This window comes from Myotis daubentonii, chromosome 5 (genome assembly GCF_963259705.1).
Source record: "Myotis daubentonii chromosome 5, mMyoDau2.1, whole genome shotgun sequence".
Lineage (NCBI taxonomy): Eukaryota > Metazoa > Chordata > Mammalia > Chiroptera > Vespertilionidae > Myotis > Myotis daubentonii.
This window is the reverse complement of record NC_081844.1, coordinates 22,144,143-22,216,231: the sequence shown is the minus strand read 5'-3', so window position 1 is coordinate 22,216,231 and position 72,089 is coordinate 22,144,143. Positions and strand designations below refer to the sequence as shown.

The 72,089-nt window shown below is 40.8% G+C and overlaps 6 protein-coding genes and 1 pseudogene across 6 annotated transcripts; 3 read left to right on the top strand and 4 right to left on the bottom strand.

Moving 5' to 3' along the window:
• Positions 1-5,802: 5,802 nt before the first annotated feature.
• LOC132234903 (olfactory receptor 7A10-like) lies at positions 5,803-6,771 on the top strand. The gene has a single exon (XM_059696487.1). It carries the CDS (start codon positions 5,803-5,805, stop codon positions 6,769-6,771), a length of 969 nt encoding a protein of 322 aa, XP_059552470.1.
• Positions 6,772-22,863: 16,092 nt separating this feature from the next.
• LOC132234127 (olfactory receptor 7A5-like) lies at positions 22,864-23,832 on the top strand. The gene has a single exon (XM_059695177.1). The coding sequence runs from the start codon at positions 22,864-22,866 to the stop codon at positions 23,830-23,832; it is 969 nt and encodes a 322-aa protein (XP_059551160.1).
• Positions 23,833-32,626: 8,794 nt separating this feature from the next.
• LOC132234126 (olfactory receptor 7A17-like) lies at positions 32,627-33,580 on the bottom strand. Its single transcript, XM_059695176.1, has one exon. It carries the CDS (start codon positions 33,578-33,580, stop codon positions 32,627-32,629), a length of 954 nt encoding a protein of 317 aa, XP_059551159.1.
• An 8,707-nt stretch (positions 33,581-42,287) lies between these two features.
• Positions 42,288-43,241, bottom strand: LOC132234125 (olfactory receptor 7A17-like). Its single transcript, XM_059695175.1, has one exon. The coding sequence runs from the start codon at positions 43,239-43,241 to the stop codon at positions 42,288-42,290; it is 954 nt and encodes a 317-aa protein (XP_059551158.1).
• Positions 43,242-48,223: 4,982 nt separating this feature from the next.
• On the top strand, positions 48,224-49,106 carry LOC132234511 (olfactory receptor 7A5-like; annotated as a pseudogene).
• Positions 49,107-57,891: 8,785 nt separating this feature from the next.
• On the bottom strand, positions 57,892-58,845 carry LOC132234123 (olfactory receptor-like protein OLF4). The gene has a single exon (XM_059695174.1). The coding sequence runs from the start codon at positions 58,843-58,845 to the stop codon at positions 57,892-57,894; it is 954 nt and encodes a 317-aa protein (XP_059551157.1).
• Positions 58,846-66,300: 7,455 nt separating this feature from the next.
• On the bottom strand, positions 66,301-67,254 carry LOC132234122 (olfactory receptor 7A10-like). The gene has a single exon (XM_059695173.1). It carries the CDS (start codon positions 67,252-67,254, stop codon positions 66,301-66,303), a length of 954 nt encoding a protein of 317 aa, XP_059551156.1.
• Positions 67,255-72,089: the final 4,835 nt, after the last annotated feature.

Below are 72,089 nucleotides of genomic sequence, written 5' to 3'. Positions count from 1 at the left end.
TCCATTTGCCTGAAAGATATTTTTCCATCCCTTCACTTTCAGTCTGTCTGTGTCCCTTCTTCTGAGGTCCGTCTCTTGTAGACAGCAAATGTATGGGTGATGTACTTTTATCCATTCAGCTACTCGATGTCTTTTGGTTGGAGCATATAGTCCGTTTACGTTTAAAGTTATTATTGAAAGGTACTTGTTTGTAGCCATTTCTTTTTTTGAGTGGCTGCTTTGTTCCAGAGCTTTTTATTTCTTCTTTTTACAGCAGTCCCTTTAGCATTTCTTGCATTGCTGGCTTGGTGGTGATAAACTCCCTTAGCCTTTTTTTTTTTTGTCTGTGAAGCTTCTTATTTCCCCTTCAATTGTGAATGATAGCCTTGCTGGATAGAGTATTCTTGGATTCAGTCCTTTGCTTTGCATCACGTCAATTTACATCCATTCTATTCTGGCCTGATGTTTTTCTGTTGAGAAATCATTTGATAATCTAATGGGAGATCCCTTGAATGTAACTTCCATCTCTCTTGCAGCCTTTAAGATTCTCTCTTTGTCCTGAACATTTGCCATGGTAATTATGTGTCTTGGTGTGGGTCTTTTCAGGTTCACCTTGTTTGGGACTCTGGGCTTGTGTGACATTTTTCCTCCCCACCTCCGGGAAGTTTTCTGATATTATTTCTTCAAATAGGTTTTCTAACCCTTGTTCCTCTTTCTGTTGTTCTGGCACCCTTATTATTTGTATGTTGTTTCGTTTCATGTTGTTCCATAGCTCCCTTAGGCTCCCCTTCTGTCTTTTAATTTTTTTCTCCAATTGCTGTTCAGTTTGGGTGTGTTTTGTTTCCCTGTCTTCTAATTCTCTAATTTGGTCCTCTGCTTCTCCTAGTCTACTGTTGAAACTTTCAATGATGTTTTTTATTGCACCTATATCACTCTTGATTTCTTCTTGGTTCTTACATAATTTATTGATTTTTTCATCTGTTTCTTCTTGCTTCTTGCATAAGTTGTTGATTTTTTCCTCCATCCGGTTTATGCAATCTAGGACCCTTAATCTGAATTCTTTTTCTGTCATGCTTCATGCCTCGGTTTCACTTAGCTGCTTTTCTGGAAAGTGCTCCTTTTCTTTCCTTTGGGGGTTCCTTTGTCTACCCATGTTAGATCTCACCGACATATCTAGATGTTGAGTCCTTCAGTGGCTGCTCCTTGGGTGGCAGTGGCTCCTCGGGCTGCAGTTGCTCCTCGGGCGGTTGTGGTATCAGCTGCTCCTCAGTTGGCAGCAGCTCCTGTGATGGGTGCTGTTCACCGCTGTGGTGGCTCCTCTGGCTCTTGTGGGGAAGCTTCACACACAGCTGCTCTTCCTCCGACAGAGGGTATGGTGATCAGGAGGCTGCTGTTCCTTGGTTGGCGGCTTGCTATGCAAGCAGCTGTTACTCCTTCAAATTGTTTCTTTTAATCTCTTAAGCGGTCTCAGGGCAAGGTGTTTTTCAATAGAGTGTTTGAACTGTCTTCCCCGAAGGCAAGGCAGATGTCTATCACCCAGCCAAGGCAGATGTCTATGTGGCTGTGTGAGGGAATAACTGAGCTGAGGAAACTTGGGGTTTCTGCCATCTGAGCTCTATCCCCCGAGCCCCCAGTGCTGGCCTCTGTTCTCTCAGCTCCAGTCCTCTTCACCCTCCCTCTGCCAGAACACAAGGTGGGTGGTTCCACATGGAATGTCTGTGCCTTGCCTTTTAAGAGGGTGCCTGAACTCCCAGCTGCCACTCCCTGGCAGACAGCACTCCACTGCTTTCCACAGCTTGATGCTATGTGGATACCTTCCTCAGCTTGGTCCTCTCTGCTGGGGAGCCCAGATCTTGGATTAGATTCCAGAATTCTCAGTGGCACCCCTCCCCCCCTACCAGCTGAGATATCTCTCTGGGACTTCAGTTGCCCTCTGTGGGTCACGTCTCTGTCCCTCCTACCAGTCTCTATGTCGCCTCCACCTTTGGTCCTTGGGTATCAGCATTCTCTCCTGTGAGTTTTTCGTTGATTATTCAGGAAGCCTTCTCGTATTTCAGTTGTAATTCCAGCTTGTTCTTGGGAGCATGGCCATGCAGCATCCTCCTACTCTGCTGCCATTTTTAATCTCCCCTTTCTCTTTTAAATTGGGTTGATTATCTTTTCCTGGTGTTGAGTTGTATGAATTATTTATATATTTTGGAAATTAACCCCTTATCTGATGTGTCATTGGCAAATATGTTCTCCCATTCAGTGGGTTTCCTTTGCATTTTGCTGATGGTTTCTTTTTATGTGCCAAAGCTTTTTAGTTTGATGTAGTCTCATTTGTTTATTTTTTTCTTTTGTTTTCCTTGTCTGAGGAAATATATTGGCAATAATATTGATGTGAGAAATGTCTGAGATTTTAGTTCCTGTTATCTTCTAGGATGTTTATGGTTTCATGACATGCATTTAAGTCTTTTATCCATTTTTTTTTTTAATGAATTGGGTTCATTTTTTTGTTGTATTTTGTCTATTCACATATTCAACCCTCCTCCGTGGAACAGCCATAGAGCTCATAGCCACACTTGCTGCCCAGTTGTCTGATAATAAATACTAGCAAAGTATCAGAGTTCTGATGTGCCCATTATTTTACTGGATCATCTTGAGAGTTAGTTTTACTTATAGGTTGATGTGGTTAGGCTTCTTTCCATTAAATTAATTAAAAAATTATAAATCTTTACAGTAGAGAGTATTGCAGATGTCTCCCCCCCTCCAAAGTCCCCCTCCAGCCAGTTCTTGTCCAACCTTAGGCCTTCACCAACCTAGTGTCTGTATTCATAGGTAAGATCTTTGGTTAATGTCTTCCCACCCACCTACCTTCCCCCCTTCCCTCAGAGATTCTTATGCCTGTTCCATGCCCCTGATTCCATTTTATTCACCAGTTTATTTTGTTCATTAGCTTTCTTATTCGTTTATTTTGATTTTTAGATTCAATTGTTGACAGATATGTATTTATTGCCATTTTATTGTTCATATTTCTTCTTCTTCTTCTTCTTCTTCTTCTTCTTCTTCTTCTTCTTCTTCTTCTTCTTCTTCTTCTTCTTCTTCTTCTATTTCCTCTTCCGCATCCTCCTCTTCTATTTTAAAAATATGTTTTATTGATTTTTCACTGAGAGAAAGAGAGAGGGATAGAGAGTTAGAAACATAGATGAGAGAGAAACATCGATGAGCTGCCTCTTGCACACTTCCTACTGGGGATGTGCCCGCAACCAAGGTACATGCCCTTGGCCGCAATCGAACCTGTGACCTTTCAGTCCATAGGCCAATGCTCTATCCACTGAGCCAAACCGATCAGGGCATCTTCCTCTTCTTAAAGAATACCATTAAACATTTCATGTAATACTGGTTTGGTGTGATGAAACTCCTTTAGCTCTTTCTTGTCTGTGAAGCTCTTTATCTGACCTTCAATTCTAAATGATAGCTTTGCTGGGTAGAGTAATCTTGGTTGTAAGTCCTTGCTATTCATCACTTTGAATATTTCTTACCACTCCCTTCTGGCCTGCAAAGTATCTGTTGAGAAATCAGCTGAAAGTCGTATGGATGCTCATTTTTTAGGAAACTAACTGCTTTTCTCTGGCTGCTTTTAAGATTCTCTTTTTGCCATTAGCCCTTGGGATTTTAATTATGATGTGTCTTGGTGTGGGCCTCTTTGGGTTCCTCTTGTTTGGGACTCTTTGTGATTCGTGGACTTGTAAGTCTATTTCTTTTACCAGGTAGTAGAAGTTTTCTGTTGTTACCCCTTCAAATAAGTTTTCAATATCTTCCTGTCTCTCTTTTCCTTCTGGCAACTCCGTAATGCGGGTGTCAGTATGCTTGAAGTTGTCCCAGAGGCACTTTAAATTATCTTCATATTTTTGGATTCTTTTTTCTCTTCTAATTGGGTGTTTTTTGCTTTCTCATATTCCAAATTGTTGCTTTGATTTTCTGAATCTGCTAGTATATTGCTGAATCCCTATAAATTTTTATTTAAGTTAGTGTATGCTTAATTTCTGATTGTTCTTTTTTCATGTCTTTGAAATTCTCACTAAGATCCTGGAAAGTCTCACTAAGTCCCTTAAAGCTTTCAGTAAGTCCCTTGAAGCTCTCATTAAGGTCCTTGAGTAACCTTATACCATTGTTTTGCACTCTGTATCCAGGAGTTTAGTTGCTTCCATTTCTTTCACTTGTGACCTGTTTCTTTGTTTCTGCATTTTTAGCTGCTTCCCTGTTTTCATTTCTATGTATTAGGTAGAGCTACTATGTCTCCTCAAAGTGGTAGTATGGCCTTGTGTATTAGGTGTCCTGTAGGGCCCAGTGGCTCAGCCTTACCAGTCACCTGAGCTGGGTACTCTAGTTATGCCCTGTGTGGGCCATTTGCACAGTCTTATAGTTGAGCCTTGATTGCTGTTGGCTTCACTATGAGGAATTGACCTCCAGGCCAATTGACTCTGAGGACCAGCTGCAATTACAATGGGAGAGCAGGTGTGCTGGAGACATACCTTTGGAGCATGATTTGCTTCAGTAGGGCTTTTGGGGCTCATAAGGTCTGGCCTTTGAGTATGTCACTTGTGGATGTGTAGAGTTGTAACCTGCTTTGGTTTAAAGCAGTCCACCAGGTGCATTGGCTCTGTGGCCTCCCAGGAGGTGCAAAGTCAGCCATTGCTTGGGGCCACCTGGCAGGAGCTACACAGAGGTCTGCTGATGGCTACTAATTCAATTGGGCTTGGAAGTGCCAAGGTGAGGCCCAGATCTGAAGCAAGGTAGCCTGGTACTAGTGATGGGTGTTGGGTCTTTTATTGATAGGTTTGGGGCATGCTGATGCCATCTGCAGCTTGTTTGAGAGATTTCAGGAATGTCTGAAACCTGAGCCAGGACAGGCCATTCATATTGGAAAGCTGCTGCAAACAGCTTAGATGAGGCTGCAAATTGGGTGGGGCAGGGTCTTAGGGAATCACCAGGGTGGAGCAAACAGTGTAGGCCATGCCTATGGAGACTCAGAAATGGCTGCCAATCATCCCTGTGACGCTAGGTGTCCAAGAACAGAAACAATGACCCTGTGCGCATCCCAATCTGGAAGAAAGCCACCCCTGAGTTCCTGCCCTAATGCCAGATAATCCATTTCCTCCCTGTATATGTTTGGGACTCCTAAAGACCCCCCAGCTCTGGAGCTCAGAGGGTTTGAGTCCCAGTAAATTCCTGAACCAGCCCTTTAAAAGGAACGCTTGGGTTTTCAACAGCCTCTCTGTTACTCAGCTACAATGCCCCCACCCCCACCCCTGGTTTTTATAGTCTGAAGTTATGGGAACTTCTCTTTCCAGCTGTGAAACCCTGGGATGGGGGGGTCTGCTGTGGGGCTAGGACCCTTTGCTCCTCACAGTGGAGCCTGTGCAGCCAAGATATATATCCCTCCTGACTAAAAAAAAAGACACATGTGGGTGTTGGACCAGACATTCTGCCCCTCCACTCCTCATACCAGTCTCATTGTGTTTTCTTCTTTACTTTTCTTGCTATAGGACTTCCATACAGCAAGCTCACAGGTGGTTCTGAATGATGGGTTTTCTGTATTTTAGGTATAATTTTGATGTAGTTGTGAGAGGCAGTGAGTACTGGCATTTACCTACTCTGCCATCTTGGTTATCTCTAAACCAAGTATGTCAAACACGCACCGGCGGGCCACATACTGGGGCCCGCCAGCCGAGAGTTTGACATGCTTGCTCTAAATGGGAGCATTACCACTTTACTCAGGATGTTTTCTATGGAAAGTAATCATATAATTTTTTCATTCTTAGTCATCACCTCTACAACATGGTACAAGGCAATGATACCTCAATTTCAGAATTTATTCTCCTGGGAGTTTCAGAAGAACCAGAATTGCAGCCCCTCATATTTGGACTGTTCCTCTCCATGTACCTGATCACTGTGTTGGGAAACCTGCTCATCATCCTGGCTGTCATCTCAGATTCCCACCTCCACACGCCCATGTACTTCTTCCTCTCCAACCTGTCCTTGGTAGACATCTGTTTCACCTCCACCACTGTACCAAAGATGCTGATGAACATCCAGACAGGAAGCAAAGTCATCACCTATGAAGGCTGCATCACCCAGATGTATTTTTTCATACTCTTTGCAGTGTTGGACAACTTCCTCTTGACAGTGATGGCCTATGATCGTTTTGTGGCCATCTGCCACCCCCTGCACTACACAGTAATTATGAACCCCCGGCTCTGTGGACTGCTGGTTCTGGTGTCCTGGATCATGAGTGCCCTGTATTCCTTGTTACAAAATTTAATGGTGTTGAGACTATCCTTCTGTACATGCTTGGAAGTTCCTCACTTTTTCTGTGAACTCAATCAGATTGTCCAACTTGCCTGTTCTGACACCTTTCTTAATACCATGGTGATGTATTTTGGAGTTGTGTTGCTGGGTGGTGGTCCCCTTGCTGGGATCCTTTACTCTTACTCTAAGATAGTGTCCTCCATACGAGGAATCTCATCAGCTCAGGGGAAGTATAAAGCATTTTCTACGTGTGCCTCTCACCTCTCAGTTGTCTCCTTATTTTATGGTACAATCCTAGGAGTGTATCTCAGCTCTGCTGCTACCCAAAACTCACACTCAAGTGCAACAGCCTCAGTGATGTATGCCCTGGTCACACCCATGCTCAATCCTTTCATTTACAGTCTGAAGAACAAAGACATAAAGGAGGCTCTGAAAAGATTTTTTGGGATGACAAGCATAAAAGTTCCAGTTGTCTTAGGGATGAGGAAGTGCCCATGATTGCAGGGATCAAAGTCTTGGAGCCAGACATTTCTATTCTTTAATCATCATGTCATTGTAGAACTTGCTTTTTTTATTCATGTCCTGGAATTTCCATGTGTTTGTTGCATCTTCTCTATACAATTTAAGTAACCACTTTATTAAGCTTTCTGCTCTGTTATAGAGTTTTCCTCTGTGTCTTTATTCTTACCTTTACAGTTTTTCCAACCATACTCAGAAATACTTCGAAATTCCAATTTATTTATTGGGCAACAGAGATTTCTTTAGACAGAAACAACAGTATGGTGATTTCCAGAGGGAAGGGCGTAGGCGAGTACTGATGGATCAAGTGCACCAAATACACGGTGACAGAAAATGATTTGACTGTGGGTGTTGGGCACCCAATACAATATACAGATTATGTGTCTAAGAAATACACACTCACAACCTATTTGATCTTATTAATCAATTTCACCCTAATAAATTTAATTTAAAAAAGAATAAGTTGTTCTCCAATGACATACATCATTGTACGTAATTTGTTCTTATTTTATCAATTGAATAATCCCCAAAAATATATCTAAAAAACTGATAATCTATTGTATGTCTCCCTCATGCTAAGGAATTTCTTTTACTCATGAAAAAGAGGATGTCTTACTAGAGAGCTTGAATTCCTGCTCAGCATTTGATTCAGGGTCACCAATTTTTCTGCACTGACATGAATGTCCTTTCAGCCTGTTCAATTTCCCTGGAACAAAACCTCACTATAGTCACCTATTTGTACAGTTACCTGCAATAAACTTGAGTAAGATTAAAATCATGAATGCTATCTCCAAATACCAGGCATATGCCCCAAATCAAAAGAACTATATTAATACATTTGCCCTCAGTGCTATTTGCTTGGATTATTGTATCAGTTAGCTATTGCTACATAACAAGCATCCTAAACCAAATGGTTTATTATTATGCCTTTCTGATTTAATGAGATTATATGATGGGAGTTGTTCTGATCATTGCTCAGATACTCCTGAGCCTGCATTAGCTGCGTGTTTCTATACTGTATTTCTATAGCTCATCCTTGACATTGCATGAGGCTGTGCCAGACCCCTATGTTGAACCAATTTATGTCAGTTTATTTATATATGTATGTTAATCTTGTAGTTTAGAATAAAATGAGTTTATATAAACTGCCTATATTTAATTGTACTATTTTTGTACCCATAGAAGACACTCTGTTCTCGGTTTTCTAACCAGTTTGAAGATGTATCTTCAACCGTAGATAAAATGTGACTCAGCTACTGGGCTCTAGATCTTACCTTGAGACTTAAGGTTTTTTAAAAATATATTTTATTGATTTTTTTACAGAGAGGAAGGGAGAGGGATAGTGAGTTAGAAATATCAATGAGTGAGAAATATCGATCAGCTGCCTCTTGCACACCCCTTACTGGGGATGTGCCCACAGCAAAGGTACATGCCCTTGACCGGAATTGAACCTGGTACCCTTCAGGCTGCAGACCCACGCTCTATTCACTGAGCCAAACCGGTTAGGGCAAGACATAAGGTTTTTAAAAATTGTGGTTTATTAAAATATAAAGGCATACAATAAAGTGAACATATTTAAATACAAATTTGCTAAATTAAAAGAGCCATACAAAATTTAAGAATGCATACTGCATGGGTCTGTGTATGTATAATTCCAACAAAGTACACAAAAGTTTTAATTTCTTTATTATGTAATTATAAGCAATGAAATCAGGAGCTTATTATTTGACGTTGTTCAATGGCCTTTATATAAAAGAACTAAACCCAGAAGATATCACAACCTCTGGAATAAGGGGATACACTACTTATTCAAATAACATACAAATAAAATTTTGGTTCAGTGACTCTGACACAAAGCCACGTGGTCAAAGAGTGGTCCTCAGATCAGGAGATGCAGTATCACCACCTCCTGGGAGATGGGTCATTATATCAGAAGAACTAGAATCCTAGGTGACTCAGATGCACACTGAAGCTGAGGAAGTGCTGGGCTAGACTAGGTTCAGCAACCTCCCTCCAGAAATGCCAAGTATCCCCTGGGGCAAAATCATTTCAGGTTGGGAATCATTGGCCCAGAATTTGAAAACTGAAAGCAACATGACAGATTCCAATCAGGACCCATCCCTTCTTCAGCTTGTAACTTTGAGCAGATGACTAAACCCCTTTAAGCCCCATTTCTGTAAAGGGGAATAGAGTTCACAATAGATCTTATAGAATGAACTTTTCAAAAAATTAAATCCGATGATGCTTATAAGATGTCACGCTCCGGTTACATGGCATCAGAATACTTAAGTGTAGCCCTAGCTGGTTTGGCTCAGTGGATAGAGCATCAGCCTGCAGACTGAAAGGTCCTGGATCCGATTCTGGTCACGGGCACATGCCCGAGGTGCTGGCTTGGTCCCCAGTAGGGGGCATGCAGGGGGCAATGGATCAATGATTCAATCACGTCATTGAGGTTTCTATCTCTCTCTCCCTCTTGCTACCTCTGAAATCAATACAAATATATTTTAAAAAGAATGTGGCTATTTTTAAAAAAGGAATATCTAAGTGTACATCGTAATTAACATATCCTATATAATAAATAGCTAATATGCTAATTAGACCAATGAGCTGAACGACCTTCCAGACAACCTTCTGGATGAAGCCAGGGCTGCAAGGGACTGGTGAGTCTGGGAGGCATCCAGGGCTGGGAGGACTGAGCCCCTTGCAGGAATTTCGCACATCAGGCCTCTAGTATTTTATAATGAGGGACTTAATGACAGCTCTTACCTTGTGAAATAAGTACAAAATCCCTAATCATTTTGACAGCTGTGTCAGGAATCCAGAGGAACACAGCTCTCCCCTATTAGAGAGGAGGATAGCAACTTCTTAGAGCCATTAGGGCTGTGTGCCAACCACAAGTTAGTGCTTGAGGATCACACGGACCTGCTAGTGATGGGCTTCTTGGCCTCAGACTTTGGGGAAAATGTTAACTCAGGGTTGTGATAAGGTGGTAGGAGGTCAGACCTCTGGAAAGCAGAAAGAATAGGGAGAAGGAGATATAAAAACTAAACTTACTTGGCTTCTAACCTGGTCTCTTGGGATCAGAGAATCATTAGGAAAAATTTCCTTTCTGTTTATTCCAGAGGCCCACAGGGAAATCACATGCTTAGATGCTGGAATAACCCAAGAGAAATGTGCCTGATGAGCAGGGATAGAGGGAGCTGTAAATATCTCTCCTGTGGAGTCCCTCAGCTTGTACAATGTTGTTGAACAGGACATGGTTGTTGTTTTTGATTCCTGAGCTGGATCAGGGACTGATGCTTCCCTCCTTCCTGCTGTCTTGTGTGGGGACAGAGCTTCAGTCTCCATCATCAACTATCCAGGGAGGAGTTCCACATGGAGACCATCCTCTCAGAGATCCATCCAGGTGAGTCTGAGAGCCCAGCAGGTACATCAGGAAAGGGTCAGAGAGAATGGATCCTGAGAACTTTTACCTGGGTCACTGTGAATCTAATCAGCCTAGCCCAGAGACAAGCAAGTATTGTGTCTATATTCTTGGTTCAGTCACTAATGTGTAATTAATTTACTTAGTACCTTAAGATGGGTTTGTTTGATCTACACTACAAAGACCATAGTTGACAATTAAGCGATGGGTGTGGGTATACACTGTAAAATGAATGAAATGCATAAAGAAGACATATCTGAGGAGTTTTGCTCTTTGGGGAGCAGGGAATCGAGTATTAGATGTGGAGTACAGTGCAGTGAAGTGAGAGTGTCTATATTAAATTTCTAAGAAGGGGCGTGTTTGAGCATATTTTGTATTTATTGAAAATACCCTGACCAGTGCAGGGAGATGGTACCTTGCAAAAGCAGTTCTTGAGTCATACATTGCAGTATCTTCTCCTATGCTGGGTATTCACATGAGAAAAGTTATTTAATAAGGCTCAGAGGAATACCAAATATTCATTAGAAAGACAAACTTGTTATATGGTAAGTGTTCATATACATTGGAACCTGATTCCAGAATCATTGAATGAATAACAACTGAGCATCCCCCATGTGACAGAACAATCTAGGAACATTATGTATTATATTCTTTTAGATATGTCTTTACAATTTAATTATTAACTGATGTTGATATCATTGAATTATTGCTATTTTATGGATTGTTTCAATTAATATTTGATTCTTCATTCAAATATGTTTATTTTGGTTGTTTTGACACTACTATTTTTAACCTGGTTTATTACACCTTCATTTTCCCATGTTGTGACTGTTCACATTCTTAGTTTTATTTCTATGTGAGTGTGTATCTATGCACATACCTCTGTGAAAATTCCAAATGTGAGCAAAGCAGGAGACATCCTGTTTTTTGAATCATGCAGCATAGCAGTGATGAGAGAGAATAATGAAATAAATGTGTGCTTAAAATAATGTCCTCAGGAAGAATCATATGAAGAAACTATTCATTGTAAAAATTGTCATGGTGTGGGCAGATGTATAAAGCATGGTCTGGGAGGTCTTGCATGTTGGATGTAGACCTGAACCAGGACCAGAGGGTGCCCACTGGGTTTGTCACAAAAGAGATGAAAACCCAAAGCCCAAGAAATAATAGAAATGATGCCACGTTAAAAAAAGAAGGAAGGGGCTAACCTCATCCTCTATCATAATATATAAAAACGAAGTGGTTATATATATTTACGAAACAGGTACAGAAAATGCAAGTGTTCTACTGCTTGATATTTAAAATGTTCCACATTATATTTCTTCTGTGAAGTGTTGGTTTATTCCTTTGCTTTGGGTGTACAATATGTAAAGTGACACCATAAAGATATCACCTCTTTTGTTTTTTAGACAAGTTTCTTTTTGTTCTCTTATTATTTTGCTGGGAATCTGGGGAATATGTTTAGGGTTCAAATGCTGCCAGAACCAAGGAAGATTTTTCTTCCTTACACCTGATCTTTTGAGTTCATTTTAAACTCCTCATTTCATTTCATTTCATTCCTTTCTCTCTCACCCTCTGTTTATTGAACATATTTTTATACAATTACAACTATTATTTTATTTATTTCTTTTTCTTTATTACACTACAGTTAGCATACACTATTTATTAACTTAAGGTGTACAACATAGTAACTGGACATTTATATACCTTACAATGTGGTCACCACAATATGTCTAGTAACCATCTGTCACCATGCAAATTTATTAAGATATTATTGACCATATTCCCCATTCTATACACTATATATCCATGGCTTATTTATTTTACAACTGCAAGTTTGTACTTCTTATTCCCATTTACCTTTTCCATCCTTTCCCTCCAGCCCTCCAATCTGACAACCACCTGTTTGTTCTGTGTATCTATGATTTTGATATCATTTTGCTTTGGCTGTTCATATGTTTTTTCTATGTTTTTTTCTATTCTACATGTCACTGAAATTCTATAGTATTTTTGTGACTCTGCCTGACTTATTTCACTTAGCATAATACCCTCTAGGCCCATCCATATTGTTGCAAATGGCAAGATGTCAATGATTTTATTGCTGAGTAATAATCTAATGTGTGTGTGCATGTGTGTGTGTTTATGTGTGTGTGTGTGTTTATGTGTGTGTATCTCACACTCACTATCCATTCATCTATTGATGGACACCCAGCAATTCCGCTCTTTGGTATTTATCTGAAGAAAACAAAAATGCTAATTTGAAAAGATATGTGCACTCCTATTATCATTGCAGTATTATTTACAATAGTCAAAATACAAACAGATTTTTAATTGAGTTTATTGGGGTACAGGTTTCAAGTGTAGAACTCAATAAGACATGATGTATTCACTGTATCTGTGCACCCATCATCCCAAAAAGTCTCTTTCTGTCCCCATTTTCTTCCCCTTTACGCACCTCCACCCCATCCACCTTTCCCTCTGGCTGTCACCACACTGTTGTCTGTTTCGACGTATTTTGCTTAGTCCATTCACCTTCTTCTCTTTTTTCCATTCTTTAAAAAAATTTTTTTCTTTATTAAGGTATTACATATGTGTCCTTAATGCCCCATTACCCCCCCACCCCCCTCCACTCATGCCCTCACCCTCCTGGTGTTTGTGTCCATTGGTTAGGCTTATATGGATGCATACAAGACCTTTGGTTGATCTCTCCCCTTATCCCCACCCTACCCAACCTTCCCTCTGAGATCTCACTCATTTATGGACTATAATGAACCACATAAACTGATGAACAAAAACAGATCCCTTCACCGTCTTTCATCCAGTACTCCCTTCCTCCACCCCTCTGACAGCTGCCAGTCATTCCAAGTATTCGTGCCTCTGTTTCTATTTTGTACATTCAGTTTTTTTGTTCATTAGATTTTACATATAAGTGAGAGCATATGGTAGTTGTCTTTCTTTGTTTTATTTCACTTAGCATACAAATTTCCAGGTCCATCATGCTGTCACCAATGATAAGACTCCTCCACCCCCATCCTACCCCCAACCCCACCCCCTTTTTTTTTTTTTACAACTAACTAGTAATCCATTGTATAAACATACCACAGCTCTTATTTTCTTTATTTTTTATTTTTTATACCACAGCTCTTTCATCCATTCACCTACTGCTGGGCACTTGGGCTCTTTCCAGATCTTGGCTACTGTAAATAACAATGCAATGAACATAAGGGTGCATACATTCATTTGAATTAGTGTTTCAGGTTTCTTAGGATATAATGCTTGAACTGAAACCACAGGTTCTAAAGGAAGTTCTATTTTTTATATTTTGAGGAAACTCCATACTGTTTTCTACAGTGACTGCACCCCCCACGCCCATCTGCATTCCCACCAACAGTGCATGAAGGTTCCCTTTGCTCCACATCCTCATCAGCACCTGTTGTTTGTTGAATTATTGATGATAACCATTTTGGCATGTGTGCGGTGATATCCCTTTGTAGTTTTCATTTGCATCTCTCTAATGGTTAGTGATACTGAGCATTATTTCATATGTTTATTGGCTAAATGTAATGGGGTATGTCCTCTTTGGAGAAGTGTCTAGTCAGTTCCCTTTCCCTTTTATTTTATTTTATTTTTTTATTGCTTAAAGTATTACAAAGAGTATTACATATGTATCCTTCCCCCCCCCCCCCGCCCTTGACAATCCCCTGGCCTCCCCTACTCCCAGGGTCTTATGTCCATTGGTTATGTTTATATGAATGCATACAAGTCCTTCAGTTGATCTCTTACCACCCCCTTCTGCCCCCCAATGCTCCCCAGTCTTCCCACTGCAATTTGACAGTCTGTTTGAGGCAACTCTGCCTCTGTATCTATTTTTGTTCAAAAGTTTATAATGGTCTTTATTATCCGTAAATGAGTGAGATCATGTGGTATTTTTCTTTCATTGACTGGCTTATTTCACTTAGCATAATGCTCTCCAGTTCCATCCATGCTGTTGCAAATGGTAAGAGTTCCTTCTTTTTTACAGCAGCATGGTATTCCATCATGTATATGTACCACAGTTTTCTAATCCATTCATCTACTGATGGGCACTTAGGCTGTTTCCAGATCTTAGCTATGGTGACTTGTGCTGCTATGAACATAGGGGTGCATATATCCTTTCTGACTGGTGTTTCTGCTTTCTTGGGATATATTCCTAGAAGTGGGATCACTGGGTCAAATGGAAGTTCCATTTTTAGTTTTTTGAGGAAACTGCGTAGTGTCTTCCACAGTGGCTGCACCAGTCTGCATTCCCACCAGCAGTGAACGAGTGTTTTTTTTTCTCCACATCTTCTACAGCACTTGTCGTATGTTGATTTGTTGATGATATCCATTCTGACAGGTGTGAGTTGGTACCTCATTGTTGTTTTGATTTGCATCTCTCGGATGATTAGCGACTTTGAGCATGTTTTCATATGTTTATTGGCTTTCTGAAAGTCCTCTTTTGAAAGGTGTCTATTTAGGTCCTTTGCCCATTTTTTGATTGGATTGTTTATCTTCCTTTTGTTGAGTTGTATGAGTTCCCTATAAATGTTGGAGATTAAACCCTTACTGGTGATAAAATTGGCAAATATGATCTCCCATGCAGTGGGCTTTCTTGTTTTGTTGATGGTTTATTTTGCTGTGCAGAAGCTTTTTATTTTGATGTGGTCCCATTTCTTCATTTTCTCTGTAGTTTCCAATGCCCAAGGAGATGTATCGGTGAATAAATTGCTTAGGCATATGTCTGAGAATTTATTGCCTTTGGATTCTTCTAGTATTTTTATGGTGTCCCGTCGTATATTTAAATCCTTTATCCATTTAGAGTTTATTTTTGTGTATGGTTGTTGAAGTTGGTGGTCTAGTTTAATTTTTTTTGCATGAATTTGCCCAATTTTCCAAACACCATTTGTTGAATTGCCGAATTCATTTATTAAGTCTAATAGTTTTTTGATGGAGTCTTTAGGGTTTTTTATGTATAATATCATGTCATCTGCAAATAAGGACAGTTTTACTTCTTCTTTTCCAATTTGGATGCCTTTTATTTCTTCTTCTTGTCTAATTGCAATGGCTAATACTTCCAGTACTAATGTTGAACAGGAGTGGGGAGAGTGGGCATCCCTGTCTTGTTCCTGTTCTTAGGGGAAATGGTGTTAGTTTTTCTCCATTGAGTATGATGTTGGCTGTTGGTTTGTCATATATAGCTTTTATTATGTTCAGGTACGATCCTTCTACTCCCACCTTGCTGAGAGTTTTTATCAGAAATGGGTGTTGGATTTTGTCAAATGCTCTTTCTGCATCAATTGATATGATTATGTGGTTTTTCTCTTTCAATTTGCTTATGTGATGTATCACGTTTATTGATTTTCGGATATTGTACCATCCTTGCATCCCTTGGTCATAGTGTATGAGCTTTCTGATGTATTGCTGGATCCGATTTGCTAAGATTTTGTTGAGGATTTTGGCATCTATGTTCATGAGGGATATTGGCCTGTAATTCTCTTTCATTGTGTTGTCTTTACCTGGTTTTGTTATTAGGGTGATGCTGGTTTCTAGAATGAGCTTGGAAGTGTTCCTTCCTCTTGAAATATTTGTAGTAGTCTGAGGAGGATAGGTGTTAGTTCTTCCTTGAGTGTTTGGTAAAACTCCCCTGTGAAGCCGTCTGGTCCTGGGCTTCTGTTTGCTGGAAGCCTTTTGATGACTGCTTCAATTTCTTCCATAGTTATTGGCCGGTTCAGATTTTTAGATTCTTCCTGATTGAGTTTTGGAATGTTGTATTTTTCTAGGAATATGTCCATTTCCTCCAGGTTGTCTAATTTGTTGGAGTAGAGTTGTCCATAGTATTGTTTAGCAATCATTTGTATTTCTGTGGGGTCTGTTGTTATTTTGCCTCTTTCATTTCTGATTTTGTTTATTTGGGTCCTCTCTCTTTGCTTCTTGGTGAGCCTGGATAGAGGTTCATCAATCTTGTTAATCCTTTCAAAGATCCAGCTCTTGGTTTCATTGGTTTTCTTGTATTGTTTTTTTGGTCTCTATGCCATTCATTTCTGCTCTAATCTTTATTATCTCCTTCCTTCTGCTCACTCGGGGCATTTCTTGATGCTCTCTTTCTTATTCTTTGAGTTGTACAGTGAGATGATTTACTATCATTTTTTCTTGTTTTTTGAGGTAGGCCTGTAGAGCTATAAACTTCCCTGTCATGACTGTTTTCATTGTATCCCATAGGTTTTGGATTGTTGTGTTTTCATTGACATTAGTTTCCAAGATGTTTTTAATTTCTTCTTTGATCTCATTGGTAACCCAATCAATATTTAATAACATGCTATTCAGCTTCCAAGTGTTTGAGTATTTTGGGTGGTTTTTATTGTAGTTTATTTCTAATATTAGGCCTTCGTGGTCTGAGAAAATGCTTGGTATGATTTCAGTTTTCTTGAATTTGGGGACAGTTTGTTTGTGACCCAATATGTAGTCTATTTTTGAAGATGTCCCATGAGCACTTGAGAATAATGTATATTTCGTGGCTTTGGGGTGAAGTGTTCTGAAGAAGTCAGTGAAGTTCAACTGAACTAGTGAGTCATTTCGGATTGCTGTTTCTTTGCTGATTGTTTGTCTAGAGGAATTATCCAGTGATGTCAGTGGTGCATTAAAGTCCCCTAGTATGATTGTATTGTTGTCGATCTCTCCTTTGATATCTTCCAGGAGTTTTTTTTATGTATTTGGGTGCTCCTGCATTGGGTGCATATATGTTTACCAGGGTTATATCCTCTTGTTGTATTGATCCCTTTAGTATTATGAAGTGGCCTTCCTTATCTCTTGTTATGGCCTTCACTTTGAGGTATATTTTGTCCGATATAAGTACTGCTACCCCAGCTTTTTTTTCATTTTCATTTGCCTGAAAGATATTTTTCCATCCCTTCACTTTCAGTCTGTCTGTGTCCCTTCTTCTGAGGTCCGTCTCTTGTAGACAGCAAATGTATGGGTCATGTGTTTTTATCCATTCAGCTACTCGATGTCTTTTGGTTGGAGCATTTAGTCCGTTTAGGTTTAAAGTTATTATTGAAAGGTACTTGTTTGTAGCCATTTCTTATTTTGAGTGGCTGTTTTCTTTCGGATCTTTTTATTTCTTCTTTTTACAGCAGTCCCTTTAGCATTTCTTGCATTGCTGGCTTGGTGGTGATAAACTCCCTTAGCCTTTTTTTGTCTGTGAAGCTTCTTATTTCCCCTTCTATTGTGAATGATAGCCTTGCTGGATAGAGTATTCTTGGATTCAGTCCTTTGCTTTGCATCATTTTGTCATTTTATATCCATCCTATTCTGGCCTGATGTTTTTCTGTTGAGAAATCATTTGATAATCTAATGGGAAATCCCTTGAATATAACTTTCCATCTCTCTCTTGCAACCTATAAGATTCTCTCTTTGTCCTGAACATTTGCCATGGTAATTATGTGCTTGGTGTAGGTCTTTTCGGGTTCACCTTGTTTGGGACTCTGTGCTTGTGTGATATTTTTCTTCCCCACCTCCGGGAAGTTTTCTGATATTATTTCTTCAAATAGGTTTTCTAACCCTTGTTCCTCTTTCTGTTGTTCTGGCACCCTTATTATTCGTATGTTGTTTCGTTTCATGTTTTTCCATAGCTCCCTTAGGCGCTTCTCCTGTCTTTTAATTTTTTTCTCCTATTGCTATTCAGTTTGGGTGTGTTTTGTTTCCCTGTCTTCTAATTCTTTAATTTGGTCCTCTGCTTCTTCTAGTCTACTGTTGAAACTTTCAATGATATTTTTTATTGCAGCTATATCACTCCTGATTTCTTCATGGTTCTTACATAATTTATTGATTTTTTCATCTGTTTCTTCTTGCTTCTTGCATAAGTTGTTGATTTTTTCCTCCATCCGGTTTATGCATTCTAGGACCCTTAATCTGAATTCCTTTTCTGTCATGCTGCATGCCTCGGTTTCACTTAGCTGCTTTTCTGGCGAGTCCTCCTTTTCTTTCCTTTGGGTTTATTTGTCTACCCATGTTAGATCTTACTGACATATCTAGATGTTGAGTCCTTCAGTGGCTGCTCCTTGGGTGGCAGTGGCTCCTCGGGCTGCAGTTGCTCCTCGGGCGGTTGTGGTATCAGCTGCTCCTCAGTTGGCAGCAGCTCCTGTGATGGGTGCTGTTCACCGCTGTGGTGGCTCCTCTGGCTCTTGCGGGGAGGCTTCACACACAGCTGCTCTTCCTCCGACAGAGGGTATGGTGATCAGGAGGCTGCTGTTCCTTGGATGGGGGCGGGCTACGCAAGCAGCTGTTACTCCTTCAAATTGTTTCTTTTAATCTCTTAAGCGGTCTCAGGGCAAGGTGTTTTTTCAATAGAGTGTTTGAACTGTCTTCCCCCAAGACAAGGAGATGTCTATTCCCCCAGGCAAGGCAGATGTCTATGTGGTTGTGTGAGGGAATAACTGAGCTGAGGAAACTTGGGGTGTCTGCCTTCTGAGTTCTATCCCCAGGTCCCCAGTGCTGGCCTCTGTTCTCTCAGCTCCAGTCCTCTTTGCCCTCCCTCTGCCAGAGCACAAGGTGGGTGGCTCCACAGGGAATGTTTGTGCCTTGGCCTTTTAAGAGAGTGCCTGAACTCCCAGCTGCCACTCCCTGGCAGACAGCACCCCACTGCTGTCCACAGCTTGATGCTATGTGGATACCTTCCTCAGCTTGGTCCTCTCTGCTGGGGAGCCCAGCTCCGGGATTATATCCCAGAATTCTCAGTGGCACCCCCCCCCCCCCACCAGCTTAGATATCTCTCTGGGACTTCAGTTGCCCTCTGTGGGTCACGTCTCTGTCCCTCCTACCAGTCTCTATGTCGCCTCCACCTTTGGTCCTTGGGTATCAGCATTCTCTCCTGTGAGTTTTTCGTTGATTATTCAGGAAGCCTTCTCGTATTTCAGTTGTAATTCCAGCTTGTTCTTGGGAGCATGGCCATGCAGCATCCTCCTACTCTGCTGCCATTTTTAATCTCCCCTTTCTCTTTTAAATTGGGTTGATTATCTTTTCCTGGTGTTGAGTTGTATGAATTATTTATATATTTTGGAAATTAACCCCTTATCTGATGTGTCATTGGCAAATAGGTTCTCCCATTCAGTGGGTTTCCTTTGCATTTTGCTGATGGTTTCTTTTTCTGTGCAAAAGCTTTTTAGTTTGATGTAGTCTCACTTGTTTATTTTTTTCTTTTGTTTTCCTTGTCTGAGGAAATATATTGGCAATAATATTGATGTGAGAACTGTCTTAGATTTTACTCCCTGTTATCTTGTAGGATTTTTATGGTTTCATGACATGCATTTAAGTCTTTTATCCATTTTTTTTCAATGAATTGGGTCCATTTATTTGTTGTATTTTGTCTATTCGCATATTCTACCCTCCTCCATGGAACAGCCATAGAGCTCATAGCCACACTTGCTGCCCAGTTTTCTGATAATAAATACTAACAAAATATCACAATTCTGATGTGCACATTATTTTACTGGATCATCTTGAGAGTTAGTTTTAGTCATAGGTTGATGTGGTGAGTCTTCTTTCCCTTAAATTAATTAAAAAATTATAAATCTTTACAGTAGAGAGTATTACAGATATCTTCCCCCTCTACAATGTCCTCCTCCACCCAGTTCTTGTCCCACCCTAGGCCTTCACCAACCTAGTGTCTGTATACATAGGTAAGATCTTTGGTTAACCTCTTCCCACCCACCTACCTTCCCCTCTTCCCTCTGAGATTCTTCATTCTGTTCCATGCCCCTGATTCCATTTTATTCACCAGTTTATTTTGTTCATTAGCTTTCTTATTCGTTTATTTTGATTTTTAGATTCAATTGTTGACAGATATGTATTTATTGCCATTTTATTGTTCATATTTCTTCTTCTTCTTCTTCTTCTTCATATTCCATTTCCTCTACCTCTTCCTACTCTTCTTTTTTTAAATATATTTTGTTGATTTTTCACAGAGAGAAAGAGAGAGGGATAGAGAGTTAGAAACATCGATGAGAGAGAAACATCGATGAGCTGCCTCTTGCACACCTCCTACTGGGGATGTGCCCGCAACCAAGGTACATGCCCTTGGCCGCAATCGAACCTGGGAGCTTTCAGTCCACAGGCCGACGCTCTATCCACTGAGCCAAACCGATCAGGGCATCTTCCTCTTCTTAAGGAATACCCTATAACATTTCATGTAATACTGGTTTGGTGTGATGAAACTCCTTTAGCTTTTTCTTGTCTGAGAAGCTCTTTTTCTGACCTTCAATTCTAAATGATAGCTTCGCTGGGTAGAGTAATCTTGGTTTTAATACCTTGCTATTCATCACTTTGAATATTTCTTACCACTCCCTTCTGGCCTGCAAAGTTTCTGTTGAGAAATCAGCTGAAAGTGGTATGGATGCTCATTTTTTAGGAAACAATCTGCTTTTCTCTGGCTGCTTTTAAGATTCTCTGTTTGCATTTGGCCCTTGGGAATTTAATTATGATGTGTCTTGGTGTGGGCCTCTTTGGGTCCCTCTTGTTTGGGACTCTTTGTGCTTCGTGGACTTGTAAGTCTATTTCTTTTACCAGGTAGTAGAAGTTTTTTATTGTTACTCCTTCAAATAGGTTTTCAATATCTTCGTATCTCTCTTTTTCTTCTGGCAACCCCATAATGCCGTTGTCAGTATGCTTGAAGTTGTCCCAGAGGCTCTTTATATTATCTTTATATTTTTGGGTTCTTTTTTCTCCTCTAATTGGGTGTTTTTTGCTTCCTCATATTACAAATTGTTGCTTTGATTCTCTGAATCTGCTAGTATATTGCTGAATCCCTGTAAATTCTTATTTCAGTTAGTGTATGCTTAATTTCTGATTGTTCTTTTTTCATGTCTTTGAAATTCTCACTAAGATCCTGGAAAGTCTCACTAAGTCCCTTAAAGCTCTCACTAAGTCCCTTGAAGCTCTCATTAAGGACCTTGAGTAACCTTATACCATTGTTTTGCACTCTGCATCCAGAAGTTTACTTGCTTCCATTTCTTTCACTGGTGACATGTTTCTTTGCTTCTGCATTTTTAGCTGCTTCCCTGTTTTCGTTTCTATGAATTAGGTAGAGCTACTATGTCTCCTCAAAGTGGTAGTATGGCCTTGTGTATTAGGTGTCCTGTAGGGCCCAGTGGCTCAGCCTCACCAGTCACCTGAGCTGGGTACTCTAGTTATGCCCTGTGTGGGCCATTTGCACAGTCTTATAGTTGAGCCTTGATTGCTATTGGCCTCACTAGGAGGAATTGACCTCCAGGCCAATTGGCTCTGAGGACCAGCTGCAATTACAATGGGAGAGCAGGTGTGCTGGACACATCCCTTTGGAGCAAGATTTGCTTCAGTAGGGCTTTTGGGGCTCATAAGGTCTGGCCTTTGAGTATGTCACTTGTGGATGTGTAGAGTTGTAACCTGCTATGGTCTAAAGCAGTCCACCATGTGCATTGGCTCTGTGGCCTCCCAGGAGGTGCAAAGTCAGCCATTGCTTGGGGCCACCTGGCAGGAGCTACACAGAGGTCTGCTGATGGCTATTAATTAAATTAGGCTTGGAAGTGCCAAGGTGAGGCCCAGATCTGAAGCAAGGTAGCCTGGTACTAGTGATGGGTGTTGGGTCTTTTATTGGTAGGTTTGGGGCATGCTGATGCCATCTGCAGCTTGTTGGAGAGCTTTCAGGAAAGTCTGAAGCCTGAGCCAGGACAGGCCATTTATATGGGAAAGCGGCTGCAAACAGCTTAGGTGGGGCTGCAAATTGGATTGGGCAGGGTCTCAGGGAATCACCAGGGTGGAGCAAACAGTGTAGGCCATGCCTATGGAGACTCAGAAATGGCTTCCAATCATCCCTGTGACAGTAGGGGTCCAAGAACAGAAACAATGACCCTGTGCGCATCCCAGTCTGGAAGAAAGCCACCCCTGAGTTCCTGCCCCAATGCCAGATAATCCATTTCCTCCCCGTATATGTTTGGATAACTGAAACCCCTGCAGGTCTGGAGCTCAGAGGGTTTGAGTCCCAATAAGTTCCTGAACCAGCCCTTTAAGAGGAACACTTGGGTTTTCAACTGCCTCTGTTTCACTCAGCCACAATCCTCCTACCCCCACCCCTGGTTTTTATAGCCAAAGTTATGGGGACTTCTCTTTCCAGCTGTGAAACCCTGGGATGGGGGGGTCTGGTGTGGGGCTAGGACCCTTTGGTCCTCACGGTGGAACCTGTGCAGCCAAGGTATATATCCCTCCTGATTAATAAAAAAGGCACATGTGGGTGTTGGACCAGCCATTCTGCCCCTCCACTCCTCATACCAGTCTCATTGTGTTTTCTTCTTTACTTTTCTAGTTGCAGGACTTCCATACAGCCAGCTTTCAGGTGGTTCTGAATGATGGGTGTTCTGTATTTTAGGTATAATTTTGATGTAGTTGTGAGAGGCAGTGAGTACCGGCATTTACCTACTCTGCCATCTTGGTTATCTGTAAACCAAGTATGTCAAACACGCACCGGCGGGCCACATACTGGGGCCCGCCAGCCGAGAGTTTGACATGCTTGCTCTAAATGGTAGCATTACCACTTTACTCAGGATGTTTTCTATGGAAATTAATCATATAATTTTTTCATTCTTAGTCATCACCTCTACAACATGGTACAAGGCAATGATACCTCAATTTCAGAATTTATTCTCCTGGGAGTTTCAGAAGAACCAGAATTGCAGCCCCTCATATTTGGACTGTTCCTCTCCATGTACCTGATCACTGTGTTGGGAAACCTGCTCATCATCCTGGCTGTCATCTCAGACTCCCACCTCCACACACCCATGTACTTCTTCCTCTCCAACCTGTCCTTGGTAGACATCTGCTTCACCTCCACCACTGTCCCAAAGATGCTGATGAACATCCAGACACGAAGCAAAGTCATCACCTATGAAGGCTGCATCACACAGATATATTTTTTCATACTCTTTGCAGTGACGGACAACTTCCTCTTGACAGTGATGGCCTATGATCGTTTTGTGGCCATCTGCCACCCCCTGCACTACACAGTAATTATGAACCCCCGGCTCTGTGGACTGCTGGTTTTGCTGTCCTGGATCTTGAGTGCCCTGTATGCCTTGTTACAAAATTTAATGGTGTTGAGACTATCCTTCTGTACATGCTTGGAAGTGCCTCACTTTTTCTGTGAAATCAATCAGATTGTCCAACTTGCCTGTTCTGACACCTTTCTTAATACCATGTTGATGTATTTTGGAATTGTGCTGCTGGGTGGTGGTCCCCTTGTTTGTATCATATACTCTTACTCTAAGATCGTGTCCTCCATACGAGGAATCTCATCATCTCAGGGGAAGTATAAAGCATTTTCTACGTGTGCCTCTCACCTCTCAGTTGTCTCCTTATTTTATGGTACAATCCTAGGAGTGTATCTCAGCTCTGCTGCTACCCAAAGCTCACGCTCAAGTGCAACAGCCTCAGTGATGTATGCCCTGGTCACACCCATGCTCAATCCTTTCATTTACAGTCTGAAGAACAAAGACATAAAGGAGGCTCTGAAAAGATTTGTTGGCATGACAGGCATAAAAGGTCCAGTTGTGCTAGGGATGAGGAAGTGCCCATGATTGCAGGGATCAAAGTCTTGGAGCCAGACATTTCTATTCTTTAATCATCATGTCATTGTAGAACTTGCTTTTTTATTTATGTCCTGGAATTTCCATTTGTTTGTTGCATCTTCTCTATACAATTTAAGTAACCACTTTATTAAGCTTTCTGCTCTGTTATATAGTTTCCCCCTGTGTCTTTATTCTTACCTTTACAGTTTTTCCAACCTTACTCAGAAATACTTAGAAATTCCAATTTATTTAATGGGCAACAGAGATTTCTTTAGACACAAACAACAGTATGGTGGTTTCCAGAGGGAAGGGCGTACTGATGGATCAAAGGCACCAAATACATGGTGACAGAAAATGATTTGACTGTGGGCGTTGGGCACCCAATGCAATATACAGACTATGTGTCTAAGAAATACACACTTACAACCTATTTGCTCTTATTAATAAATTTCACCCTAATAAATTTAATTTAAAAAAGAATAAGTTGGTCTCCAATGACATACATCATTGTATGGAATTTGTTCTTATTTTATAGATTTAGTAATCCTCAGTGGTACTACTAATGTGGAAAAAACTTCACTTGCGTACTGAGACCATTTATCTAATTTCACTTCAGGAAAATCTAAAATCACTGTTTTCATGTTTGTTTCCCTCGTTGTTTATAATTCAGTGTTTAAACAGATTTTCGTGATAAAATAGACGTTATCATTCTTTCCTTTAAGCCTATTGGGAATATTGCTATAGGCTAGAAATGCCTGGGCACTGGCCTGGCCCTGCTGCTTGTTATGCAGACCACAGGTATGGCTGGACTGGCCCTTGTCGTCCTTATAATAATTGCTACAACCATCAGGAAACCTTGAACATACAAGGTCATTACTCTCACCACTCTCAGAGGACCACACAAGAAGGTCTTGGGGAGAAAGGAAAGAGAATGGGCTGAAGCTCTGCCTTTATTGGGGTCCAAGGGCAGGATGATCGGGTTTTGCAGATTAGTCCTTTCTTTGTGAATTTAAAACATAAGAGCAGGAATTAGAGCAGGGAGGTAAAGTGGGAACACTCACAACATAGTTATTTAGGCCACTAAGTGTTTTTTAAAAGGGGAACTTCATTGGGTAGGGGCTACCTGTGTGCTTTTCAAGTAGCTGTGTCATACAATTGACAATATGTTTATTCAACATCGTCTTCTTTGAAGTAATGCCTCATAAATCAAAAGCGTAATGTCAGTCACTTACACTTTACACATGCTACTCTGTTTTTACCTTCTCTCTTGGTTTTATTGTGTAATTCAGCTCAGGGTCCAGAATGCCTACAGAAATTATGGCAAAAATTAATTATCAAATATATATCTCCCACTGGACTGTACATGGAAAAGCAAATTCAAATAAATAGGTTAACATAATACTACATTAGTACCAGAGATTATCTTAAAAATGAGGAAGCAAAATTTTTGGTCACTTGGGATGGGTGCCAGACACAGGGCTCCTGATCAGGATTGACTGGGCATGAGCCCATGGCAGGCGCAGTGGGGCTGGGATGAGTGAGAGCAGCAGGCAGGAAAGGCAGGCAGCGTTGGACTGCCAGTGTTGGCCCAATCCCTGCAGGCCATGCTGGGCGACCCCACCCATGCACAAATTCGGGCACTGGGCCTCTAGTATGTATATAAGTTCTTTGGTTAATCTCTTCCCATCGCCCTCCTGTCCCCTCCGAGACATGTCAGTCTGTTTCCATGCTTCCATGCCTATAGACCTATTTTGTTCATTAGTTTATTAGGTTCATTAGATTCCATTTGTAAGTGAGATCATGTAATATTTGTCTTTCTCAAATATTAAGTCTCAGACATTTCATGTAGCCAAATTTTCACTGATACATGTCCTTAGGGCAAGAGAAATAAAGGAAAACATAAACAAATTGGACTATGAAACACTAAAAAGCTTTTGCACAGCAAAAGAAACCATCATCAAAATGAAAAGGGAAACCACTCTGTTGGACAACGTATTTGCCAATGACGCATCTGATAAGGGGCTAATTTCCAAAATACATAAAGAACTCACACAGCTCAGCAAAAGGAAGACAAATAACCCACGTAACGATTCTGCTTTAAATCTTTGTATCTAAATTTCGACATCATTTTAAATTATTTAAAAAAATATATTTTATTGATTTTTTACAGAGAGGAAAGGAGAGAGAAAGAGAGTTAGAAACATCGATGAGAGAGAAACATTGATCAGCTGCCTCCTGCACATCTCCCACTGGGGATGTGCCCGCAACCCAGGTACATGCTCTTGACCGGAATTGAACCTGGGACCCTTCAGTCCGCAGGCCGACGCTCTATCCACTGAGCCAAACTGGTTTTGGAGAAATTTCTATATCATTTTAGTTTCATATTAATTTAACCATTTTCATTTTTTAAATTTATATTGTCTCCAAAATTTGTTTTAAATTTTCTTTCAACATTAAAGGTGAGGATATTAGTGTGTCTGCATTGTGCCTATGTGTGTTTGTGTTTATTTGAAAGAAAATCAGGTACAAATGTACGTACATGTGTATGTACATATACTCCTTACCTATGAAAGAGTTCTTAAACTCACCAATTATTTCAAAACATTTTATTTATTCCTACCAATATCCACCTGGATTAGGTTTATTATCCCATATCACCATCAGAAATAAGGAAACAGAGGACCAAGATAATTACATTTTTAAAAAATAAAAAAAAAATCTTTAGCCCTAACCGGTTTGGCTCAGTGGATAGAGCATCAGCCTGTGGACTCAAGGGTCCCAGGTTCGATTCCGGTCAAGGGCATGTACCTTGGTTGCGGGCACATCCCCAGTAGGGGGCGTGCAGGAGGCAGCTGATCAATGTTTCTCTCTCATAGATGTTTCTAACTCTCTATCCCTCTCCCTTCCTCTCTGTAAAAAGTCAATAAAATATATTTTTTAAAAAATCTTTATTGTTGAAAGTATTACGTAGGTCCTCCTTTTCCCCCTATTAACCTCTTCCAGCCCGCTCCTGTCCTCCCCCACCCCCAGGCCCTCATCACTCCATTGTCTGTGTCCATGGGTGATGCATATATGCATAAAAATTAATTGGTTGATCTCTTTCCACACGCCTTCCTTGGCCTTCCCTTTGAGGTTCAACAGTCTGTACATGCTTCTATGACTCTTGGTCTATTTTTGATCATCAGTTTATTTGGTTCATTAGATTCCACATATAAGAAAGATCATGTTATATTTATCTTTCTCTGACTGGCTTATTTTGCTCAGCATAATACTCTCCAGGTCAATCCATGCTGTTACAAATGGTAAAGGCTCTTTCTTTTTTATTGCTATGTAGTATTCCATTGTGTAAATGTACCATAGTTTTTTTATCCACTCATCTGCTAATGGGCACTTAGGCTGTATCCAAATCTTAGCTATTGTAAATTGTGCCGCTATGAACATAGGGGTGTATATATTCTTTCTGATGAGCATTTCAGTTTTCTTAGGATATATTCCTAGAAGAGGGATGACTGGGTCAAATGGGAGTTCCATTTTTTTTCTTTTTAAAAAAATATATATTTTTATTGATTTCAGAGAGGAAGGGAGAGAGAGAAACATCAATGACGAGAGAGAGTCATTGATTGGCTATCTCCTGCATGCCCCATGCTGGGGATGGAGCCCACAACCCAGGCATATGCCCTTGACCGGAATCGAACCTGGGACCCTTCAGTCCACAGGCCAATGCCCTGTCCACTGAGCCAAACCGGCTAGGGTAGGAGTTCCATTTTTAATTTTTTGAGGAAACTCCATACTCTTTTCCACAGTGGCTGCACCAGTCTGCATTCCCACCAGCAGTGTACTAGGGTTCCCTTTTCTCCACAACCTTGCCAACACTTGTCGTTGGTTGATTTGTTGGTGATAGCCATTCTGGTTGGTGTGAGGAGAAAATAAACAAATGGGACTATATGAAAATAAAAAGCTTCTGCATGGCAAAAGAAACCATCATCAAAATAACAAGAGAGCCCTCTACATGGGAGAACATGTTTGCCAACGATACATCTGATAAGGTATTAATCTCCAAAATATATAGGGAACTCATACAACTTAACAAAAGGAAGACAACCAATCCAACAAAAAAATGGGAAAAGGACCTAAATAGACACTGCTCCAAAGTGGATATGCAGAAAGCCAAGAGACACATGAAAAAAAGCTCAAAGTCATTAACCATCAGAGAGATGCAAATCAAAACAACAATGAGATATCACCTCACACATTCTTTTATAATTATATAACAAAGCAATTAAAGCTTATGTGCCCTTTGTTGAATTACAAATAAATGAATCTATGCAGTTTGTACTCTTACTTTTTGCATAACTCATTTAACTCAGCAAATTTTACATGTTGCCCTAACTGGTTTGGCTCAGTGGATAGAGCGTCGGACTGTGGACTGAAGGGTCCCAGGTTCGATTCCAGTCAAGGGCATGTGCCTTGGTTGCGGGCACATCCTCAGTAGGAGGTGTGCAGGAGGCAGCTGATTGATGGTTCTCTCTCATCGATGTTTCTAACTCTATCCCTCCCCCTTCCTCTCTGTAAAAAATTCAATAAAAAATGTTAAAAATTTTTTTGCATGTTAAAAAAGTTCAGTTTATGTTATTATATTCCAATAAATTATTTTTAGAAATCTGTTAGATTTAATTAAAAAGTTCAGAAAAAATGCAGGATACAAAATCAATATATAAATATCTGTTAAATTTCAATAATAAACTGTCCAAAGAGTAATTCAGAACATAATTCCAATTGCATATAAGTTCTTTGGTTAATCTCTTCCCATCTCCTTCCTGTCCCCTCTGAGACAAGTCAATCTATTTTATGCTTCCATACCTATAGAACTATTGTGTTCATTAATTTATTAGGTTCAAGAATGAAATACCTGGAAATAAACTATAAAACATTGCTAAAGTATATTGATAAAGGCACAAATAAATTGAAAGATATTCTGAGTTTATGGATTAGAAGAATTAATGTTGTTAATGTACATATTACCGTTAAAGAGAAAACCACAGGCCCAAAGTGTCATCATTTGAGCTAAAAGCCTATGATGCCAAATCTAAATTTCATGCTAGACTTAATGGAAGTTTCAACATCTCCCAGAAGATTAATTTCAGACAAACAGTCTTGAATTTTCTGGTCAAACAACAGTAAAACAATCTGTCGTATCGACCCTGCACATCCCCCACAGAATGAAGCGGGAATCTGTATGGTAGAAGTCCTTCTCTTCTCTTCCCCCTAAGAAAACATGTTATGGTCCCCAAATAATCCTTTTTTTTCCTGTTGTTAATAGCTCTTTGTCCCTCCATCCTTCTTATCAAAATGTTCTATGTTGTACATCCCCTCAGAGCTCCCTTTTAGTTGCCAGATAGGATGCTGCCTGATTCATGAATCACTTAATAAAGTCAATCAAATCTTTAAATTTACTTGGTTGAATATTGATTTTTAATGTACACAAAGTGTTAAATAGATTCAATTCAATCTCTATCAAAATTCCAATGTCATTTTTTTTTCACAAAAAGTAGAACAAACCTAAAATTTGTGTGGAACTGCATAAGACCCTGATGAACCAAAGCAATTCTGAGAAAGCAAAACAAACCTGGAGGCAATGCATTCTCTGGTTTCAAACTATATTATAAAGCTATAGTAATGAAAGCAGCATAGTAGTGGCATAAAAACAGACAGAAAGATCAATGGAAAAGAACAAAGAGCCAAGAAATAAACTCACACACATAAGGTCATTAATTTAGGAGAAAGGAACCAAGAATGTTAAATGAGGGAATGACAGTATTTCCAATAAAGTGTGCTGGGAAAACTGGACAACCACAGGCAAAAGAATGAAACTGGGTCACTATTGTAAGGGTTCAGAATGAGTCACACCAAGACATGTACTTGGATTGTTTTTTAGCTGAAGGCACCTGAGACCCTGGGTGTCCAAAAGAAACTTTTACCTCTCCCTTAAAGAATTTAAATTTTGGTCTTGCCAATAATAAGAGTTATCATCAGAGATATCATTTGTGACCTATATAGAGGGCAGGGCAAATTTCTAATTACTGAACATCTGCTCTTCCCATTGTCCTGCAATGTCCGTCCTCCCTTCTGAAGCCTCAGGAACTTTACCTCATCTTTAGCTCAGAATGTCATATATACACTACCTCACTGCTCCTCCTGTCCCTGAACCTCTCACGTATGTTTCCAAGTAGACTCCACTGGAAGAGAGATATTTAATAATCCATTTTTGCCAGTAACTATGGTAGCTTTTCTGGATGCTCAGCTGAATACAACATTGAAACCTGGAAACTAGGTATAAAGTACAGTAGCGTGTTTGACTAAGCTTTTGCTTCAAAAACATCCACCACAAATAATCATATTGCCAGATGCATGACACAGCTACATAAGCACTCATGTTGTCTTCACCCATGAAGTTCCCTTTTCATTTTAAATTTAATGATTTTGTTTTGGGATAATTAATATATGCAATTTTATTTTAAAATTGAAGTATTTTCAAAACAAGCAAAGGGAGGAACTTCACATTAGACAATAGATATATCTAGGGAACAAAGTTCATTTGGAACTACACACAGGAACAGACACAGACTTTGTGTAATATTTACACAAGAATAACATGTTATAAAATTCCCCTTTTGAAAACCCTGAGTAACCTAGACAACTGACTACATGAATGACCCTGCTTTTCCTTCCTCTGCCTCAATTCCTGCTCTTAGATTTCAAATAAAAAGGAAACCCAAAATATATGAAGTACTCATACAACTAGACCAAAGGAAGACAAACAGCCCAACAGACCTAAATACACACTTCTCCAAAGAAGGACACACAAACAGTCAAGAGTCATATGAAAAAATCCTCAATGTCACTAATCATCAGAGAGATGCAAATTAAAACACAATGAGGTGCCTCCTCACATCTGCCATAATGGCTGCTATCAATAAATCAACTAACAACAAGTGCTTGTAAGGATGTGGAGAAAAGCGAACCCTAGTACACTGCTGGTGGGAATGCAGACTGGTACAGTCGCTGTGGAAAACATTGTTGAGTTTCCTCAAAAAAATTAAAAATGGAACTGCCATTTGATCCAGTCATCCCACTTTTAGGACTATAACCTAAGAAGTCTGAAACACTAATCAGAAAGAATATATGTAACTCTATGTTCATAGCAGCGTTATTTACAATAGCTAAGATCTGGAGACAGCCCAGGTGCCCATCTGTTGAAGAATGGATAAAAAATGGTGGTACATATATACAATGGAATACTATGCAGTTGTAAAAAAAAAAAGTATCTATTACCCGTTGAAATAGCATGGAGGAGCCCGGAGAGTAGTATGCTAAGTGAAATAAGTCAGTCAGAGAAAGACAAGTATCACATGACCTCACTTATATGTGAAATCCACGAACAAAATAAATTGCAAAAAAAAAAAAAATAGATCCAGAGACATGGAAGCATGCAACAGACTGTGTGTCCTCAGAGGAAATTGGGGGGCGGTGAGGGGAGGGAAGAAATTAACCACAGAACTTATATGCATATATGAATAACCCATGGACAAGGATAATAGTGGGGTGAAGGCCCGGGAAGGAGGAAGGTTCAGGAGAGGGGTCAATGAGGGGATAAAAGAAGGACATCTGTAATACTTTCAATAATAAAGATACATTTTTAAAAAGCAAACCCACAAAACCCTAGCCATCCTGCCCTTGAACCCCCATACAGGCAGAGTCCTTCAGCCCAAGTCCATTTCTCTGTCTTTCACACACACATGCATACACACAGCTTCCTGTGTGCCTTTTGGGAGTACAGGACCTGTGAGTAATGAACCTTACGTTTTCATAGTCCATGGTGGTTTTTGTAATTATAAGAAGGACCACAAGAGTCCATCCACCCAGGACATTGACTCTGATCTCAATCCCCAGGAGGGGGTATGCAGAAGGAACAAGTAGTAGGAACCAGGCCAGTGGCCAAGCATTCCTCTCCTATTGCATCACTATCAATAGACGGAGACTTATAGGGAACAACGATAAACTATAATATCGGGAAGAGCAGTTAAGGTACCAATGTACAGAGAAAGAGGGACACATGGTGAAAACTGAGGTTTCAGATTTTATGGAATGAAATTATACAATGGATTAAGTAGCCAAGTGCAGTTTATCTACATAAGTGATACCACTTATTGCTGATAATTCTACCTATAAAACAAGAACAAATTACTTACAATGATATATCTCATTTGAGAAGGAATTATTCTTAAGACATCAATGTTTCTAGTGAATTAAATGAAAACTTCTCACTATTTCTGACCAAGGTTGGAAAAAACTTAGTGAAGGTTAAAAAAGGACAAAGGGAAAAACTGTCTATATAACAGACAAAGCACGAAGCTTAATAAAATGGTTAACTTAAATTGTATAGAGATGTTGAAACAAACAAAGCAAATTCAAGGACAGAAATAAAAGCAGAAAGTCTGGCCCAGCCTGTGTTTTCCAGTGGTTGAGCATTGACCCATGAGCCAGGAGAGCTCCGTTGAATTTCTGGTCAGGGCACATGCCCGGGTAGTATGCTCCATGCCCAGGAGGAGGTAAGCAGGGGCAGTCGATCAATAATTTTCTCTCATCATAGATGTTTCTATCTCTCTCTCACTTTCACTTCATTTCTGAAATCAATAAAAATATATTTAAAAAAATAAAAGGACCAAGTCTGAAAAACCCAATCTGATTAAAGAATCACAATTTCTGGTTTTTAGTTCTGTAGCCCCAAAATGAAGGGCACTTTTTACCTCGAGATGATTGTCCCCTTTGTACCTGCCATCACAAAGAATCTCTTCAGGGCCCTCTTTATGTCCCTGTTCCTGAGACTGTAGATGAAGGGGTTTAGCATGGGTGTGACCACGGTGAACATCACTGAGGCTGCTGCACTTGAGTGTGAGCTGTGGGTAGCAGCAGAGCTGAGATACACTCCTATGCTTGTTCCATAAAATAAGGAGACAACCGAGAGGTGAGACGCACATGTAGAAAATGCCTTATACGTCCCCTGAGCTGATGGGATTGCACGTATGGAGGACACTATCTTTGAGTAAGAGTAAATGATACCAGCCAGGGGACCACCAGCCAATACCACAGCTACAAAATAAATCACCATGTTATTAAGAAAGGTGTCAGAACAGGCAAGTTGAACCACTTCTCTGAGATCACAAAAATAGTGTGGGATTTCCAAGTCTGTACAGAAGGACAATGGCAACACTATCAAACTTTGTGCCAAGGAATTCAGGACACCCATAATCCAGGACATCAGAACCAGCAGTCCACAGAGCCGGGGGTTCATGATGACCATATAGTGCAGGGGGTGGCAGATGGCCACATACCTGTCATAGGCCATCACGGCTAGAAGGAAGTCTTCCAGTCCTCCAAAGAGTAAGAAAAAATACAACTGTGTGATGCAGCCTGCATAGGTGATGACTTTGCTTTGTGTCTGGATGTTCCACAGCATCTTTGGTATGGTGGTGGAGGTGAAACAGATGTCTACCAAGGACAGGTTGGACAGGAAGAAGTACATGGGTGTGTGGAGGTGGGAGTCTGAGCTGACGGCCAGGATGATGAGCAGGTTTCCAACCACAGTGATCAGATACATGGAGAAGAAAAGCCCAAATATGAGGGGCTGCAGTGCTGGTTCCTCTGAAAATCCCAGAAGAAGAAATTCTGAAATAAGAGTATCATTCTCAGGTCCCATGAGGTGGAGGTCACTAGTAGGAAAGAAAAAATAGCATGATTAGGTTTTACACAAATGGCCATTACAAGCACAGTTGAAATGCTACAATTATATTTTGTAAAAAAGCAACAATATTTATTTTTTGTACGTATCATCCCCCACGACATTCTGATTAGTAATTCCTGTCTTCCTCAAACTTTGTTTCCAAGGTGGTCGTGGATTACACTGTTTTCATGAGAAATGATTTCATGCACTTAAGGAATATTTATTGAGATTTCCCACTCTAGTGAAAGTGTACAGAATGCTCAGATACAAAGTTCCTAGAATAACGATAGTTAAAGAACACATACAATGTATATGTCATATACCAAGTTAGATGGTGTCATGTGAAGAAAAAGAAAGTTGGTATAAAAGAGAGTGGATGGGGTGTTATTTTATACTGGGAGGACTGGCAGCCCTGCAAACAAGGTGACAATTGAACAGAGACCTCAAGGAAGACAGAGGGGGTGACATGAGGTTAGTTGGGGAAGGAGGATTATGTAGGAAAAGAGGCAGTGCCAAAGCCCTGAGATGACACTTATTTTAGGTATTAAAGGCACAAAAAGGATCCAGAATGGTGAAATAGAATAGAGTCAAGAAGGCACAAAAGAAAATATTAGAGTGCACCATACATAGTGAGGGTACATACATAATGGTTTCATGGTTCCCTTTGTTCAGGTGTGTATGTGTGTGTGTGTGTGAGTGTGCGAGGTGTGTGTGTGTGTGTGTGTGTGTGTGTGTGTGTGTGTGTGTGTGTGTGTGTGAGCGCCAGCAAAAATTGCTGAATCACAATGTAAAAGGCATATCTTATTTTGGGACACAGTAACAACAACCTGGAATTCAATGCCATAAATGTGAGAACAGTTGAAAAGGCCAGTTCCTGCTGATGAGGGAAAAATAATAGGAGGAGCCCAGCAGGGAGCCAGTTGCACTGCTCCTGGGCACTTGGCCCATGGCACCTGTTCTTCCATGAGCATTCTCTGAGATCTCCTTCTACTCACTCTTGTGCTGATGAGAGAAAGACGCACAGAATGTACGAAGTATTCCCAGGTCACTCAGGCACCAGCTGTAGAAGAGTGAATTAGAACTCACACCTCCTGACGATCAGTGCTTTTCTGCTCTGCAAGCCTGCCTCACCCTGTCAATGCTTCACACAGAAAAGGAAATGCTAAGGTTGAAATAAAGCAGAATCCTGAGAGCTGAGCAGACAGAAGGGAGGGGCTGTGGAATTGTGCTCTGAGATGGAGAGAAGAAAGGGGCTGAGGAGGAATAAATTGCAAGAAAGCCCTTCAGACCTAAGGACACCAAATGTACGAGATCTTGAGTCCATCCCTTTCACTATTTCATCAGCCTGACTGTTCCCCCAGAAGACACGATTATTAAAAGTTTTACTTCTCCCCACGATGCTTTCCCACAGCGCTCACTCTTGCACCCCCAGTGGCATCACTCACTGGATTTGGCTCTACTGGTCCTTCCTTGGACAATTGATGTGGAAAGAGCAAGAAATGAAGGTCAGGTGCTCTTTATCCAGAGCAGATGAGCATCTTAGAGAGGCACAGAGAGGATGCTCTTAGCCTGTGGCTGAGGAGCTGCAGGTGAGTCTGCAGAGGGAGTTCCAGAGCCTGAATTCTCAGAGCTCCTCATTAAATGGACTGTTTTACTGTTGCTCAGTTCTCTAAGCAATTCAGCCCCTTTGAACCAAGGGACCATATTTCTGAATTAAAGGAGTTATGCAAACATTAAGAGTACATACTGCATAGGTTCATATACATAACTCAGAAAAACACAAAAGCTTTAATATATTTGTTATATAATTGTAAAAAATGTAATTAGCCTGATCCTCTGTTTCCTTATTTCTGCTGGTGATGTGGAATAATAATCCTAATTCCAATAGATTTTGGTAGAAATAAAAAAATGTTTTTTAATCATAGAGTATGTCTAATAACTCTTCTATAGATAGAAAGTGTATGTACATATACATGTATATACATTTGTACATGATTTTCTTTCCAATAAACACACCACACAAAGACATAACACACACACACTAAAATTCTCACCTTTAATGTTGAAAGAAAATGTTAAAGAAATTTGGTGACTATAGAAATTAAAGAATGAATGATTCAATTAATATGAGACTAAAATGATTTAGAAATTTAGATACAATGATGTAATGTAGAAGGTTGACCTTAATTTTAATAATAAATTACATTTCTTATATTAATGCACGAAGACCTCAAAATCAGAACCACATTTACTTCTGTAACTGAAGAGCTTGTCCACCAGCTACCCAGTGAGTCACACACCACACTGAACATGAGATTTGTAGTGGAGAGATTAGATTCACTTTTTTTAGTAGCACTGGGCAAGGACAATGGGAAAGCTAGTGCTCAAACCTTGAACTCCTGGTTCCTTTACTGGCAATTGGTTTTAAAGGGTGTAACTGGGGGTAAGGGTCAATGGGTGATCAGCTCATTTGTATATTCTGATTGGTTGGAGCAGATGCTAGTTACAATGAGCTCTTTTAGGAGTTGTGATCATCAGTCATCCAATGTCAGCCAGTCTGGGGTTTATGACTGTGGTCATGATAATCAGTGTTTTTTTACCTGGCAGAACATTTTAGTCCTTATAAAACCAACTCAAGGTATGTGTCACTATGTTATCACAGATTCCAGATGGGGCACTAGTGGCACAAGAACCTGATTTATGTCTAAAAAAGTTACTTTGGTGAATATAAGAAGAGGTACTCAGGTCTGTTTCCTTGCAAGTGAGACATTGGGGGTATGGGATTTGATTGAGAAGGGATTCTGGCTTGGTTTCAAATTTATGAAATTGGGAATTCACTGGATCTGTTAATGGAGCAGACTCACCAAATTGACGTTAGATTATTTTCTTCTACTTAATGTAAAGTTTCAACATGAAATCCTTTACCAAAGAAAGCTAATAGAATGGATTAACAATGATGGGGATTGATTGCATCAATGACTCTATCAATGGAATCCTTGTATCCTCTCACTTTCCATTATGACTTTCACCCCCCATAACAGATAGAGTCTGTTTGCCCACCACTTGAATCTTATGGGTTTCTTTGACCAGAATAATGTGGTAGAAGTGATGTTGTGCTAATTCTGAGCCATGCACACATCTGTCTCTTGGAATACAGCCATGGCTGTGTAAACAAGCCCTGACCATCTGGAATAAGCCTCCAGTCCCAGCGTTCCAGCTAAAGCCACTAGATAAGCCTACCACAAGTAAATCCAAAACTTGTGTGAGAAACTCATCCAAGGTCAGTCAAGGCACTGCCCTGACCAGAAGCATTATAGCAGTGGTTCTCAACCTACTGCCCTTTTAAAAACAGTTCCTCATATTGTGACCCAACGTAAACTTATTTACGTTGCTTCTTCATAACTGTAATGTTGCTACTGTTATGAATCATAATGCAAATATCTGGTAAGCAGGATGGTCTTAGGCGACCCCTGTGAAAGAGTCATTCGACCACCAAAGGGGTCGCGACCCACAGGTTGAGAACCGCTGCATTAGGGAGACCAGATCTACCCAGCGACCCCTACTTACACACTTTAAGTTATGAAGGACTGAGGCAATTTGATACAAGAAAATCACAGACACAATACTTTATTAAGTAAGATTGAGAAAATTGAGGAACCGGAAGGTTAAGAAAATTGCCCAAGGTCACACAGCTAGTAAGTTCTGAAACTAGGGCACAGACTCAGGGCTCCTTAACTCCAGAAACTGCTCCCAAATCAGTATTCTATCTCCTTCTGCTGATAAGCAGCGCATGAAAAAGTGTTCTTATTTCTAAGCTATTACTCAACCAAGTATGCATCCATATTCAGAGGCAGATTCCAACCTGGGGCAACTGATTGGCCCCTACTATGGCCACCTTGACCAGCTATGAGACCAGCAAGATCTCAACCTGGCTGGATGTGAGGCACTTCATATTTGCAAGTCAGTAGCATTTAGAAATAGAATTCCACTGTCTTACACCTGAAAGCAGAAGAGTCATTTTTTCACAAAAATAGAACAAACCTAAAATTTGTGTGGAACTGCATAAGAACCTGATGAACCAAAGCAATTCTGAGAAAGCAAAACAAAGCTGGAGGCAACCCATTCCCTGATTTCAAGCTATATTATAAAGCTATAGTAATGAAAGCAGTATAGTACTGGCACAAAAACAGACACATAGATCAATGGAAAAGAACAGACAGCCAAGAAATAAATACACACACGTAACGTCATTAATTTAGGAGAAAGGAACCAAAATTGTTAAATGAGGAAAGGACAGTGTCTCCAATAAACTGTGCTGGGAAAACTGGACAACCACAGGGAAAAGAATGAAACTGGGTCACTATTGTAAGGGTTCAGAATGAGTCACACCAAGACATGTGCTTGGATTGCTTTTGAGCTGAAGGCACCTGAGACCCTGGGAGTCCAAGAGAAACTTTTACCTCTCCCTGAAAGAATTTACCTCTCCCTTAAGGACCCTTATTATTAACTCTTGCCAATGATAAGAGTTATCATCAGAGATACTACTAACATCTTATGACCTATAAATAGGGCAGGGCAAATTTCTAATTACTGAACATCTGCTCTTCCCATTGTCCTGCAATGTCCGTCCTCCCTTCTGAAGCCTCAGGAGCTTTGCCTCATCTTTAGCTCAGAATGTCATATATACACTAGCTCACTGTCTCTTCCAGTCTCTGAACCTCACATTTATGTTTCCAAGTAGATTCCACTGGGACATAGATATTTGATAATCAAGTTTGGCCAGTAACTATGGTAGCTCTTCTGGATGCTCAGCTAAATACAACATTGAAACCTGGAAATTAGGTATAAAATGCAGTAGTGTGCTTGACTAAGCTTTTGTTTCAAATACATCCACCACAAATGATTATTTTGCCAGATGCATGACACAGCTACATAAGCACACATGTTCCCTTCACCCATGAAGTTCTCCTTTTATTTTAAACTACAGGCAGGATCACAAAATTTGTGCATGTAGGCAAGGGGGAAGGTCCCTCAGGCTGGCGTGCATCCTCTCGCAATCCAGAACCCTTCTAGGGATGTCCAGCTGCTGGTAAGGCCCTGCGGGATTGGGTCTAAACCAGCAGTTGGACATCCTTCTCTCAATCTGGCACCACTGGCTCCTAACCACTTGCCTGCCTGCTCATTACCCCTTACCGCCTCTGCCTCAGCCTCTGCCACTGTGACTTTGTCCAGAAGGACGTCCGGAATGACGTCCGGAAGGTTGTTTGGATATCCGGTCTTATTAGCATATTACGCTTTTATTATTATAGATTTAATTATTTTGTTTTGGAATAATTAATATATGCAATTTAATTTTTGTGGGGTTTTTATGGTTATAGGAGACACAATATTTTTTTTTAAGACTCAAAACTTCAATCCTTTTTATTTCAAAGTCCATTTTCTTTTCTTTTTTTAAACATAATTATTTTTTAAATTGTTTAAAGTATTACAGATATTAGTCTCCTCTTTTCCCCCATTGACCTTCCCCCAGCCTCCCCTACCCTGTGGCACATGCCCTCACCCCATCCCAACCCCAGTGTCATGCGTCCATTGGTTACGCTTATATGCACGCATACAAGTCCTTCAGTTGATCTCTTACACTCCCTCCAACACTCCCCAGACTTCCCTCTGTAATTTGACAGTGTGTTCGATGCTTCTCTGCTTCTGTATCAATCTTTCTGTTTATCAGGTTTTAATGTTCTTTATTATCCATAAATGAGTGAGATCATGTGGTATTTTTCTTTCATTGACTGGCTTATTACACTTAGCACAATGTTCTCCAGTTCCATCCATGCTGCTGCAAATGGTAAGAATAATTAATATATGCAATTTTATTTTTGTGGGTTTTTTTTATTATAGGAGACACACTATTTTTTTTCAAGAGTCAAAACTTCAATCCTTTTTATTTCAAAGTCCATTTTCTTTTCTTATTTTAACATAATTATTTTTTAAATTGTTTAAAGTATTACAGATATTAGTCTCCTCTTTTCCCCCATTGACCTTCCCCCAGCCTCCCCTACCCTGTGGCACATGCCCTCACCCCATCCCAACCCCAGTGTCATGCGTCCATTGGTTACGCTTATATGCACGCATACAAGTCCTTCAGTTGATCTCTTACACTCCCTCCAACACTCCCCAGACTTCCCTCTGTAATTTGACAGTGTGTTCGATGCTTCTCTGCTTCTGTATCAATCTTTCTGTTTATCAGGTTTTAATGTTCTTTATTATCCATAAATGAGTGAGATCATGTGGTATTTTTCTTTCATTGACTGGCTTATTACACTTAGCACAATGTTCTCCAGTTCCATCCATGCTGCTGCAAATGGTAAGAATAATTAATATATGCAATTTTATTTTAAATAAGAAGCATTTTCAAAACAAACAAAGAGAGAAACTTCACATTAGATAATGGATATATCTAGGGAGCAAAGTTCATTTGGAATTACACACAGGAACAAACATAGAATTTTTGTAATATTTACACAAGAATTAACATGTTATCAAATTTCCATTTGAAAACCCTGAGTAACCTAGACTACTGACCATGTGAATGTCTCTGGTTTTTCCCCCTTGCCTTAATTCCTCCTCTTAGGATTTAAATAAAAACCAAACCTAAAATATATAAAGTACTCATACAACTCAACAAAAGGAAGACAAACAGCCCCATCAGAAAATGGGCAGAAAACCTAAATAGACACTTCTCCAAAGAAAGACACACAAATAGCCAACAGTCATATGAATAAACCCTCAATGTCACTAATCATCAGAGAGATGCAAATTAAACCAAAATGAAGTGCCTCCTCAAACCTGCCATAATGGCTGCTATCAATAAATCAACTAACAACAAGTGCTTGTAAGGATGTGGAGGAAAGGGAAACCTCGTGCACTGCTGGGGGGAATGCAGACTGGTACAGCCCTGGTGGAAAACAGTGTGGAGTATCCTCAAAAACAATTAAAAATGGAACTGCCATTTGACCCAGTCATCCTGCTTCTAGGAATATAACCTAAGAATTCTGAAATACTAATCAGAAAGAATATATGTACCTCTATGTTCATTTCAGTGTTATTTACAATAGCTAAGAACTGGAGACAGCACAGGTGCCCATCCATTGAAGAATAGATTAAAACACAAACACACACACACACACACACACACACACACAAAATGGAGGTATATTTACACAATGGAATACTACGCAGTTGTGAAAAAGAAGGATCTCTTACCCTTTGAAATAGCATGGAGGGGCCTGAAAAGTTTTATGCTAAGTGAAATAAGTCAGCCAGAGAAAGTATCAAATGATCTCAGTTATATGTGAAATCCATGAACAAAATAAAGTGCCAAACAATATAGATCCAGAGACATGGAAGCATGCAACAGACTGTGCATTATCCGAGGGAAGGTGAGGAGGGAAGAAATTAACCAAAGAACTTATGTGCATATATGAATAACACATGGACACAGATAGTAGTGGGGTGAAGGCCTGGGGAGGGGACTGGAGAGGAGAAGAGTGGGGTCAATGGGGGAAGAAAAGAAGGACCTCTGTAATACTTTCAATAATAAAGATACATTTTTAAAAAGCAAACCCCCAAAACCATAGCCATCATACCCTTGGTCTCCATAGAGGCAGAGTCCTTCAGGCCAAGCCCATTTCTCTCTCTCTTTCACACACATGCATACACACAGCTTCCTGTGTGGCTTTTGGGGGTACAGCACTGTAAGTAATAAACCTTATGTTTTCATAGTTCCATGATTGTTGTTGTAATTATTGGAAGGACCACAAGAGTCCATCCGCCCAGGACATTGACGCTGGTCTGAGGAACAAGTAGTAGGAACCAGGCCAGTGCCCAGGCATTCCTCTCCTATTGCATCGCTATCAATAGACTGAGACTTGTAGGGAACAATGATAAAATCTATAATATCAAGAAGAGCAGTTAAGGTACAAATGTACAGAGAATGAGGGACACATGGTGAAAACTGAGGTTTCAGATTTTATGGAATGAAATTATATAATGGATTAGGTAGCCAAGTGCAGTTTTTCTACATGAGTAATACCACTTATTATTCTACCTACAAAACAAGAAGAAATTACTTACAATAATATATGTCATTTGAGAAGGAATTATTCTTAAGACATCATATTTCTAGTGAAGTAAATGAAAACTTCTCACTATTTCTGATCAAGGTTGAAAAACTTAATGAAGTTTTAAAAAGGACAAAGGGAATGATTGTCTATATAACAGACAAACCAGGAAGTTTAGTAAAATGGTTATTTAAATTGTATAGAGACGTTGAAACAAACAAAGGAAATTCAAGGACAGAATAAAAGGAGCAATTCTGGCTCAGCCTGTGTTTCTCAGTGAGTGAGTGTCAACCTATGAACCGGGAGGGATCCGTTTGATTTCTGGTCAGGGCACATGCCTGGGTCTTGGGTACAATCACCAGGAGTGGGTATTCAGGAGGCAGGCGATCAATACTATTCTCTCATCATCCATGTTTCGCTCTCTCCCTTACCCTTCCTCTCTGAAATCAATAAAAATATGTATTTTTTAAAACTAAAAGGAGTAAGTCTAAAAAACACACTGTGATTAAAAAAATCACAATTTCTGGTTTTAATATCTTTAACCCCAAAATCAAGGGCACTTTTTACCTCGAGATGCTTGTCCCCTTTGTACCTGCCATCCCAAAGAATGTTTTCAGGGCCCTCTTTATGTCCCTGTTCCTGAGACTGTAGATGAAGGGGTTCAGCATGGGTGTGACCACAGTGTACATCACTGAGGCTGCTGCACTTGAGTGTGAGCTGTGGGTATCAGCAGAGCTTAGGTACACTCCTATGCCTGTTCCATAAAATAATGAGACAACCCAGAGGTGAGACGCACATGTAGAAAATGCCTTATACTTCCCCTGAGCTGATGGGATTGCACGTACGGAGGACACTATCTTTGAGTAAGAGTAAATGACACCAGCGAGGGGGACAACACCCAGTAGCACAGCTATAAAATACATCACCATCTTATTATGAAAGGTTTCGGAACTGGCAAGTTGGACCACCTCTTTGAGTTCACAGAAAAAGTGGGGGATTTCCAAGTCTGTACAGAAGGACAATTGCAACACCATTAAACTTTCTAACAAAGATTGCAGGGCACTTGTGATCCAGGACACCAGAACCAGCAGTCCACAGAGCCGGGGGTTCATGATGACCATATAGTGCAGGGGGTGGCAGATGGCCACATACCTGTCATAGGCCATCACGGCTAGAAGGAAGTCATCCAGTCCTCCAAAATGTAGGAAGAAATACAACTGTGTGATGCAGCCTTTAAACGTGATGGCTTTGCTCTGTGTCTGGATGTTCCACAGCATCTTCGGGACGGTGGTGGAGGTGAAACAGATGTCTACCAAGGACAGGTTGGAGAGGAAGAAGTACATGGGCGTGTGGAGGTGGGAGTCTGAGCTGACAGCCAGGATGATGAGCAGGTTTCCCAACACAGTGATCAGGTACATGGAGAGGAAAAGCCCAAATATGAGGGGCTGCAGTTCTGGTTCCGCTGATAATCCCAGAAGAAGAAATTCTGAAATAAGAGTATCATTCTCAGGTTCCATGGGTGGAGGTGACTAGTAGAAAAGAAAAAATAGCATGATTAGGTTTTCCTCAAATGGCCATAACAAGCACAGTTGAAATGCTACAACTATATCTTGTAAAAAAGCAACAATAGTTATTTTTTGTATGCATCATCCCCCATGACATCTCTGAGTAGAAATTCCACTCTTCCTCAAACTTTGTTTCCAAGGTGGTCGTGGATTACACTATTTTTATGAGAAATGCTTTCATGCACTTAAGGAATATTTATTGATATTTCCAACCTCGAGTGAAAGTCTACAGGATGCTCAGAAACAAAATTCCTAGAATATAATGATAGTGAAAGAATATATACAACAAATATGTCATATTCAAAGTTAGATGGTGTCCTGTGTAGAAAAAGAAAGTTGGTATAAAAGAGAGTGGATGGGGTGTTATTTTATACTTGGAAGACAGGCATCCCTGAAAACAAGGTGGCAATTGAACAGAGACCTCAAGGAAGACAGGGGTAGGGGGGTCATGGGTTTCTTTGGAGCAGGGTTATTTAGGAAAGGAGGCAGTGCCAAATCCCTGAGCTGACACTTATTTTAGGTATTAAAGACTCAAAAAGGATCCAGAATGGTGAAATAGAGTCAAAAAGTCACAAAAAATATTACAGTGTATCATACATAGTGAAGGTATATGGTTCTCTTTGTTCAGAGAGGTGTGTGTGTGTGTGTGTGCAGGGGTGGGTTTCTGTGTGTATGTGCAAAAATTGCTGGATCACAATGTAAAGGCATGTCTGATTTTGGGACACAGTCAAAATAATCTGGAATTCAATACAATAAATGTGAGAAGAGTTTAAAATGCCAGTTCCTTTGGGTAGCAGCAGAGCAGAGATACAGGGAAAAATAGACACATGGCACCTGTTCTTCCGTGAGCATTCTCTGAGATCTCCTTATACTCACTCTTGTGCTGATGAGAGAAAGACACACAGAATGTAAGAAGAGTTCCAGGTCCATCATGCACCAGCAGTAGAAGAGTGAATTAGAACTCACACCTCTATGACACTAAGTCAGTGCTTTTCTGCTCTGCAAGGCTACCTCACCCTGTCAGTGCTTCACAGAGAAGAGGAAATGCTAAGGTTGAAATAAAGCAGAATCCTGAGAGCTGAGCAGAAAGAAGGGAGGGTCTGTTCCTGCAGTGGGAGGAGTGAGGCTGGGGAATTGTGCTCTGAGATGGAGAGAAGAATGTGGTTGAGAAGGAATAAGTTGCAAGAAAGCCCTTAAGACCTAAGGACAGCAAACGTGCAGGATTTTCAGTCCATACCTTTCACTATTTCATCAGCCTGACTGTTCCCCCAGAAGACACGGTTATTAAAAGCTTTGCTTCTCCCCAGGATGCTTTCCCACAGCGCTCACTCTGGCACCCTCAATGGCATCACTCACTGGATTTGGCTTTACTGGTCCTTCCTCCCTTGGACAATTGATGTGGAAAGAGCAAGAAATGGAGGTGAGGTGCCCGTTTTCCAGAGCAGTTGAACATCTTAGAGAGGCACAGAGGATGCTCTTAGCCTGTGGCTGAGGAGCTGCAGGTGAGTCTGCAGAGGGAGGTCCAGAGCCTGAATTCTCAGGGCTCCTCATTAAATGGACTGTTTTACTGTTGCTCAGTTCTCTAAGCAATTCAGCTCCCTTGAAAGCAAGGGACCATAAATAAAGGGCAACTTTCTGCCAGTTTGGTCTCCATGGGATCACCTTGGGGACCAGATGCATATCCCCTTCCTACTGATGGGTCCACCTCCCCTGGAATAAACATCTCCCCAGGGTATGTAAACTCTCATGCAGGACACATGGACAGGATAACATCATGAGCTTCTGAGCTGCTGTGAGTCACACTGAGTGTCTGACCCAGAGATTAGTGATGTCCCTGACCACACCCATCCCAAACAGGAACCTCCCAGAAACTTCCCCTTGACCTCAACTTTGAAAACCAGAGATCAATTCTGAAGATGTACTTGATGGAGAGTACATTATTTTGGCTGCAGAGATAGAGTTTCTTATGTACAGGTTCCCCAGATCCAATTATTCAATGTTTTTTCATCTGGGGTAAATGCATTCACATCTCTAAACTCACACAGGTACATATTTTTTTTCTGACCAGCGAGGCTATTCAGTGCATTCCTTTACGATGGGGAAGAGCACTTTGAATATAAAAACAGTACCTGATAGTGACTTAGAGCACTCACTGCCAAACATATGTGTAAAGAACTAGATACAGATAATTATTGGACCATCAGTACGCTGTTGCAGCTACTTAACTCTGCCATTGTAGTGTGGAAGCACTGGTAGGCAATACCCACACAGATGGGCTCGGCTGTAGGTATTCATTTTCTGTGGATTCTGTAACAACTAAGCCCAAACTCAGGTGGCTTTAAAAAACAGAAATATATTTCATCAGGTTCTTGATGTGAGAAGTCTTTTCTCAGGATGTCAGAGAGGCTGCACTCCCCAGGGGCTCTAAGGGAGGCTGTGCTCCTTGCCTCATCCTGCTATTAGTTTCTCCAAGCATCCCTAGGCTTTGTGGATGCATCACTCTAATCTTAGGAGACATATGGTCTTCTTTTCTCTGTGCCTCTCCACTGTATCTCTTATAAGGAGCTTGGTCATTGATTTTAGGGTCCAACTGGATAATTGAGGATGATTGCATCTTGAGATCCTTAATCCGATCTAATAAAAGAGTAATATGCTAATTAACTGTCACTCCCTAACACAATTTCTCTGTCACAAAGACGGCAATGGCCATGAAGCTCAAGCAAGCAGGAGGCTTTAGTTTCCCCAGGCAGTGGAGGTAGCCAAGCTTCCTGCCAGCCCTATCCGGCCCTGAGGTCCGCTCAAGTCTACAAAGTTTCAATTAGAGAAAATAAATAAATCCCAGATACCTGTTTCCAGCCTGAAGGGGCTGTGGGCATCCTGAAAATGGCCCTCAGGCCCTCACCCAGGCTGGCCAGGCACCTTAGAGGGACCCACACCCTGATCAGGACACCCATGAAGGCAAACTAGCGGCCCCCACCTGTGCACCAGGCCTCTATCCTATATAAAAGGGTAATATGCCAATTGACCCACAGGCTGGAAACAGGTACCTGGGATGCCTGATTGCCAGCTTAGGCCTGATCCCCTGGAGAGCGGGTCTAAGCCAGCAGGTGGACATCCCCTTAGGGGACCCAGGCTGCGAGAGGGCTCACACCAGGTTGAGGGACCCCCCGAGTGCACAGATTTTTGGGCACCAGGCCTCTAGTTATATCTATAAAGAGCCTTTTTTTTCAAATAAAGTCGCATTTACAGGTACTTAGTGTTAGAATGTAGACATATCTTTTACGGGGCTACCATCACCCTACTGATAAAGCCTCTTTACAAAAACAGGCTGGGGTGGGATTTGCTCTTTGGGGAGTACTTTGCTGGCCCCTGATTAAGTGTGTAAATTTGGACATGGGCAGTAAGTAAATCAGATACAAAATTGTAAAATTAAAAGAAGAGTTAAATCTGGCTTCTTTTCTGCTAGTGGGAAGGTCCAGGAAATCTATAGCACACAGGCTCTGCTCAGTCTCCCCAGACCCTGGCTGATGTAACTGTCAGACCCATCCCCTATCCTGACTCTCCTCCCAATATAACTCTCCCTTTGCCAGTTTCCATTAAAGTCAACCTGAAGTACCTCAAAGCTTAGCTCTAGGAGAACTTGGCTGAGTGGAGGGCCAGCCATGAGCTGTCCTTGGTTTCTGCTGATGGTTCCAGTAACCTGACAAGCAATTATGTTTCTAAGGCACCCTTCGAATCGATAGAATAGTGTAAGGAGTGCAGACTACCTGATTTAAATTATGAGCAGAAGAAGTCTACCATGAAATCCATGAGCCTCTAATATTGAGAATTTATTAATTGTATTATCTTAGAATAAATTAATAGAAAAAATCATCCAAATATAGTAGAGTCATCTTGATATATGCAAATGATAATGTATAAAAGCACTTCTAAGTAACTGTACATAAGGTATTTTTTAGCTACCATAAAATAGTTTCCTTGATCATCAGCTAATATCAGACCTGACAAGAAAATATTTGAGGAATGTGCTTGAAGGTCATACAGAGGACAAATATGCCTGCTACTGTCATGTATGTCATCACTGTTCTGAAATTTCAAATCTATGCAACCAAAGAGTAAAAGCAATAGTAGGTTCATGTCTTCCGTAAAAGTAAATTAATCACTTTTTCAGATGATAAAATTGGCTGTCTGAAATGCATTAGAAGGCTATTACAACTAGCAAGTCATTTTGATCAGTCTAGATTTAAAAAACAAGCATGTGTTGCCTGGCCGGTGCTGCTCAGGAGGTCATGGTTGGATCCCTGGTCAAGGCACCTGCCTGGGTTGCAGGCTTGAATATCTGAAACATATGCCACCCTCTGGGTCTTTGTACTGACTCTTCCCACAGCAGGGCACACACTTCCCCCAGATAGATTCATGACTCCCACTCTGTCTTCCTCTAGGACTCTGTTCAAATATCACTTTGTTTGCAGATCTTTCTGAACCCTCAATAAAATACACCTGCATTCATTCTATTACATACCTGCTTTTATTTCTCATAGCATCTGTCACTATCTAACAGAGCATATGTTTTTTTCTACTTGGTAATTTATATTCTTTCTCCATCAATGCATTGAGGAATGCTTTATTTCTCAGCATTCTATACTCTTACCCTAGAAGATAGTCAGTAATCAACATAAATTCCTCAAATGTGTAAAAGAATTTTCCATTAAGACCATATATTACATGACCTCTTGGGGGAAAGCTGAGTGTAAGACAAGAATTGCAAATCACAGCTTTCACAGCAGACCCATTAAAGATGATATAATCAATATAAGTATGCAATTTCTTGACTGAAAAACATAAAAACATAAATTCTAGCATTTCACTGTCTTATTACCCATATGTGCAAAATTATTCATATTATTTTTCTTCCTAGTTCTGAACACTGCCACATGGTACAAGGCAATGATACACGCATTTCAGAATTTCTTCATCTGGGATTATCAGAGGAACCAGAACTGCAGCCCCTCATATTTGGACTGTTCCTCTCTATGTACCTGATCACTGTGTTGGGAAACCTTCTCATCATCTTGGCAGTCAACTCAGACTCCCACCTCCACACGCCCATGTACTTCTTCCTCTCCAACCTGTCCTTGGTAGATATCTGTTTCACCTCCACCACCGTACCAAAGATGCTATGGAACATCCAGATACAGAGCAAAGCCACACCTATGAAGGCTGCATCACACATGTATTTTCTCACAATCTTTGGAGTTTGGGACAAATGCATTCTAACTGTGATGGCCTATGACAGGTATGTGGCCATCTGCCACCCACCGCAATACACAGTCATCATGAACCCCCAGCTCTGTGGACTGCTGGTTCTGGTGTCCTGGATTTTGTTTGTTCTGAATTCCTTGTTGTACAGCTTAATGATACTGAGACTGTCCTTGCCTGCAGAATTAGAAATCCCACTTTTCAAGTGGAATTAGGCAGATGATCAAACTTGCCTGTTCTGACACCTTTCTTAATAAGATGGCGATGTATTTTATAACTGTACTACTGACGATGTATTTTATAGCTGGTCCCCTCGCTGGTATCATTTATTCTTACTCTGAGATAGTGTCCTCCATATGTGGAATCCCATCAGCTCAGGGGAAGTATAAAGCATTTTCTACCTGTGCGTCTCACCTCTCACCTGTCTCCTTATTTTATGATATAGTCCTTGGAGTGTATCTCAGCTCTGCTGCTACCCACAGCTCACACTCAAGTGCAGCAGCCTCAGTGATGTATGCCGTGGTCACACCCATGCTGAACCCTTTATCTACAGTCTGAGAAGCAAAGACATAAAGAGGGCCCTGAACAGGATCTATGGGGTGGCAGGAACCGAACAAAACACATTTGGAGCTAGAAAAATTGCTCCCAGACCCAAAACCAGAAATTGAGATTCTTTAATCAAACTTGTTTTCAGACTTGTTCCTTGTATTCTGTCCTTGAATTTCATTTGTTTGTTTCAACACTTCTATACAATTTAAGTAACCATTTTATTAAGCTTTTTGCTTTGTCTGTTATGTAGACGTTTGTTCCCTTTGTCATTTTTTGTACCTTCACAAAGTTTTTTTCAACCTTCATCAGAAATATTTGGAAGTTGTCATTTAATTCATTGGCAACATTGATGTCTTAACAATATTTTCTTCTCAAATGACTTATATCATTGTAACTAATTTGTTCTGTGTTCACCATGGGTCCTTCATTCTTTGTACATTGGTACCTTAACTGATCTTCCTGATACTGTAGACTTTATGATTTTTCCGTATAAGTCTCAGTCTTTTAATAGTGATGGAATAGGACAGGGAAGCCTGGGGGCACTGGCCTGGGTCCTACTACTTGCTCCTCAGACCAGAGTCAATGTTGTGACCAGATGGATCCTTATGGTCCTTATGATTTCAACAACCATCATGGAGCTATGAACATGTAAGTTTTATTACTCACAGTCCAACATGCCCAAATGCCTCATTGGAGAGTTGGAATTAGGGCAGAAGAAGGAAAAGCAGGCTCACCCCTGTGGTCAGTTATCTAGGTTACTCAGGGTTTTCCAAAAGGAGAATTTTATAATATGTTAATCTTGTGTAAAAATCACAAAAATTCTGTGTTTAATTCCAAATAAACTTTGCTTCCTAGATATATCCATTGTTTAATGTGAACTTCCTTCCTTTGCTTGTATTGAAATTGCTTCTAATTAAAACTAAAATTGCATATATTTCAAGTTCCAAATCAAATTAAAAATAAAAGGGGCACTTCGTGGGCGGTGGCATCATGAGTGCTTATATAGTAGCAGTGTCATGCATCTGGCAACATGATTATCTGAGATGGGTGTCTTTGAAAAAAAGCTTAGTCAGGTACTTGTGCTACAAACATGCTACTGTATTTCACACATAATTTCCAGGATTTACTGTCTTATTTAGCTGAGGGTCCAATTGTGGCAATTTTAATAAGGACCACAAGGGTCCATCTGGTCACATAGGGATTGGTCTCAGGAGAAAGAAGTAAGACCCAAGCCAGTGCCCAGGCGTTCCTACCCTATTGCATCATTATCAATAGACTGAGATGTATAGGGAACAATCATAACTACCATAGTTACTGGCAAAACTTGATTATCAAATATCTATCTCCCAGTGAAATCTACTTGGAAGCATACATGAGAGGTTCAGAGATGAAAGAGGCAGTGAGGTACCATTTATATGACATTCTGAGCTAAAGATGAGGTGAAGCACCTGGAGCTACAGAAAGGAGGAAGGACATTGTAGGACAATAACAAGAAAACATGCTCAGTAATTAGAAATTTGCCCTGCCCTTTATATAGGTTACAAAATATTATCTCTGGTGAAAACTCTTATTATTGGCAAGACTCCAAATTTAAATTCTTTAAGGGAGAGGTAAAAGTTCCTACCTGGCAACTAAAAGGGAGCTCAGAGGGGTGTACAAAATAGAAGGTTTTTATAGGAAACAAGGAAGGACAAAGGAGCTATTAAAAACAGAGCAAAAAAAGGGTTATTTGGGGCCATGACATCTTTTCTTTGGGGGAGAGGAGAGGAAGGATTTCTATCAGACAGATTCCCTCTTCTTTCTGTGGGGGATGGGGAGGGCCCACAGACAGATTACCTTACTGGTTCTTGACCAGAATTCAAGGCTTGTTGATTAAAATTAAGTTTTTGGGAGAGGTGGAAACTTCCATTAAATCCAGTATGAAATCTTGACTTAGCATCATGGGTTTTTAACTGGAGTGATGCCATTTTTGAGCCTGTGGTTTTCTGTTTAACAATAGTATGGACAGTCACAATATTAAACACAGAATATCCATAAACACAGAATATCTTCCCTTTTATTTGTGCCTTTTTCAATATTTTTTGCAATGTTTTATGGTTTGTTTCTAGGTATTTAATTCTTTTTGATGCAATTACAAACGGAATTGTTCTCCTAATTTCTCTTCTGACTGTTCATATAGATGCGAACGATTATTATATATTTATTTTGTATCACTAATGAACCTGTTTATTAGTTCTAAGAAATTTTTTAAAACAATTTATTGGAGTATAATAACATAAAATAAATGGAACATAGTTAACAGCAATATTTCTGAATTGAAGGAGTTATGCAAAAATTAAGAGTACATACTGCATAGGTTCATATACATAACTCAGAAAAACACAAAAGCTTTAATATCTTTGTTATATAATTGTTAAAAATGTAATTAGCCTGATCCTCTGTTTCCTTATTTCTGCTGGTGATGTGTAATAATAAACCTAATTCCAATAGATTTTGGAAGAAATAAAAAAATGTTTTTTAAACATAGAGTATGTCTAATAACTCTTCTATAGATAGAAAGTGTATGTACATATACACGTATATACATTTGTACATGATTTTCTTTCCAATAAACACAACACACAAAGACATAACACACACACACTAATATTCTCACCTTTAATGTTGAAAGAAAATTTTAAAGAAATTTGGTGACTATAGAAATTAAAGAATGAATGATTCAATTAATATGAGACTAAAATGATTTAGAAATTTAGATACAATGATGTAACGTAGAAGGTTGACCTTAATTTTAATAATAAGTTACATTTCTTATATTAATGCACGAAGACCTCAAAATCAGAACCACATTTACTTCTGTAACTGAAGAGTTTGTCCACCAGCTACCCAGTGAGTCACACACACTGAACATGAGATTTGTAGTGGAGAGATTAGATTCACTTTTTTGGTAGCACTGGGCAAGGACAATGGGAAAGCTAGTGCTCAAACCTTGAACTCCTGGTTCCTTTACTGGCAATTGGTTTTAAAGGGTGTAATTGGGGGTAAGGGTCAATGGGTGATCAGCTCATTTGTATATTCTGATTGGTTGGAGCAGATGCTAGTTACAATGAGCTCTTTTAGGAGTTGTGATCATCAGTCATCCAATGTCAGCTAGTCTGGGGTTTATGACTGTGGTCATGATAGTCAGTGGTTTTTTACCTGGCAGAACATTTTAGTCCTTATAAAACCAACTCAAGGTATGTGTCACTATGTTATCACAGATTCCAGATGGGGCTTTAGTGCCAGAAGAACCTGATTTATGTCTAAAAAAGTTACTTTGGTGAATATAAGAAGAGGTACTCAGGTCTGTTTCCTTGCAAGTGAGACATTGAGGGTATGGGATTTGATTGAGAAGGGATTCTGGCTTGGTTTCAATTTTATGAAATTGGTAATTCACTAGATCTGTTAATGGAGCAGACTCACCAAATTGACGTTAGATTTTTTTCTTCTACTTAATGTAAAGTTTCAACCTGAAATCCTTTACCAAAGAAAGCTAATAGAATAGATTAACAATGATGGCGATTGATTGTATCAATGACTCGATCAATGGAATCCTTGTATCCTCTCACATTCCAATGTGAGTTTCACCCCCCCCCCCATAACAAATAGAGTCTGTTTGCCCACCACTTGAATCTTATGGGTTTCTTTGACCAGAATAATGTGGTAGAAGTGATGTTGTGCTACTTCTGAGCCATGCACACATCTGTCTCTTGGAACTCTGCCATGGCTGTGTAAACAAGCCCAGACCATCTGGAATAAGCCTCCAGCCCCAGTGTTCCAGCTGAAGCCACTAGACAAGCCTACCACCAGTCAATCCAAAACTTGTGTGAGAAACTCATCCAAGTTCAGTTGAGCCACTGCCCTGACCAGAAGCATTAGAGCAGTGGTTCTCAACCTTCTGGCCCTTTAAATACAGTTCCTCATATTGTGACCCAACATAAAATTATTTTCTTTGCTACTTCATAACTGTAATGTTGCTACTGTCATGAATCATAATGTAAATATCTGATATGCAGGATGGTCTTAGGCGACCCCTGTGAAAGGGTCATTTGACCGCCAAAGGGGTCGCGACCCACAGGTTGAGAACCGCTGCATTAGAGAAACCAGATCTACCCAGCGACCCCTACTTACACACGTTAAGTTATGAAGGACTGAGGCAATATGATACAAGAAAATCACGGACATGATAACTTTATTAAGTAAAATTGAGAATATTGAGGAACCAGAAGGTTAAGAAAATTGCCCAAGGTCACACAGCTAGTAAGTGCTGAAACTAAGGCACAAACTTGGGGCTACCTAACTCCAGAGTCTGCTCTCCTAATTAGTATTCTATCTCTTTCTGCTGCTAAAGCAGCGCATGAAAAAGTGTTCTTATTTCTAAGCTATTACTCAACCAAGAATGCAACCACATTCAGAGGCAGATTCCAACCTGGGGCAACTGATTGGCCCCTACTATGGCCACCTTGACCAGCTATAAGAACAGCAAGATCTCAACCTGGCTGGATGTGAGGCACTTCATATTTGCAAGTCAGTAGCATTTAGCAATAAAATTCCACTGTCTTACAGCTGAAAGCAGAAGAGTCATTTTTTTTTCACAAAAATAGAACAAACTTAAAATTTGTGTGGAACTGCATAAGAACCTGATGAACCAAAGCAATTCTGAGAAAGCAAAACAGAGCTGGAGGCAACCCTTTCCCTGATTTCAGGCTATATTATAAAGCTATAGTAATGACAGCAGTATAGTACTGGCACAAAAACAGACACATAGATCAATGGAAAAGAATAGACAGCCAAGAAATAAATACACACACGTAAGGTCCTTAATTTAGGAGAAAGGAACGAAAATTGTTAAATGAGGAAAGGACAGTGTCTCCAATAAACTGTGCTGGGAAAACTGGACAACCACAGGGAAAAGAATGAAACTGGGTCACTATTGTAAGGGTTCAGAATGAGTCACCCCAAGACATGTGCTTGGATTGCTTTTGAGCTGAAGGCACCTGAGACCCTGGGAGTCCAAGAGAAACTTTTACCTCTCCCTTAAAGAATTTACCTCTCCCTTAAGGACCCTTATAATTAAGTCTTGCCAATAATAATAGTTATCATAAGAGATACTAGTAACATTTTATGACCTATAAATAGGGCAGGGCAAATTTCTAATTACTGAACATCTGCTCTTCCCATTGTCCTGCAATGTCCGTCCTCCCTTCTGAAGCCTCAGGAGCTTTGCCTCATCTTTAGCTCAGAATGTCATATATACACTAGCTCACTGTCTCTTCCAGTCTCTGAACCTCTCCTTTATGTTTCCAAGTAGATTCCACTGGGACATAGATACTTGATAATCAAGTTTGGCCAGTAACTATGGTAGCTCTTCTGGATGCTCAGCTAAATACAACATTGAAACCTGGAAATTAGGTATAAAATGCAGTAGTGTGCTTGACTAAGCTTTTGTTTCAAATACATCCACCACAAATGATTATTTTGCCAGATGCATGACACAGCTACATAAGCACTCATGTTGTCTTCACCCCTTGAAGTTCCCCTTTTATTTTAAACTACAGGCAGGATCACAAAATTTGTGCATGTAGGCAAGGGGGAAGGTCCCTCAGGCTGGCGTGCATCCTCTCACAATCCAGAACCCCTCTAGGGATGTCCAGCTGCTAGTAAGGCCCTGCGGGATTGCACCTAAACCAGCAGTTGGACATCCCTCTCTCAATATGGGACCACTGGCTCCTAACCACTTGCCTGCCTGCTCATCGCCTCTAACCGCCTCTGCCTCAGCCTCTGCCACTGTGACTTTGTCCAGAAGGACGTCCGGAATGACGTCCGGAAGGTTGTTCGGATATCTGGTCTTATTAGCATATTACGCTTGTATTATTATAGATTTAATTATTTTGTTTTGGAATAATTAATATATGCAATTTTATTTTTGTGGGTTTTTTTTATTATAGGAGACACACTATTTTTTTTCAAGAGTCAAAACTTCAATCCTTTTTATTTCAAAGTCCATTTTCTTTTCTTATTTTAACATAATTATTTTTTAAATTGTTTAAAGTATTACAGATATTAGTCTCCTCTTTTCCCCCATTGACCTTCCCCCAGCCTCCCCTACCCTGTGGCACATGCCCTCACCCCATCCCAACCCCAGTGTCTTGCGTCCATTGGTTATGCTTATATGCATGCATACAAGTCCTTCAGTTGATATCTTACACCCCCTCCAACACTCCCCAGACTTCCCTCTGTAATTTGACAGTGTGTTCGATGCTTCTCTGCCTCTATATCTATCTTTTTGTTTACCAGGTTTTAATGTTATTTATTATCCATAAATGAGTGAGATCATGTGGTATTTTTCTTTCATTGACTGGCTTATTATACTTAGCACAATGTTCTCCAGTTCCATCCAGACTGCTGCAAATGATAAGAACAATTAATATATGCAATTTTATTTTTAATAAGAAGCATTTTCAAAACAAACAAAGGGAGAAACTTCACATTAGATAATGGATATATCTAGGGAGCAAAGTTCATTTGGAATTACACACAGGAACAAACATAGAATTTTTGTAATATTTACACAAGAATTAACATGTTATCAAATTTCCATTTGAAAACCCTGAGTAACCTAGACTACTGACCATGTGAATGTCTCTGGTTTTTCCCCCTTGCCTTAATTCCTCCTCTTAGGATTTAAATAAAAACCAAACCTAAAATATATAAATTACTCATACAACTCAACAAAAGGAAGATAAACAGCCCCATCAGAAAATGGGCAGAAGACCTAAATAGACACTTCTCCAAAGAAAGACACACAAATAGCCAACAGTCATATGAATAAACCCTCAATGTCACTAATCATCAAAGAGATGCAAATTAAACCAAAATCAGGTGCCTCCTCACATCTGCCATAATGGCTGCTATCAATAAATCAACTAACAACAAGTTCTTGTAAGGATGTGGAGAAAAGGGAAACCTCGTGCACTGCTGGGGGGAATGCAGACTGATACAGCCACTGTGGAAAACAGTGTGGAGTATTCTCAAAAAAATTAAAAATAAAACTGCCATTTGACCCAGTAATCCTGCTTCTAGGAATATAACCTAAGAATTCTGAAACACTAATCAGAAAGAATACATGTACCTCTATGTTCATTTCAGTGTTATTTAAAATAGCTAAGAACTGGAGACAGCACAGGTTCCCAGCCATTGAAGAATAGATTAAAACACAAACACACACACACACACACACACACACACACACACACACACACACACAAACACACACACAATTGAGGTATATTTAAACAATGGAATACTACGCAGTTGTGAAAAAGAAGGATCTCTTACCCTTTGAAATAGCATGGAGGGGCCTGAAAAGTTTTATGCTAAGTGAAATAAGTCAGTCAGAGAAAGTATCAAATGATCTCAGTTATATATGAAATCCATGAACAAAATAAAGTGCCAAACAATATAGATCCAGAGACATGGAAGCATGCAACAGACTGTGGATCTTCAGAGGGAAGGGGAGGAGGGAAGAAATTAACCAAAGAACTTATGTGCATATATGAATAACACATGGACACAGATATTAGTGGTGTGAAGGCCTGGGGAGGGGACTGGAGAGGAGAAAAGTGGGGTCAATGGGGGAAGAAAAGAAGGACCTCTGTAATACTTTCAATAATAAAGATACATTTTTAAAAAGCAAACCCACAAAACCATAGCCATCATACCTTTGGTCTCCATAGAGGCAGAGTCCTTCAGCCCAAGCCCATTTCTCTCTCTCTTTCACACACATGCATACACACAGCTTCCTGTGTGGCTTTTGGGGGTACAGGACTGTGAGTAATGAACCTTATGTTTTCATAGATCCATGATGGTTGTTGTAATTATAAGAAGGACCACAAGTGTCCATCCACCCAGGACATTGAGGCTGGTCTGAGGAACAAGTAGTAGGAACCAGGCCAGTGCCCAGGCATCCCTATCCTATTGCATCGCTATCAATAGACTGAGACTTGTAGGGAACAATGATAAAATCTATAATATCAAGAAGAGCAGTTAAGGTACAAATGTACAGAGAATGAGGGACACATGGTGAAAACTGAGGTTTCAGATTTTATGGAATGAAATTATATAATGGATTAGGTAGCCAAGTGCAGTTTTTCTACATGAGTAATACCACTTATTATTCTACCTACAAAACAAGAAGAAATTACTTACAATAATATATGTCATTTGAGAAGGAATTATTCTTAAGACATTATGTTTCTAGTGAAGTAAATGAAAACTTCGCACTATTTCTGATCAAGGTTGAAAAACTTAATGAAGTTTAAAAAAGGACAAAGTGAATGACTGTCTATATAACAGACAAACCAGGAAGCTTAATAAAATGGTTATTTAAATGGTATAGAGAAGTTGAAACAAACAAAGGAAATTCAAGGAAAGAATAAAAGGAGCAATTCTGGCCCGGTCTGTGTTTCTCAGTGGTGAGCGTCAACCTATGAACTGGGAGGGCTCTGTTAGATTTCTGGTCGGGGCACATGCCTGGTTGTGGGTTCGATCACCAGGAGTGGGTATGCAGGAGGCAGGCGATCAAAACTATTCTCTCATCATCCATGTTTCGCTCTCTCCCTTTCCCTTCCTCTCTGAAATCAATAAAAATATGTTTTTAAAAAAATAAAAGGAGTAAGTCTAAAAAAACACAATGTGATTAAAGAATAACAATTTCTGGTTTTAAGTTCTTTAACCGCAAAATCAAGTGCACTTTTTACCTCGAGATGCTTGTCTGCTTTGTACCTACCATCACAAAGAATGTTTTCAGGGCCCTCTTTATGTCCTTGTTCCTGAGACTGTAAATGAAGGGGTTCAGCATGGGTGTGACCACAGTGTACAACACTGAGGCTGCTGCACTTGAGTGTGAGCTTTGGGCAGCAGCAGAGCTGAGATACACTCCTATGCCTGTTCCATAAAATAAGGAGACAACCCAGAGGTGAGACGCACAGATAGAAAATGCCTTATACTTCCCCTGAGCTGATGGGATTGCACGTATGGAGGACACTATCTTTGAGTAAGAGTAAATGACACCAGCGAGGGGGACAACACCCAGTAGCACAGCTATAAAATACATCACCATCTTATTAAGAAAGGTTTCAGAACTGGCAAGTTGGACCACCTCTTTGAGTTCACAGAAAAAGTGGGGGATTTCCAAGTCTGTACAGAAGGACAATTGCAACACCATTAAACTTTCTAACAAGGAATGCAGGGCACTTGTGATCCAGGACACCAGAACCAGCAGTCCACAGAGCTGGGGGTTCATGATGACCATATAGTGCAGGGGGTGGCAGATGGCCACATACCTGTCATAGGCCATCACGGCTAGCAGGAAGTCATCCAGTCCTGCAAAGAGTAAGAAAAAATACATCTGTGTGATGCAGCCTTTAAACGTGATGGCTTTGCTCTGTGTCTGGGTGTTCCACAACATCTTTGGGATGGTGGTGGAGGTGAAACAGATGTCTACCAAGGACAGGTTGGAGAGGAAGAAGTACATGGGCGTGTGGAGGTGGGAGTCTGAGCTGACGGCCAGGATGATGAGCAGGTTTCCCAACACAGTGATCAGGTACATGGAGAGGAAAATCCCAAATATGAGGGGCTGCAGTTCTGGTTCCTTTGATATTCCCAGAAGAAGAAATTCTGAAATAAGAGTATCATTCTCAGGTCCCATGGACTGGAGATGACTAGTAGGAAAGAAAAAATAGCATGATTACGTTTTACACAAATGGCCATAACAAGCATAGTTGAAATGCTACAACTATATTTTGTAACAAAGCAGTAATATTTATTTTTTGTACGTATCATCCCCCATGACATCTCTGATTAGAAATTCCACTCTTCCTCAAACTTTGTTTCCAAGGTGGTCGTGGATTACACTATTTTTATGTGAAATGCTTTCATGCACTTAAAGGAATATTTATTGATATTTCCTACCTCTTGTGAAAGTGTACAGGATGCTCAGAAACAAAATTCCTAGAATATAATGATAGTGAAAGAATATATACAACAAATATATCATATACCAAGTTAGATGGTGTCATGTGAAGATATAAAAGTAGGTATGAAAGAGAGTGGATGGGGTGGTATTTTATACTGGAAGGAAAGGCAGCCCTTAAAACAAGGTGGCAATTGAACAGAGACCTCAAGAAAGACAGAGGGGATGACATGGGGTTATTTGGGGTTATTCAGGAAAGAGGCAGTGCAAAAGCCCTGAGATGACACTTGTTTTAGGTATTAAAGACTCAAAAAGGATCCAGAATGGTGAAATAGAGTCAAAATGTCACAAAAGAAAATATTACAGTGCATCATACATAGTGATCCTATATGGATCTCTTTGTTCAGGTGTGTGTGTGTGTGTGTGTGTGTGTGTGTGTGTGTGTGTGTGTGTGTGTGTGTGTGGTGTGTGCAAAGATTGCTGGAACACAATGTAAAGGCATGTCTTATTTTGGGACACAGTAAAAATTATCTGGAATTCAATACAATAAATGTTAGGACAGTTTAAAGGGCCATTTCCTTTGGTTAGCAGCAGAGCTGAGATACAGGGAAAAATACACCCATGGCACCTGTTCTTCCGTGAGCATTCTCGGAGATCTCCTTATACTCTCTCTTGTGCTGATGAGAGAAAGACACACAAATGTAAGAAGAGTTCCCGGGTCTTCAGGCACCAGATGTAGAGGAGTGAATTAGAACTCACACTTCTCTGACGCTAAGTCAGTGCTTTTCTGCTCTGCAAGGCTGCCTCACCCTGTCAATGCTTCACAGAGAGGAGGAAGTGCTAAGGTTGAAATAAAGCAGAATCCTGAGAGCTGAGCAGAAAGAAGGGAGGGTCTGTACCTGCTGTAGGAGGAGAGAGGCTGTGGAATTGTGCTCTGAGATGGAGAGAAGAAAGGGGCTGAGGAGGAATAAGTTGCAAGAAAGCCCTTCAGACCTAAGGACACCAAATGTGCAGGATCTTGAGTCCATCCCTTTCACTATTTCATCAGCCTGACTGTTCCCCCAGAAGACATGGTTATTAAAAAGCTTTGCTTCTCCCCAGGATGCTTTCCCACAGCGCTCACTCTGGCACCCCCAATGGCGTCACTCACTGGATTTGGCTCTACTGGTCTTTCCTCCTTGGCAATTGATGTGGAAAGAGCAAGAAATGCAGGTCAGGTGCCGGATTTCCAGAGCAGAAGGACATCTTAGAGAGGCACAGAGAGGATGCTCTTAGCCTGTGGCTGAGGAGCTGCAGGTGAGTCTGCAGAGGGAGGTCCAGAGGCTGAATTCTCAGGACTCCTCATTAAATGGACTGTTTTACTGTTGCTCAGTTCTCTAAGCAAGTCAGCTCCCTTGAAAGCAAGAGACCATAAATAAAAGGCAACTTTTCTGCCAGTTTGGTCTCCATGGGATCACCTTGGGGTCCAGATTCATATTCCCTTCCTACTGATGGGTCCACCTGCCCTGGAATAATCATCTCCCCAGGGTATGCAAGCGCTCATGCAGGACACATGGACAGGATAACATCATGAGCTCTTGAGCTGCTGTGAGTCACATGGAGTGTCTGACCCAGAGGTTTAGTGATGTCCCTGACCACACCCATCCCAAACAGGAACCTCCCAGAAACTTCCCCTTGACCTCAACTTTGAAAACCAGAGATTGAGTCTGAAGATGCACTTGATGGAGAGTAAATTATTTTGGCTGCAGAGATAGGGTTTCTTTTGTACAGGTTTCCGAGATCCAATTATTCAATATTTTTCATCTGGGGTAAATGCATTCACATCTTTAAACTCACATAGGTACATATTATTTTTTCTGGTCAGTGAGGCTATTCAGAGCATTTCTCTATGACAGAAAAGAGTACTGTGAATATAAAACCAGTACCTGATAGTGACTTAGAGCAGTCACTGCCGAACATACGTGTAAAGAACTAGATAAAGATTATTATTGGACCATCAGTGTGCTGTTGTAGCTACTTAACTCTGCCATTGTAGTGTGGAAGCACTTGTAGGCAATACCCACACAGATGGGCTTGGCTGTACGTATTTATTTTCTGTGGATTCTGTAACAACTAAGCTCAAATTGGGGTGGCTTTAAACAACAGGAATTTATTTCATCAGGTTCTTGATGCGAGAAGTCTTTTCTCAAGTTGTCAGAAAGGCTGAACTCCCCAGAGGCTCTATGAGAGGCTGTGCTCCTTTCCTCATCCTGCTATTAGTTTCTCCAAGCATCCCTAGGCTTTGTGGCTGCATCACCCCAATCTTAGGAGACATATGGTCTTCTTTTCTCTGTGCCTCTCCACTGTGTCTCTTATAAGTAGCTTGGTCATTGGTTTTAGGGTCCAACTGGATAATTGAGGATGATTTTATCTTGAGATCCTTAATACGATCTAATAAAAGAGTAATATGCTAATTAACTGTCACTCCCTAACACCCTTTCTCTGTCACAAAGATGGCAGTGGCCATGGAGCTGGAGCAAGCAGGAGGCTTTAGTTTCCCCCAGCAGTGGAGGTAGCCAAGCTTCCTGCCAGCCCTATCCGGCCCTGAGGTCCGCTCAAGTCTACAATGTTTCAATTAGAGAAAATAAATAAATCACAGATACCTGCTTCCAGCCTGAAGGGGATGTGGGCATCCTGAAAATGGCCCAGGGCCCTCACCCAGGCTGGCCAGGCACCTTAGAGGGACCCAAACCCTGATCAGGACACCCATGAAGGCAAACTAGCGGCCCCCACCTGTGCACCAGGCCTCTATCCTATATAAAAGGGTAATATGCCAATTGACCCACAGGCTGGAAATAGGTATCTGGGATGTCTGATTGCCAGCTTAGGCCTGATCCCCTGGAGAGCGGGCCTAAGCCAGCAGGTGGACATCCCCTTAGGGGTCCCAGGCTGCGAGAGGGCTCACACCAGGCTGAGGGACCCCCCGAGTGCACAGATTTTTGTGCACCAGGCCCCTACTTATATCTATAAAGAGCCATTTTTTTTCAAATGAAGTTGCATTTACAGGTACTTAGTGTTAGAATGTAGACATATCTTTTACGGGGCTACCATCACCCTACTGATAAAACCTCTTTACAAAAACAGGCTGGGGTGGGATTTGATCTTTGGGGAGTACTTGCTGGCCCCTGATTAAGTATGTAAATTTGGACATGGGCAGTAAGTAAATCAGATACAAAATTGCAAAATCAAAAGAAGAGTTAAATCTGGCTTCTTTTCTGCTAGTGGGAAGGTCCAGGAAATCTATAGCACACAGGCTCTGCTCAGTCTCCCCTGATGTACTGTCAGACCCATCCACCATCCTGACTCTCCTCCCAATATAACTCTCCCTATGTCAGTGTCCACTAAAATCAATCTGAAGTACCTCAAAGCTTAGCTCTAGGAGAACTTAGCTGAGTGGAGGGCCAGCCATGAGCTGTCCTTGGTTTCTGCTGATGGTTCCAAAAACCTGACAAGCAATTATCTTTCCAAGGCACCCTTCGAATGGATAGAATAGTGTATGGAGTGCAGACTACCTGATTTAAATTATGAGCAGAAGAAGTCTACCATGAAATCCATGAGCCTCTAATATTGAGAATATATTAATTGTATTATCTTAGAATAAATTAATAGAAAAAATCATCCAAAAATAGTAGAATCATCTTGAGATATGCAAATGATAATGTATAAAAGCACTTCTAAGAAACTGTACAGAAGGTATTTTTTAGCTACCATAAAATAGTTTCCTTGATCATCAGCTAATATCAGACCTGACAAGAAAATATTTGAGGAATGTGCTTGAAGGTCATACAGAGGACAAATATGCCTGCTACTGTCATGTATGTCATCACTGTTCTGAAATTTCAAATCTATGCAACCAAAGAGTAAAAGCAATAGTAGGTTCACGTCTTCTGTAAAAGTAAATTAATCACATTTTCAGATGATAAAATTGGCTGTCTAAAATGCATTAGAAGGCTATTACAACTAGCAAGTCATTTTGATCAGTCTAGATTTAAAAAACAAGCATTGTTGCCTGGCCCGTGCTGCTCAGGAGGTCATGGTTGGATCCCTGGTCAAGGCACCTGCCTGGATTGTAGGCTTGAATATCTGAAACACATGCCACCCTCTGGGTCTTTGTACTGACTCTTCCCACAGCCAGGCACACACTTCCCCCAGATAGATTCATGACTACCACTCTGTCTTCCTCTAGGACTCTGTTCAAATATCACTTTGTTTGCAGATCTTCCTGAACCCTCCATAAAATACAACACCTCCATTCATTCTATTATATACCTGCTTTTTCTTTTTCATAGCATCTGTCACTATCTAACAGAGCATATGTTTTTTTCTACTTGGTAATTTATATTCTTTCTCCATCAATGCATTGAGGAATGCTTTATTTCTCAGCATTCTATACTCTTACCCTAGAAGATAGTCAGTAATCAACATAAATTCCTCAAATGTGTAAAAGAATTTTCCATTAAGATCGTATATTAAATGACCTCTTGGGGGAAAGCTGAGTGTAGGACAATAATTGCTAATCACAGTTTTCACAGCAGACCCATTAAAGATGATATAATCAATATAAGTATACCATTTCTTGACTTAAAAACATAAAAACATAAATTCTAGGATTTCCCTGTGCTATTATCCACATGTGTAAAAATAATCATATTATTTTTCTTCCTAGTTCTGTACACTGCCACATGGTACAAGGCACTGATATACGAATTACAGAATTTCTTCTCCTGGGATTATCAGAGGAACCAGCACTGCAGTTCCTCATATTTGGGCTTTTCCACTCCATGTACGTGATCATTTTATTGGGAAACCTGCGCATCATCCTGGCCGTCAGCTCAGACTCCCACCTCCACACTACCTTAATTCCTCCTCTTAGGTTTGAAATAAAAAGCAAACCTAAAATATATAAAGTACTCATCCAACTCAACAAAAGGAAGACAAACAGCCCCATCAGAAAATGGGCAGAAGACATAAATAGACACTTCTCCAAAGAAAGACACACAAATGGCCAACAGTCATATGAATAAACCCTCAATGTCACTAATCATTAGAGAGAAGCTAAATAAACCACAATGAGGTGCCTCCTCACACCTGCCATAATGGCTACAATCAATACATCAACTAACAACAAGTGCTTGTAAGGATGTGGAGAAAAGGGAAACGTCATGCACTGCTGGTGGGAATGTAGACTGGTGCAGCCACTGTGGAAAATAGTTTGGAGTTTCCTCAAAAAATAAAAAATTGGAACTGCCATTTGACCTAGTCATCCTACTTCTAGGAATATAAGCTAAGAATTCTCAAACACTAATCAGAAAGAATACATGTACCTCTATGTTCATAGCAGTGTTATTTACAATAGCTAAGATCTGCAGAGAGCACAGGTGCCCATCCATTGAAGCATAGATTAAAACACACACACACACACACACACACACACACACACAAAACGGTGGTATATTTTAAAAATGGAATACTATGCAGTTGTGAAAAAGAAGGATCTCTTACCCTTTGAAATAGCATAGAGGGGCCTGAAAAGTTTTATGCTAAGGAAAATAAGTCAGTCAGAGAAAGACAAGTATCACATGATCTCATTATATGTAAAATCCATAAACAAAGTGCCAAACAAAATAGATCCAGAGACATGGAAGCATGCAACAAACTGTGGATTATCCGAGGGAAGGGGAGGAGGGAAGAAATTAACCAAAGAACTTATGTGCATATATGAATAACACATGGACACAGATATTAGTGGTGTGAAGGCCTGGGGAGGGGACTGGAGAGGAGAAGAGTGGGGTCAATGGGGGAAGAAAAGAAGGACATCTGTAATACTTTCAATAATAAAGATACATTTTTAAAACGCAAACCCACAGCCGAAACCGGTTTCGCTCAGTGGATAGAGCCTCGGCTTGCGGACTGAAAGGTCCTGGGTTCGATTCCGGTCAAGGGCATTTACGCGGATTGCGGGAACATCCCCAGTAGGAGATGTGCGGGAGGCAGCTGATCAATGTTTCTCTCTCATCGATGTTTCTAACTCTCTATCTCTCTCCCTTCCTCTCTGTAAAAATTCAATAAAATATATTTAAAAAATAAAAAAGCAAACCCACAAAACCATAGCCATCATACCCTTGGTCCCCATAGAGGCAGAGTCCTTCAGCCCAAGCCCATTTCTCTGTCTCTTTCACACACATGCATACACACAGCTTCCTGTGTGGCTTTTGGAAGTACAGGACTGTGAGTAATAACCCTTATGTTTTCATAGTTCCATGATGGTTGTTGTAATTATAAGAAGGACCACAAGAGTCTATCCACCCAGGACTTTGATTCTGGTCTGAGGAACAGGTAGTAGGACCCAGGCCAGTGGCCAGGCATTCCTCTCCTATTCTATCCCTATCAATAGACTGAGACTTATAGGGAACAATGAAAAAATCTATAATATCAGGAAGAGCAGTTAAGGTACCAATGTACAGAGAATGAGGGACACATGGTGAAAACTTAGGTTTCAGATTTTATGGAATGAAATTATATAATGGATTAGGTAGGCAAGCACAGTTTTTCTACATGAGTAATACTACTTATTACTATTCTACTTACAAAACAGGAACAAATTCCTTACAATGATATATGTCATTTGAGAATAAATTACTCTTAATACATCAATATTTCTAGTAAAGTAAATGAAAACTCCTCCTTATGTCTATCAAGGTTGAAAAAATTTAATAAAGGTTTAAAAAAAATAACCCTGTCTATATAACAGAGAAAGCAGGAAGCTTAATAAACTGGTTACTTAAATTTTATAGGGAAGTAGAAACAATCAAAGGAAATTCAAGGACAGAATGAAAGGACCAATTCTGGCCCGGCCTGTGTTTCTCAGTGGTTGAGCATCAACCTATGAAGCAGGAGTGATCCGTTAGATTTCTGGTCGGGGCATATTCCCGGGTTGTGGGTTCAATCACCAGGAGTAGGTATGCAGGAGACAGGCGATCGATACTATTCTCTCATCATCCATGTTTCTCTATCTCCCTTTCCCTTCCTATCTAAAATCAATAAAAATACGTTTTTTAAAAAATAAAAGTAGCAAGTCTAAAAAAATACAATGTGATTAAAGAATCACAATTTCTGGGTTTAAGTCCTTTAGCCCAAAATCAAGGGCACTTTTTACCTCAAGATGCTTGTCCCCATTGTACCTGTCATCCCAAAGAATCTTTTTAGAGCCCTCTTTATGTCCCTGTTCCTGAGACTGTAGATGAAGGGGTTCAGCATGGGTGTGACCACAGTGTACATCACTGAGGCTGCTGCACTTGAGTGAGAGCTTTGCTTAGCAGCAGAGCTTAGGTACACTCCTATGCTTGTTCCATAAAATAAGGAGACAACCGAGAGGTGAGACACACATGTAGAAAATGCTTTATACTTCCCCTGAGCTGATGGGATTGCACGTATGGAGGACACTATCTTTAAGTAAGAGTAAATGATACCAGCGAGGGGACCACCACCCAGTAGCACAGCTATAAAATACATCACCATGTTATTAAGAAAGGTGTCAGAACTGGCAAGTTGGACCACCTCTTTGAGTTCACAGAAAAAGTGGGGGATTTCCAAGTCTGTACAGAAGGACAATTGCAACACCATTAAACTTTCTAACAAGGATTGCAGGGCACTCATGATCCAGGACACCAGAACCAGCAGTCCACAGAGTTGGGGGTTCATGATGACCATATAGTGCAGGGGGTGGCAGATGGCCACATACCTGTCATAGGCCATCACGGCTAGCAGGAAGTCATCCAGTCCTGCAAAGAGTAAGAAAAAATACATCTGTGTGATGCAGCCTTTAAACGTGATGGCTTTGCTCTGTGTCTGGATGTTCACCAGCATCTTCAGGACGGTGGTGGAGGTGAAACAGATGTCTACCAAGGACAGGTTGGAGAGGAAGAAGTACATGGGTGTGTGGAGGTGGGAGTCTGAGCTGACAGCCAGGATGATGAGCAGGTTTCCCAACACAGTGATCAGGAACATGGAGAGGAAAATCCCAAATATGAGGGGCTGCAGTTCTGGTTCCTCTGATATTCCCAGAAGAAGAAATTCTGAAATAAGAGTATCATTCTCAGGTTCCATAGACTGGAGGTGACTAGTAGGAAAGAAAAAATAGCATGATTACTTTTTACACAAATGGCCATAACAAGCATAGTTGAAATGCTACAACTATATTTTGTAACAAAGCAATAATATTTATTTTTTGTACGTATCATCCCCCATGATATCTCTGAGTAGAAATTCCTGTCTTCCTCAAACTTTGTTTCCAAGGTGGTCGTGGATTACACTATTTTTATGAGAAATGCTTTCATGCACTTAAGGAATGTTTATTCATATTTCCTACCTCTAGTGAAAGTTTACAAGATACTCGGAAACAAAATTCCTAGAATATAATGATAGTGAAAGAATATATACAACAAATATTTCATATTCAAAGTTAGATAGTGTCATGTGAAGATATGAAAAGTAGGTATAAAAGAGAGTGGATGGGGTGTTATTTTATCCTGGAAGGACAGGCAACCCTGAAAACAAGGTGGCAATTGAACAGAGACCTCTAGGAGGACAGTGGGGATGACATGGGGTTATTTGTGGTGAGGGTTATTCAGGAAAAAAGGAGTGCCAAATCCCTGAGATGACACTAGTTTTAGGTATTAAAGACTCAAAAAGGATCCAGAATGGTGAAATAGAGTCAAAAAGTCACAAAATATTACAGTGCATTATACATAGTAAGGGTATATGGTTCTCTTTGTTCAGATGTATGTGTGTGTGTGTGTGTGTGTGTGTGTGTGTGTGTGTGTGGTGTGCAAAAATTGCTGGATCACATTGTAAAGGCATTTCTTATTTTGGGACACAGTAAAAATTATCTGGAATTCAATACAATAAATGTTAGGACAGTTTAAAGGGCCAGTTCCTTTGGTTAGCAGCAGAGCTGAGATACAGGGAAAAATACACCCATGGCACCTGTTCTTCCATGAGCATTCTCAGAGATCTCCTTATACTCTCTCTTGTGCTGATGAGAGAAAGACGCACAGAATGTAAGAAGAGTTCCCGGGTCCATCAGGCACCAGCTGTAGAAGAGTGAATTAGAACTCACACCTCCTGATGCTAAGTCAGTGCTTTTCTGCTCTGCAAGGCTGCCTCACTCTGTCAATGCTTCACAGAGATAAGGAAATGCTAAGGTTGAAATAAAGCAGAATCCTGAGAGCTGAGCAGACAGAAGGGAGGGTCTGTTCCTGCTGTGGGAGGAGAGAGGCTGTGGAATTGTGCTCTGAGATGGAGAGAAGAAAGGGGCTGAGGAGGAATAAGTTGCAAGAAAGCCCTTCAGACCTAAGGACACCAAATGTGTGGGATCTTGAGTCCATCCCTTTCACTATTTCATCAGCCTGACTGTTCCCCCAGAAGACAAGATTATTAAAAGCTTTGCTTCTCCCCAGGATGCTTTCCCACAGCGCTCACTCTGGCACCCCCAGTGGTGTCACTCACTGGATTTGGCTCTACAGGTCCTTCCTTCCTTTGACAATTGATGTGGAAAGATCAGGAAATGCAGGTCAGGTGCTGGTTTTCCAGAGCAGATGAGCATCTTAGAGAGGCACAGAGAGGATGCTCTTAGCCTGTGGCTGAGGAGCTGCAGGTGAGTCTGCAGAGGGAAGTCCAGAGCCTGAATTCTCAGGGCTCCTCATTAAATGGACTGTTTTACTGTTGCTCAGTTTTCTAAGCAAGTCAGCTCCCTTGAAAGCAAGAGACCATAAATAAAAGCCAACTTTTCTTCCAGTTTGGTCTCCATGGGTTCACCTTGGGGTCCAGATTCATAGTCCCTTTTTACTGTTGGGTCCACTTCCCCTGGAATGAACGTCTCCCCAGGGTATGTAAGTGCTCATGCAGGACACATGGACAGGATAACATCTTGAGCTCCTGAGCTGCTGTGTGTCACATGGAGAGTCTGACCCAGAGATTTAGTGATGTCCCTGACCACACCCATCCCAAAGAGGAACCTCCCAGAAACTTCCCCTTGACCTCAACTTTAAAAACCATAGGTCAATTCTGAAGATGGACTTGATGGAGAGCAAATTATTTTGGCTACAGAGATAGAGTTTCGTTTGTACAAGTTACCCAGATACAATTATTCAATATTTTTCATCTTGGGTAAATGCATTCACATCTCTAAACTCACATAGGTACATTTTTTTTTCTGGCCAGTGACGCTATTCGGAGCATTTCTTTATGACAGAAAAGAGTACTGTGAATATAAAACCAGTACCTGATAGTGACTTAGAGTCACTGCCGAACATATGTGTAAAGAACTAGATAAAGATTATTATTGGACCATCAGTGCGCTGTTGCAGCTACTTAACTCTGCCATTGTAGTGTGGAAGCACTGGTAGGCAATACCCACACAGATGGGCTTGGCTGTAGGTATTTATTTTCTGTGGATTCGGTAACAAGTAAGCTCAAACTGGGGTGGCTTTAAACAACAGGAATTTATTTCATCAAGTTCTTGATGCCAGAAGTCTTTTCTCAGGATGTCAGAGAGGCTGCACTCCCCAGGGGCTCTTTGAGAGGCTGTGCTCCTTTCCTCATCCTACTATTAGTTTCTCCAAGCATCCCTGGGCTTTGTGGCTGCATCACTCCAATCTTAGGAGACATATGGTCTTCTTTTTTCTGTGCCTCTCCACTGTATCCCTTATAAGGAGCCTGGTCATTGGATTTAGGGTCCAACTGGATAATTGAGGATGATTGCGTCTTGAGATCCTTAATCCGATCTAATAAAAGAGTAATATGCTAATTAACTGTCACTCCCTAACTCCCTTTCTCTGTCACAAAGATGGCTGTGGCCATGGAGCTGGAGTCAGCAGGAGGCTTGATTTGCCCCTGCAATGGAGGAAGTCAAGCTTCCTTCCAGCCCTGGCTGGCCCTGAGCTCCGCTCAAGGCTACAAAGTTTCAATTATAGAAAATAAATATATCCCAGATACCTGCTTCCAGCCTGCGGGCATGGCCAGCCAGAAAAAGGCTATCAACCCCTCGCCCAGGCTGTCCAGGTACCCCAGCGGGGACCCCCACCCTAAAATGGCTTTGGGCAGCCTGAAAATATCCCTCAGGCCCTCACCCAGGTTGGCCAGGAACCTTAGCAGTACCCACACCCTGATCCGGGACACTGCTGAAGCCAAACTAGCGGCCCCCACCTGTGCACCAGGCCTCTATCCTATATAGTAAAAGGATAATACGCCAATTGACCCTACCAGCAGAACAACTGAGAATGACTGGTCACTATGACACATACGGACCACCAGGGAGCAGACGCTCAATGAAGGAGATGCCCCCTGGTGGTCAGTGTGTTCCCACACGGGGAGCTCTGCTCAGCCACAAGCCAGCTGATGGCTGCCAGCACAGCAGTGGTGGTGGGAGCATCACCTGCCTCCTCAGCAGCGATAAGGATGTCTGAGAGCAGCTTAGACCTGTTTTCCGCTGGCAACTGGAGATCCCCCTAGGGATCCCAGGCTGGCAGAGGGATGTCTGATTGTCAGCTTAGGCCTGATCCCTTGGGGAGCAGGCCTAATCCATCAGGTGGACATCACCCAAGGGGTCCCAGATTGTGAGAGGGCCCACACCAGGCTGAGGCCCCCACCCCCCAAGTGGACAGATTTTTGTGCAACAGGCATCTAGTTATATCTTTAAAGGGCATTTTTTTTTCAAATAAAGTCACATTTACAGGTACTTGGTGTTAGAATGTAGACATATCTTTTACGGGGCTACCATCACCTACTTATAAAGCCTCTTTACAAAAACAGGCTGGGGTGGGATTTGCTCTTTGGGGAGTATTTTGCTGGCCCCTGATTAAGTGTGTAAATTAGGTCAAGGGCAGTAATTAAATCAGATACTAAATTTTAAAATTAAAAGAAGAGTTAAATCTGGCTTCATTTCTGGTAGTGGGAAGGTCCAGGAAATCTATAGCACACAGGCTCTGCTCAGTCTACCCAAATCCTAGCTGATGTACTGTCAGACCCATCTACAATCCTGAATCTCCTCCCAATATAACTCTCCCTATGCCAGTGTCCATTAAAGTCAACCTGAAGTACCTCAAAGCTTAGCTCTAGGAGAACTTGGCAGAGTGGAGGTCCACCCATTAGCTGTCCTTGGTTTCTGCTGATAGTTCCAATAACCTGACAAGCAATTATCTTTCTAAGGCACCCTTCGAATCGATAGAATAGTGTATGGAGTGCAGACTACCTGATTTAAATTATGAGCAGAAACAGTCTACTATGAAATCCATGAGCCTCAAATATTGAGAATTTGTTAATTGTATTATCTTACAATAAATTAATAGAAAAAATCACCCAAATATAGTAGAATCATTTTGAGATATGCAAATGATAATGTATAAAAGCACTTCTAAGAAACTGTACATAAGGTATTTTTTAGCTACCATGAAATAGTTTCCTTGATCATCAGCTAATATCAGACCTGACAAGAAAATATTTGAGGAATGTGCTTGAAGGTCATACAGAGGACAAATATGCCTGCTACTGTCATGTATGTCATCACTGTTCTGAAATTTCAAATCTATGCAACCAAAGAGTAAAAGCAATAGTAGGTTCATGTCTTCTGTAAAAGTAAATTAATCACATTTTCAGATGATAAAATTGGCTGTCTAAAATGCATTAGAAGGCTATTACAACTAGCAAGTCATTTTGATGAGTCTAGATTTAAAAAACAAGCATGTGTTGCCTGGCCCGTGCTGCTCAGGAGGTCATGGTTGGATCCCTGGTCAAGGCACCTGCCTGGGTTGTAGGCTTGAATATCTGAAACACATGCCACCCTCTGGGTCTTTGTACTGACTCTTCCCACAGCCAGGCACACACTTCCCCCAGATAGATTCATGACTCCAACTCTGTCTTCCTCTAGGACTCTGTTCAAATAT

Coding starts and splice junctions, on each gene's coding strand:
- LOC132234123 (XM_059695174.1), bottom strand. CDS start 58,845: ATGGGACCTGAGAATGATACTCTTATTTCAGAATTTCTTCTTCTGGGA.
- LOC132234903 (XM_059696487.1), top strand. CDS start 5,803: ATGGTACAAGGCAATGATACCTCAATTTCAGAATTTATTCTCCTGGGA.
- LOC132234127 (XM_059695177.1), top strand. CDS start 22,864: ATGGTACAAGGCAATGATACCTCAATTTCAGAATTTATTCTCCTGGGA.
- LOC132234125 (XM_059695175.1), bottom strand. CDS start 43,241: ATGGAACCTGAGAATGATACTCTTATTTCAGAATTTCTTCTTCTGGGA.
- LOC132234122 (XM_059695173.1), bottom strand. CDS start 67,254: ATGGAACCTGAGAATGATACTCTTATTTCAGAATTTCTTCTTCTGGGA.
- LOC132234126 (XM_059695176.1), bottom strand. CDS start 33,580: ATGGGACCTGAGAATGATACTCTTATTTCAGAATTTCTTCTTCTGGGA.